Source organism: Haliotis asinina, chromosome 6 (assembly GCF_037392515.1).
Source record: "Haliotis asinina isolate JCU_RB_2024 chromosome 6, JCU_Hal_asi_v2, whole genome shotgun sequence".
Taxonomy (NCBI): Eukaryota; Metazoa; Mollusca; class Gastropoda; order Lepetellida; family Haliotidae; genus Haliotis; species Haliotis asinina.
This window is the reverse complement of record NC_090285.1, coordinates 26,312,193-26,384,281: the sequence shown is the minus strand read 5'-3', so window position 1 is coordinate 26,384,281 and position 72,089 is coordinate 26,312,193. Positions and strand designations below refer to the sequence as shown.

General features: G+C 39.2%; 2 protein-coding genes across 3 annotated transcripts; one reads left to right on the top strand and one right to left on the bottom strand.

Annotated features, from left to right (window-relative positions):
* Positions 1 to 19,256: 19,256 nt before the first annotated feature.
* On the bottom strand, positions 19,257 to 27,172 carry LOC137288063 (tetraspanin-33-like). Its single transcript, XM_067820440.1, has 7 exons — positions 27,075 to 27,172; positions 25,103 to 25,285; positions 24,419 to 24,604; positions 23,583 to 23,753; positions 22,949 to 23,101; positions 22,079 to 22,195; positions 19,257 to 21,753 (listed from the first exon to the last, which is right to left on the bottom strand). The coding sequence occupies exons 2-7, from the start codon at positions 25,244 to 25,246 to the stop codon at positions 21,685 to 21,687; spliced, it is 840 nt and encodes a 279-aa protein (XP_067676541.1). The 5' UTR covers positions 25,247 to 25,285; positions 27,075 to 27,172; the 3' UTR covers positions 19,257 to 21,684.
* Positions 27,173 to 35,457: 8,285 nt separating this feature from the next.
* Positions 35,458 to 71,420, top strand: LOC137286630 (uncharacterized). Of its 2 annotated transcripts, none has more exons than XM_067818582.1 (16): positions 35,458 to 35,974; positions 50,737 to 50,828; positions 51,063 to 51,180; positions 51,698 to 51,723; positions 52,849 to 52,989; positions 53,855 to 53,950; positions 54,652 to 54,704; positions 56,448 to 56,594; positions 58,721 to 58,838; positions 59,101 to 59,163; positions 59,925 to 60,093; positions 65,577 to 65,662; positions 66,037 to 66,204; positions 66,784 to 66,853; positions 67,417 to 67,557; positions 67,970 to 71,420. In XM_067818582.1, exons 1-16 carry the CDS (start codon positions 35,537 to 35,539, stop codon positions 68,045 to 68,047), a joined length of 2,004 nt encoding a protein of 667 aa, XP_067674683.1. In that variant the 5' UTR covers positions 35,458 to 35,536; the 3' UTR covers positions 68,048 to 71,420. The 2 variants fall into 2 exon arrangements, with proteins under 2 accessions (XP_067674683.1, XP_067674685.1); XM_067818584.1 differs by lacking the exon at positions 35,458 to 35,974 and adding an exon at positions 49,501 to 49,769.
* The last annotated feature ends 669 nt before the right edge of the window (positions 71,421 to 72,089 follow it).

The following is a 72,089-nucleotide window of genomic DNA, read 5'->3' as shown; positions in this document are numbered from 1 at the left end:
TGCCTGGCTCTTTGCCACCCAAATCATTACGTTCTCCAAAAACCTTTGGAACCGACTGTAGGACCACAGCTGCAGTGATAGCTGTCTGAAAGGTCAAACAGACATCTAATTCTAAACTCGCAGTGGGTGTTAATTTGAATTCGTTACTGACACGAAATCCACGCGCTGCTATCATTTTGTTTCGACATGGTGGAGCCTTGTCAAAAGCTATATGAGGCCAAAACCATCTAGCATTACCTTCCCATCAGTGTCATACAAAAACCAAATTATTGATGATACAGAAATACCTGAGGCTTTTAATGAATATTTCACAGAACAATCAAACGTGCCAAATCATAATATTGGTCATTGAACTACGCATCCAAAGGGACTCACTTTCAGATATAGTCCTGAACCAAAGGGAAGTTCAGGACATCCTCAAGTTGGTTGATATCTCTCAAGCTACGCGTCCAGATGGACCTGGTAATAACAATATATTCTGAAAGTAACGGCTAATACACTAGCACCCATACTTACTAAGTTCGTTAATCTTTCCTTCCAGCATATCATATTCCCGTCCTTGTGGAAGGAAGCGAATGTAATTCCTCTCCATAAGAAAGGAAGCACAAATGAATGCTCTAACTACAGATTATGACTGCAAAATCTAAGACTACAAAAATCAGAAACGCTAGAACTGTATGTTTCCGAGCCGCAATTGCCCCACTTATCATCATATTGTACTGTTAATTGCATCTTTCATTCATTTACTTATGAACACATGCTTTATTTATCTATGAACTATGAGTTGTTAATTATTTTCGTTTTACTTGTATCCGTCTCGTTCTTGGAATGTAGCTGGGGCGGTATTTACATAAGCATCAAAATCATCAAATCCAACCGAGGTTTCAGAACAAATATGTTCAAACTATTTATTTCCTCTGTTTACAGCGACTCGCTTGCAGTTTCGGCTAAGCATACTGGATTTGATCAGAACACACTGAAAACTTAAACTTCACGCTCACGCTGCATGTACACAAACTAACATCCCGGACAGGTAGTAACGCTAGTTGGTTATGAGATCAGTACATGTACACAAACTAACATCCCGGACAGGTAGTAACGCTCGTTGTTTATGAGATCAGTACATGTACACAAACTAACATCCCGGACAGGTAGTAACGCTCGTTGGTTATGAGATCAGTACATGTACACAAACTAACATCCCGAACAGGTAGTAAAGCTTCTTGGTTATGAGATCAGTACATGTACACAAACTAACATCCCTAACAGGTAGTAACGCTAGTTGGTTATGAGGTCAGTACATGTACACAAACTAACATCCCGAAAAGGTAGTAACGCTAGTTGGTTATGAGATCAGTACATGTACACAAAGTAACATCCCGAACAGGTAGTAACACAGGTAGTAGGTTATGAGGTCAGTACATGTACACGTGAGCATTAATAAAGCAACACCTAAGTCCAAAGGCATTTTAAGTCTTATATTTGGGTGCAAACAGGCGATGGTACACGAGCATACTCGAATACACACGGGTAAAACACGTGTTGCGCGTACGATCTCTAAATTCATGTCACGTGTTCAAGAACTGCTGGGGTATAAATATCATAATTCCAGCATGTGCACAGTAGTCGTCTAAACTGCATTCAGAGACAACAGTACTGAAATTAAAACTTTTAGATGACACGAAATGGGCTTTCCGAAAACATGAAAATGAATGTAACCTCTTATTTTGATGACTGCTATGAGAAGGCTGAGTCCGCGAAGGAGGTTACATTGTCGGGCCAAGTCATAGATACATCCAGGGTACTGGTGGAGATTTATCGGAACGAGTAACCAGGAGCCTATCGAGGATGCAGATTTACCAAGGCATGTTTGTGTCTTTAGATGTAGACTTTAATAAAATCAAAATTCTGAACGATGATCTTCGCTGAGCCTGATCTATTCATTTAAAATTGCATCACCTGCTCTCAAAGTACGGGTTGGATTCTGCACAACCGGCATACAGTATGTTGTTTTCATATCAATTTACCCATGAGAATCAGTGAAACAGTGCTACAATTACTTCCTCTTTCAGTGAGAGGTGTTTTTCTATATTGAGATCCTCAAGCGAGGACAAGCCATGCCAGAGTAAGAACAACACTTCTTCCACGGATAGACTTGATGGTGATGACCACAGTAGTAGACCTAGTCAGACAGACACGTTCCATGCATGTGTCACATAGGTATGCCAATATCTCCAGAATCTTGCTGTCATCGTATATATGTCGCTGTGTGAGGTGTGTTTAGAAATATAGTCGGAAGGAGACAGCTTCAGATGTGGTCAAGGCAACTTAGCTGACATGCATGCAAACTCAAAAGATGGCGGCTACCGATTCATACAATGAGCAGATGATTGTTTAACACAAGCACCCATTGACTTTACGGCAATAACGGAAACACAATCACCGCACTGTAGGTATCTGGGAGTTCCTGTTTGAAGTACATATTCGTGAAAGTGAGACTGCTTCTTCGGGCAGTTACATCGTAGCATTTCGATATTTTCGATTTTAAATGCTTCTACGATTTAGAATTAATTCTGCCAGAACGATTTGTAATGAACATTTAATTTCCTACCTCTTACATATGCCTCATTTACTACGTAGGACAAAAGCATGGAACATACTCACTGATAGAAAAGGTGATCATGGCCATAAGGAGCAATTATATGTAAGTAAACAGATGATGAGTAATTTTTAAGTTTTAAACACACCTGCCACTGTTTATTTCGTACAACCGTCTATATGTATTGATATGTTAGTTCACCGCTATTGCGGGTTTTGCCTATTATATTGGCAAATCTGGTAGAATACATTAAGATAAATTAAAACGTCATTTTAATACAACGTTCGAAACATCTTCAACCGATCTATGTCATAATGTCCAGAGCTATTTAAACAAGCTCCAAATCAACATGTTGCCATCAATACCAGTGTCACGTTTATGTCATGTCAGTTTATACATCAGAGGAAAACCAGAACCAGTGATACGATTTCACAGTTGGTGCATTTGTGCACCAAATGAACAATTTCATGTCAATCTTGATTGAATAACGTCTTGATAACGACGAAATAACCCATTTCTGAAGACACGTGTTTTTAATCCTACCAGCCCAATATGCGTCCATCTAATGAATCCAAAAGACATTATCGGTTGATCTAAAAAGAAATGCAAATCGTTAAACCTAATAAGGAATTACATTTGATGGATTCTTCTTCGGTTTAAGATAGTCACATGTCTCAGTTAATTCCAATGTTCTGTTTTATTGATTGTCCTACGCAGGTAACTTCCTAATACAATAGAACTTCGTTTGAAGCCAGTGAAAAGATATAACATGCCTGGAGACCATTTCCCTTTTTCGATATTTCTTAAACTCTTTGATTATCTGTACTGCTATGTTACAATGTTAAATGTAAAACTTCTTCAACTAAAATCTTTTACATCAAGGGCTATGTGTGTAAACTGATGACATAAAGCGTAGCTGCAATGGATTTTTTCACACCAAGGGGTCACTATCGTCTACGGTAAAATTGAAAAACATTATAAACCAGATTTACTGGGTACGTTTTACATTATTTACATTTGTCGGCGTTTTCATAATTATTTGATATTAGCATGTTTTTTTCCCTATGTTAGTGACATGGGACTGGTCGTTTCTTTGTAACGACCTCTCAACAACAATCACCAGGTCGTTCTATGCTCACTTATCCATTAATGATCAGGTCTCTCATGTTATTAACCATACCATCTTTCAATCCTAGTTTTCAGCGTGCGTATGTGGTCACAAAGCAACATGACGTTAGTTTAGTAACTTGCGAACTCTCATAGCAATGAAAAGCGACCTCTTCCTAACGGATGAATATATATTCATCAAAAGACTTTGGTTCAATGTATTTCAGGACCAAGAAATAGGTTTTTTCTTACCATGGAAAAATACAAAAAACAGATCTTGACCATCAGAATCTTCAGAACTGTCTCAAATTTATCATTCGTTTCCAAGATAGTTGAGAAGGATGTACATATGAGGCTTAAAGACCATCTCTCCAAACACCTGTTCCAGTCGGCTTAAACTCAGTGGCACTAAAACAAAAGCAGTTCTCGTTGGTACAAAGCAACAACTCAACAAAGTCAAAACCGGTTAGACTATGACGTTTCGTGTTAAACCTACCCTCTGAAGCTAAAACGAACAGCATTATTTGGACAGTACATAATATAAAAGACTGTAGATCGCCAGCAACAAAGTAGGTCACCACAGCACACAGTCCAACAACGATTCATAGAGGTACTCAACTGGAGTGACTTGATTCTGCTGATGGTCCCCACCGTTCGCAGATCACGATACACAAAGTATATAATTTAGATACATACAACATATAGTTTGTGGACATACTCAAGGAAAGGCAAAGAACCCGTTGCAATACACATTTAACACATGTGTACATGGGGGGGCGTAACTCAGGGACGTTCACTCCTAGATCTGTCAGGCGTGTTACCCGTCCTTCTGTAATGGGTCATCAACCTTGGGATTGTTCGCTTTGAACAGTTCATCCACCTTGCTACATTGGACTGCCTCGCTACAAAATCCAGCATACCAGTAGCTCGTTCTCTCTGCTGTGCTGTTGGCCTTGGTATGTTTCCTTTCTACCATACGATGTGACAATGGAATACATCATTTCTCTGCACATTTTATACCTAGATTCAATACAGCTTTTTGGGAAGGCATTTCTCAAAATTCCTTGCAAATTCAACATTTTTACTCAGTCATATAACACGAAGATTTCTCGTAATTCAATGCGTAACATATGTTAGTTGCGTTCAGGCAAGTGTTTCAACCCGGTTTTTTTTTTTCAAAAAGTATAGAGGGACAATAAAAGGTAAAACATAATTTTGGTGACGTTTCCTTCACCCGTGAGTTTAATTCTGTTCACTATTGTGCCGCATGTTGGAGAAACAGACAAGTTTAACTGAACATAACAGATACATTTGTCTGATGAAAAACTGGTGATAAAACCTTAAATGTTTTTATGACGCAGAAGTCGGAAATGTCGGTATAGATTAGAGAGCTTATTTCAACACAACCAAAGAACGATTCTCCATATATCAGAACCATAACCTGATATTTTAGAGGTCATATGAAACACACCCGTCCGGGTTAGAATGGGTCGTCAGTAGTCCTTGCTTGTTCGTAATACGCGACTAAAGAATCGCGTGACTTGGTTGACACATGCTATAGTATCCCATTTGCGTGCATCGAGGTTCATGCTTTTGATCACTAGGATGTCTGGCCCAGACCCAGTTATTTAAAGACCGCGGCCACATTGATAGGATATTGCTGAGTGCGGTTTTATACAGCAAAGAAACAGTCATATATACATGAAATCATATATATATGTACTGTCCACGTTCCCCTTGATCATTGTATAATGGGAGTGTTTTAGGGAAAGGACTCTTATTCCTCTTTTTACTCCAAACTTGATAACATTACGAGAAGAACTTTCTTTTCTGACAAATGCAAGTACTAAAAGAATGAAATAGGACTGGCGTTTCTTGTTAGTGAATCATCAACTACATTACATGATTTGCTAAAATATTCCACCTGATTAACAAATTATTTCGTAAAAGTGGAAATACGTCCGTGATAGCGTCATAACATGAGGAATCATCAGTTTACCTGAGTAGAGTTGTGTATCACTTTCACATTTCTATACAAAATCTTATCTATTTTAGCACAGGAATTATAATGATGTTGGAATCTGCAACCTGATATCATCTTAATATTGGACATAGCAAGACTAAATACGTCTAATACGTTTAATCAGTGCTTTGCATCACATTGCTCTAGCTGCACTAAATAACTCTTTAAATATAATTCAATGTATTATGCCATAGCGCTTAATAAAAGAAAGCTGATATTCTGCTATCCATTGAGACCCTTGTATTAAATAAAATAAAATGCGTAGCTTTCTTTAGAAATCTATGTTTTGTATTAATTCATTTCTTTTTTCTATGTGTATGTATCAACAACCGCATGGTTTTCTATTTAGGCCCGACAATTACAGCTAGGAATTCCTCTAAACCATATCGTTCAAATTATGTGGTGAAGTGTTTCACAGCAACTGAGAGATTGACATGTAATACGTCATCATTCTAAAACTTTCACAGATCAGTCTTTGGTTTGTTCGTTGTTGACACCTTTGTCGAGTATGTGACTGTCTGGATTGTCTACCAACTGAATGTCCGATCTCATTTAGCACGAAAGCGTCCAGTTCACTCATGACGGTTAGTTTGCATTTAGGCTAGCCTGTCTGCTAACTGATACTGTGTGATTGTATATAACTGACGCAGCTTATTACTTATGGGATGGGAACTGCTTCTAATCTGTGAGAAAGCCCACGGGTAACCAGTGCCGCCTCCATTACTGTACAAGAAATATAATTTGTATATTAATAGTTCCTTTTAGGTTTTCATGTTTCAATTTGCCATTATAAATGTGTCAAAGTAGAGATTATTGATTATATATTTGCAGAAATTTAGTTTCAACCCAGAAGTAGTCATCTAACAAATGTTATGAAGTTACGCGAAGTGAAACTTTGCGATATGTGAGGTACCAGCCTGACCTTGCTGCTTTTTTAAGTTAGCGTGAATATTTGGCCGACTGCATAGTTAGTTACGTTGAAGAAGAACATACATGGAAAGACTAACACATTCAACGATTAACCAAGAAGAAATACTTTGTACTAATGCTCAATTAGAGAGAAATATTTAATATCGCGATAATAGTCATGAACATGTAGGAATTGCAATCTGTTATGACAAATTACCTAACGAAAAACCTTACATTATACAATGCAAATTCTCATTCAAGAACTGTTTGATCGATTTTTACCGCAAAATGAGAAAGCAATTTTGGAGAGGTTATCATATTTCTAAGACAAGGCTTGAATGTATGTGTGAGAGTTCATAGTGGCAAGAACTGTGACTGATAATTAAAGAGACCATGGCCAGTGCATGTGAAACCTTCATCATATCTTAGCCATTTCTTATGTTGTTTTGTTTTAACAAATTCTCACTTTTCCTCACTACAAAATTTATCTAATGTTTCAAATAAATGAGGCAAAAACAATGTCAATAATCGCCATGTGAATCTCGATTTTCCCGTGGAAATACGTTTCACTTGGTTTAAAAGACAAAATAACTGTCAAAACTTTATGAATGAATCACTGAACAGTCAGTATTTACATGTATATGAGATGTTTGTGGAAAAGAAGTCTGATGTCAGAATCCTTCACTCACATAATCCTATGAAACAGTAACCTGACACCAGACAACAGTATAGGAGAGCTGGACGGACAGTAGATTTCCACTATTTCATAAACACGTGTTTGTGGATCACTGTCAAATAGGAAGTATACCAGTTTTTGTCAACATTTGGGAGTATTTGTCATAAACACACGCAAGGGTACATCATCTAGATAAATGCTGAAACATTGTACAAGTTCAAAAAGGGAATTGCATCGGACATCAATTTTTACAGCATACATACGTACATACGTACATACGTACATACGTACATATATATATATATGTATATATATATATATATATATATATGCCTCAACAATGAGGCTATTAGAAGATGTGCTCTGTTAAATGAAACTGCTGTAACATTCTGCTAATTCTCCAAAACACTCCATGATACTGTGTCTTGTTTACCCAAACAAGGGCTCGCTTCAGTGTTTTTTGTTGTTTTGGGGGGTTTTTTTTGTTTTTATGCTTTGTTTGGGGATTTTTTTGTTTTGTTTTTTGGGCTGTTGTTGTAGTTGTTGTCATTGCTGTTGTTGCTTACAAATATTGCCATGGGTTTGAAGTGTCATCTTCATGAAAATGACTCAATCTGATAACCGATTTTGATAACCGAACTTTGAATTTACGAAATTAGACACGGCACACAGACAGGCGATGAGAGGCACACTTTTACGCTATCATTCTATCGAAGTTAATCAGAAAGAGATTATATATCTGGCAGGCATCACATATTCCCGCGACCCGTACAGTGCTGTAACAGCCATGCAGCGTGTTCTCTCTACAGACCAGTGTCAGTGCCCTGTACAGATAGGAAGACATCTGCATTACCATGTCGGAGTTTCATGTAGGCTGGGAACCTGATCCCCGATATTCAGCCACATATTACGTCAACAGGTTCACAACTGCTGTCATTTCATTTAGCAGTGTCATGTGATGCTGATGGCAAAATATTATACACAGGCACATATACAACTCGTTACCTGATACAGCTCAGTGTGATAGTTTGTATTTCCCAAATGCAAGAGTTCAACGTCATGAAATATTCATATCACCTGTCACTGTGGTTACCGTTAGGGCCGCTGTGTGATCCTCCACTTCCATGTGGTAATTGCATGTAGAGATACCAGCAGGCGAGGCCCTGAATGTGTGACATCTGAAGGAATGATGTAAATCAAGCCAGGATCCATGCAAGTAGCAAGGATGCTGTAAGTCCCCATAGTCCTTGGTATGGTGATCTACCTCCGGTTGTTGGTGACTTATAGCCTGGTCTTTATATTGTATTATCCCGTATTTTAATAATTGTCTTAATGCTTACACGCTAGACTTACTTTTATGTGTGACTACGTAGGTTTTTCTGTCCCTTGTTGACAGACTTCAAGCAAAAAATTATTTATTATTAAAGAATATATTATTATAGTCTCGATACGGCTGCTATATTGCCGATGTGACTTGAAATTATCACTCACTCACTCACTCAATCACTCACTGAATGTGTGCTTGGTATCTGTAATTCTAAACATGCATAATATTTAAGACTGCTTCATCCAAATGATCCTCGGATGGAATCGAAAACAGGAAAGCAATTTAGAATAGAAAATACAAAAAAAGAAATATTCAGATTTCACGCTTCGGAAAACACTGTAATAACAAGCCTTGATTAAGAGGACAGTGTTATCGACAGAAACACAGTCATATCGAATTCACAGTTCACAATAATCTGTTCCTGAACTCTCTCCAGTAGATAGGGACAGCGTTAGACGTGAAACGGTAATACATTCATGCGCGTCACTAATTAGACGAGGCATTTCGCTACCTTAAGAGAGTCTTGGAAACTTGTGTAGTTCTCATAGCCTTATATCAAAGCAATCTTTTGGGGTTGCGTTTGTGATTCATAGGAAGCTTTTCAATAATGTCTGAAACCCTCTTCTTTGAAATATTGAATGTAATAGATGAAATTAGAATGCAGGGGATGAGGAGATTGCTGGCGATTGTGTGACTTTTGGGTACATTTTTCCTTTGGGGTTTTCAATATGATAAGGTTTTAGTCACCGTATACGTTCTCAGTCGGGGCTCCTTTCCGCACGCCCCTCCTTTCAGTACGTATTATAAACGGTATGCAGGATAGCCGCATCACGAGCAGATGGTGACGAGATGGACCATCACCTTATCAGGATCATATGGATATTGTAGGATGAATAGGATCAATGGTTGGTGGGCTAGTTACCAAACCAAGTTTACAGTTGAAAAATCAGTCCAACTATTGTCGTATAGAACGACAGCTCAGCTGTTGAAAGGAAGGAATGCTCTACAATGATCGACAACACTGTATACGAACTAGTACAACGTACTAGCATGTGTATGCATGTTATTTGACGATGTTGTCAGAACAGCAAGACCTTATGTAAGTTTCCTGGTTCTTGTTGATTTTCTAAATAGGTATCATGATCCCAACAGACCAGGATTCAGGAAAGACACGATTCCTTGGACACAGATATGTGTCATTGTTATGAATTACATTGTTAAAACCTCCCTGCTTTCTTTGCCTCGAGCCTGGTAATACTGGAGTATATTTCTACTACACTAATTGGTACATCAAATACATCATCAGCGGTTTGCAACTTATATTGATTGGACAAGATGTAATCATCGAATGATGGGTCTTTACTTGTGTAGCAAGGCGTAGAGTCATCCCACAGATGACATCCTTACCTTGTCAACTTGCTGACGCAGTTAACGTCTTTGGTCCTATGGACAAGGCGTCCGACTTCGGATGAGATGGTCCGTCAATCGAATCCTAGCACGGGACTCTGAAATATTGTGGCCGCTACACTTGGGTCGTTCTGGTTTTCAGCAAACAGATCCCAAAATAGTCAAGTCTCCGGGGATATAATGCAGGTATCCGATGATGAAATCCCACCAGAAAGGTGTTTTAGCTTTTGCCACAACGATTTAGGATCACCCATTGAATCATTCAATTCAGTTAATTGCGTATCGTCACGGTTGCGCTTGACCGTCTTTCAAGCTGATGTGTATGTATTTCTACTTCTATATACATATATTTCGACATCGTGCTCCCACTTGTACTTGGTAAAGCATGAATCAGTAGTAACAGTGCTATTGTCAGCTATATTGTCGAACCTGTGTTGGTCGTTAATGAGAATATTATAGGCAGATGTTCAGGGTCAGATTTTGGGAGGATGTGGAAAGACAGTATTTCTCAATAAATGGGTTTTGATCCAATGACATAATCAATAACGCTGCAACCATTATTGAGAATAAAAGTAAAATCACCAACACCTTTGTCGTTTTCACAGCAGCCATTGAATATGTGCAAATTAAGGGGTCTACATTGCTCGATCAGGTATTTACAGCATTGTCACAAGAGAACCGTCGTTCTTTAAAATGATCAAATATATGTGTGTGTGTGTGTGCGCGCGCGTGCGTGCGTGCGTGTGTGTGCCGTTTTTTATTTGTTTTTTGTTTGTTTGTTTTATTTTTTTTTTCTTGGTTTTTTTTTTTTTTGGTTTTTTTTTTGTTTGTTTGTTTTTTATACTATGTCCATTTTGTTCCCTCACAGTAATTCCGATGTCGAATGACGACGCAATCCAAAGGCAAGAAAACACCCATAAAACGTCGCTGTGTCTTAGAATGCCAATTTACAATTAAAGGTGTTTTCGTGTTTACAAGGTCATAGGGATTATCTGAACATCGACATGCGTGAGACAAGCATTACATTTTGTAAATTTTGTAAAATCGATACTACTGATGCATTTTGTCATCTCATCTCCATGTCAGATAGCACAGGATGGAACCGTGTTCAGAAACTTTCAACCTTCGAAAGGCGCTATGAAAGCCTTCGACTGAATTACCCGAATTTGTCCCCAGTAAAAACTTCTGAGGCTTTGCATAAGTGGACAGTTTTATCATGTACTTCAATTAGTGAGTGAGAATAACGATTAATGCATTTTTAAATGCAAACTTCACTAAACTCCCTGTATTTCCAAAGCATAAACCAGATACTTTTCATCAATGATTTGGCTCATTAAATTTTCGATTTACACATTTACGGAGTCATGCTTACTTTGCCTTTTTACGCCAGTGATTCTCTTTGAAAACCCCCACTAATCAAGAGTTGAAATGACAACTTGGAAATTGGAAAAATCTATAAAGAATATTCACGTCATGGCAAATAGTCTTTACGTACACGAACTGTACATTGTGTGAGATGAAACTCACAAGTTGATCGAGTGTGAAGTGTATTTTTTCAAGCACGAATTCAACGAAAAGGCCTTTTTGTTCAACTCCTTCGGGAATATGTCTTCTACAGACCTAGTTGTCTTCACGCAGCTTGGGATTCGTAAAGATACGTAATCTCCTGTGGTAACTGTTTCCTCCACGAATGAACGGGGGAAGAACTGTGAATACTTACCCACAGCTGGCCGTGGGCTTTATGTCCCATTACCTTAATGTTCTACATACTACGTAACTTAACACTAATGTTAGTGTCAGGAACTAAAACTACCATCGCTTCTTTCGAAAAATACACCTTTTCATTTGCACCCTATGCCATACGTCTCGAGGTTTAAATGTACAAAGCCATTTACATTCCTTACTGGTCCGGCTGCATATGTATTTACTTATTCTTATGTGTCTCATGAGCCATTTCGGCAGGATAATTATCCGGTTTACCAGACATGTTGAAGTTATATATATATATATATATATATATATATATATATATATATATATATATATATATATATATATATATGATGATGATGTATGTAAGAGATAACGGTGTGTTGCTATGGTCTCAAGTGATACTATGATATTCGTTGAATGTGTTCACACTGATACCCGTTAGATGTACCACCCATACCACAGGCTTTGTTATATTTGATATCACCCATTGCTGCTAACACCTAAGCTTCCGAAACCTGTCAAATATTGTCCTGAGAGGAATGTTTGACAGCAATCGACATTGCCCTTGCTCACTGAATATGCCTCTTGCAAACCACTTTTTCGCCGTGACAGCTCATGCAAGTTATCATTTTCGACCGTACACGTGCATTGAAGTTTCCGAACATGCGACTTTGCGTTGTGTGTTCGTTCCATGTACACCTACCAGAATTACAATGCCGAAATTATAACTATCAAACACGAAGCTTGAAAATTATTTGAATTTACATTTAAGGATATTCTGGACATTGTTGTCATCTGAAGCACTAACAACAGTGGTCTGTGTACCATTCTCCGTCCACCCCTGTAGGGGCTTCATGATCCTCACGTGTGTGGACCTAAAAGCTACAATCATCTCCAAGCCAATACTTCCTCACTGAAATGAAGAGTTGTTTTGGTGCCAAATCACCCCCAGCTCTCCGTGTTTCTGTATTTGTGGAATTGGCTTTGGTCTCCTCTGTGAATTAAATGCGGGAACTTATCATCCTGTCTGTGCTCACAGTTTACAACAATCGAGCATAGCATGTAAGGAGTCTTTGTGGCCACTCTATGTACTATTGCAATCTTTGTAGCCACTCTACTTACTCTTGCAATCTTTGTAGCCACTCTATGTACTCTTGCAATCTTTGTAGCCGCTCTATGTACTCTTGATATCTTTGTAGCCACTCTATGTACTCTTGCAATCTCACCTTTGCCCCATACTTGTTTTCGTCTCTCTTTACTCTTTAAATGATGTCTGGGCATTTTCGGCTTCTCGGTTAATCCATGAAATAACAGGTTGTCCGTCATATAGCGTGCCCCTAAGTCTAAAATACCTCTCTATGTTCCGTTATCAGTGAGTCTTGTGTAATACGTAATATTCATGTCTATTCTCACGCGATCAAGGTCCATGTTAATACCTGGGATGCTTTTCCCACAGTTATTGCGAGGACTTCAATCCATGACGCATTTAGGTTTCTCACACTAGTGCCGACAGTGGCCAACTTAAGTACTGATTGTGTTCACACGTTGTACCTGGACGTTGTGCAGAGGCTATTTCCATACTGTAATCAGAGGCTTTGTATTCCAGATACCACGCATGAAGTGGTTAACGTGAACAACATCCACGGTATTGATACTGAAACACTGTCTCGTCTTACACGATGTCGTAAACACCGACACGTATGTAGAGAGTACAATTGTCTCATTCAGAACAGTACGCATATGGAAATATCTTTATATGCGTCGTAACTACGTTTTCATGGTACTTCCATTTGTGTTTGTAAGTGTGTACTAGAACAAACTGACAGGTCCAACGAAGCTGCAGTACAGAGTAGTTATCAAGTCTGTTGCAGACAAGAGCAAAACATTGTAAGTAACAGTGAGCTGATAGGGTATTTATAGTTTGCTATTCCAAACCTTGCATAACATGATGACGTGTGACAACATATATCTACTGAGTGTTATCAGCTGAGATTGTTCCTCCGTGTTATTATGGAATCAATGTTTAAAAATACTTATTGACCGTCCCTAGTTATGTTTTTGCAAACACATCGAAAGATCGAGCGTATTTAACCCAAACCGTGGACATCTGCAAGACAAAGTATGGTCTGGACGAATTCCTTATCACATCCGACCTGCTCTATTTGTGGGTAGGAAGAACTTGCCAAATTGCTTCAAATTACATTTTTGGCTGGCGGTTTTCTGTCAATGCAAGTTTCCTATCGAGCAGACACCCTCCCATTACAATATTAATCTCACTTTGAAATCATCTCAGACATATCGAGCGTGGCGACAGACAAACATTTCTCTGTGTAAATACAGTAAGTGACTTACTTATGTGGGAAGGGATTTAGACTTTGTGTTGTCTGCCTAATTACTATCTCACTTGAGTGTGTGATCTGTGTAGCAGAAATGTGTAAGATGCTGTAGTGTATGAACATAGCGTCTAGACTCTCCTTGACAGCTGACAGGGGTTCTTCTTATGGCAGCAGACACAAGCTGATTTCACATGAAACGGATACTGGTACACTTGTATGATATCGCTTGAAAGGTTCCCTTTGTTGAGCAGGTTAGGCCATACGGCTGTCTTAATTGGAAGCTGCTCAAGTTCTGCTTCCCCTTCTTCAATCAGATAGTTGTGTGTGTCTGAAACTAAACGACTTCATACGTCCATTTCTATTTCTATGGTATTATGCAGATTAGATTTGTCAGTGTAGCCCGGGGGTGTTTGGTGTTCCCTTTCTTTTGCACAGCATTTATTAATTACACCTTTCTAACGAATAATGTTCCAGCGCCTATATTGATATTTTAGGGACGTTCAAGCAATTTCAGAAAATAATGACTCATCGATATCAGACAAACAGTCAAATGTACAAGTACACTACTGTTGACACATCTCACTTTAACAATTCTGCCTCCGGAAAACTCAAAACCCATCTTGTTTCAAATAATTATCCTGAAATTATTCCAAATTAATTACTGATATTACAAAAATGTGTTAATGTGATCTCCGGGGATGCACAAATAGTGAAATAGGGTGTGGCCACACAACTCTGTTTAAGTCTGTAAGACCTACAAGTGATCGATAGTGTGAACGGTAAGACAAACCTATTCTCATTGTAAACTGAGTCATTTCAGGGCAAACATGCCGGTACAGGGTGATCATCTTAGGAGCAAAATACTGTGACATTGTGATCATCTCAAAAGAAGTGATCATCTGAGGAGAAATTACAGTCGCATGATTAAAAAACCGGAGTCAACACTTTGTGACATGGTGAACACCGCTGGAGAAACATACAATCTTGTAGTGATCACCACATGAGAAACATACAGTATCATGGTGAACACCTCGGGGAAAATTCTTCTTTGGAATAGCATAAAGTGGCAGGGTGATCATCTCAGGACAAATGTACTCTAACACGGTGATCACCTCAGGGGTAACAAACTGTGACAGGGTGATCACCTCAGGAGAAACATACTGGGACGGGGTGATCCCCTCAGGAGTAACACCCTGTGACATGGTGATCCCCTCAGGGGAACAAACTGACAGGGTGATCACCTCAAGAGAAATACAATGTGACATGGTGATGTTTTAGGGGCAATATGCCGTGACATGGTGATCACATTAGAGGAAATATGCTTTAACATGGTGGGCGATATACTGTGACAGGGTGATTACCTCATGAGTAACATACTGTGACAGGATGATCCCCTCAGGGGAAACAAACTGGGTGATCAGGGTGATCACCTCGGGGAAACACACTGTGACAGGATGATCACCTCATGAGTAACACGCTGTGACATGGTGGTCACCTCATGAGTAACACACTGTTACATGGTGATCCCCTCAGGGGAAACACTGTGACATGGTGATCACCTCATGAATAACACACTGTTACATGGTGATCCCCTCAGGAGAAACACACTGTGACAGTGTGATCCCCACAGGGGAAACACACTGTGACAGGGTGATCACCTCATGAGTAACACTGTGACATGGTGATCACCTCAGGAGAAGCAAACTCTGACAGGGTGGTCACCTCATGAGTAACAGGTTAATACCTCAGAAGTAACATGCTGTGACAGGGTGATCGCCTCAGGAAAAATGTACTGTAACACGGTGATCACCTCAGTGGTAACAAACTGTGACAGGGTGATCACCTTAGTAGAAATACATTGTGACATGGTGAAAGTTTTAGGGCAATATACCGTGGCTTGATGGTCACATTAGAGGAGGTACTTTAACATGGTGATCATTTAGGTGCACTATACTATGATAGGGTGATCATTGTAGGGGCAATATACTGTGACATGGTGATCACATTAAAGAAAACATACTGCAGCATTATAATTACTAGCCTGTTCTGAAATAGTGGCACTCAGCATAGACAACAAGGCGAAGGCGCGGTGGGCGAGCTGACTAAAGCGCCAGGCGAGTTGACTAAAGCGCCAGGCTAGTGATCAAGCGATGTTGGGGTATGGGGATTGAGCCCACGTGTGACCAGGTGTAAAAACCTTGGAGTCATCTTTGTGTGTAGACTCTTTCCATGTTGTCACAGCCCCATGTGTGCAGTACACAACCATGTGCACTTAAAAGAACCCACGAATCCCTTGGTATATGACCTAGGCGGTGGCCACAAAAATACGTGCAAACACCTACTGCAGGCACAGCAACGTGGAGTAAACTTGGTCAAAGTACTGTGATTATTTGTCCCAGTCCAGCGGTGACTTGTGTACCTCGTTAGGACAATAACCTCAGTGCACCCAGTGGCGACAAGTGTTCCCCAGGGTGTTTAGATTGGTAATACGATGTGACTTTGAGACTGACATCCAATGATCGAGTGAAACAAATACCAGCGCGCCTTGAGCAAGCATATATACGATATATAGATATGCTATAACAATAATAAAGTTACTTTCAAGATCTGATATGACTGGCTTACTTTCAAGCGGTAATACACGCCGCAAATAATATTTTCTTTTTCTTGTTTATATATTTCAGCTGCAGAATGTTATTTACATTACAACACATGATATTTCTATGTATGTAACACTATACCTCCATCCTTGATCTGCAGCCATATGGCCATGAACTGTTGTATATTTTCCATAATCAGTTCACTATTCTCTTCATGACTGAACCCTGGACGAGCCGATGATTTGTGATTTGATCCGACGAGGTTGCAGGTTACATATTAACTCTAATACAACTTAAATACACATGTGCATCTGGCGTTGCCGTATGTAACAATTAGAACATGTTGAGCAGAGGTCTGTTGTAACATTGAAATGATGCCACAGATTGTATCTGGAGATGGTGGTGTACACAGTGTAAAGAATATTACGTCCTGGAAACCAGCCTCGCTGCAGATGTCTGTTAATTGAGATTCGTACTCACACACACGTTTACAGAATGAGACCCTAAATGAAAGTTGTGATGATCACAGCTGATGACAATATACCCAGTGAACAACACGACTGCAGACGCCGAACTAGCCAGCAAACCCTTTCATCTACACCAGGACGAACGTGCAAACACACATTGAAGCATACTAATTGAAAGGAGGGTACTGCCTTTGAAGTGGCAAGCAACAAGACTGAGACCTTCAAGAAACGATTCCCGGTTGAATTTACACAGAGGAAAAACACTATTTCGGGCGACTGCAGCTACAGACATGCGGCCATAACTTTGTCAGCTGACACAGACGTGTGACAACCGACATGCCTTGGCTGTGTAACACTGCAGATAGCTGCTATAGCAAGGTACCACATGGCAGTAACATTTGGATTGGTTTGGCTAGAAAATTTATTCAGATGTTATAAATGATCACACAATATCAACAAGGATAATTTCAAGGTTTCAAGGTTTGTTGACAATATGACATGGTCGAGGAATACCTCAAATAACGACAGATGGAAGCAACCGGAAATACATGAGATGTATGACATCACATCATGGGTAAACGCCGTGTTTGATTCCATTCTCCAAAGATAACCATCGCTTGGCCTCTTTATATATCGAAACTGCTAAACACTGTTTTATCTCTGTTAACTCTCAGTTTAATGCAATTAATTATCTGTCATAAAGTATTTTTCAAATGTATGCCAGCTCATCACACCTGTTTCACAAGAATCAGTTTATTTGTTAGCTGTGTAATGTTTGAACGTTTGAAGTATGAACAAATGAACTTCGATGTGCTTGTACTGGTGCCGTCAGTATGAATGTATTCGAATTCAGCTCAGTGTAATCCCAGAGGTGATCGTGGAGTGATTTGCCTCAAGATTATTGCTGATCAAAAACTTTCAAGAAAGCCCGGACACGTCATCAGATCAAAAAGTTCTGTCATCGTTCTCTCACAATCTTTACCCACAAATACGTGATATATTTTCATCATTGTCCCCTCAGCACAAAGGAATGTCGTTAATAATCTCTTTTTTTACGCCCCTGTACAATCTATCCCAGGTTGTGTTAGTTTACAAGGTCGTAACTGTACACTTCAGATGAAGAGTAGGAATCGCGCAGACACATATCATAAAGATTAAGCCCTCAAGATGAATCTGTGATATAAGGGAGGTAACTCCGACAAGTCACGCATTCATTTGGAATGTGAGTCTAAAATATCCTCGAATCATTGTAATTCTACCTTCCTACAGTTATCCAACAATTTAAATATGAATATGAATTCAAATGTATGGCTGAAGTGCCGAGATACTGGCGTCATACATACCTTCTTTTCTCAATTTGTCTTCTAGGGTCTACGTTATTGACCAAGAATTAAGAAGTATGAATTTACTCGACTTCCTGTGTTTTTTCTGTCTTGACAATTTGATAAAACAGAATGTTCTTCATTAAACAGACAAAAAATAACATTGCCTTTCGTGTCTGTTGGAACCGTGTCTGAAACAGCACACTATAATCTATGTTTGGACAGTCCGATTGCTGTATTTCATATAGGCTATTTCTCCTGTTTGATTAAATTTGAGTTTGTTCCTGGATATTGTCATCATACATAGACTGATCAGTCATCAGTTGATTTTCATCAGTGCACGTCAACGCAGCCTACATCACGGCTTCAGTAACACATCCTTGTCGCAAGAAAGACTAACGGGTTAGTGTGGTCTGGCTCGCTGACTTGGTTGACACGTGTCATCGTATCCCAGTGGAGTAGATCCATGCTCATGTTGTTGATCACTGGATTGTCTGCTCCAAATTTGATCATTTACAGACCGCCGCCATATGGCTGGGGTATTGCTGGGTAATCTCACTCACCTACTCAACACACACACTGAACATACATGTTTCTTTGGAGCTATATATTTGAAGAAATTGTTCCAAATCTCACTTTTCTTGATGACGTATCTGATTTTCTAGACAAACTGATTTACACTTGATTTGAAATGTGCCACTGTGTGAAAAACAAACGTTGTGTAAGTAACGTGAGTCGAATATGCATTTGGCAAACAGAACGAGCATAGATTTGAAATGTCAACAAAAATTAAGAATATTTATTGTATCAACAATATCACAAAAAAAATATTTTTAAAATATTTAGATGAAGTTTTGATACCAAATCATACCTTAAATCGAAAGAAACAAGCAGGTAAATCGTAAACAACAGACCAGTAGTAAACTCATATCTGTAAACATTTCAGAGAGAGTATGTACATATCAGGTGAGAAAAGGCAGGACAATATTTTATATTAATAATGTTATAACCATATATATATATATACAAATATATTTATAATATGTATATTGCACACCAGTATGAAGTATTGCACCTTATAACGTTACCCAGTATGTCTGTATTTCTTTTAAATCTAGAAACAACGTTAAGGCATAAATGTATGATATCAACAGGGCTACACGAGAATCCGTTATTGAAACGTACGCAGACAGTATGTTGAGGTGCGGCTTGAAGAATTGTCAGTATTACACCCAGAAATCCAAAAACGAATATTATGTACGAAGACTCTGAAGAGGTTATAAATATAGTATACTATTAATATCGTATTTGCCTCAGAGAACCAGTCAAGAGTGCTAAATAAATACAAAATTACAATATGTATATATATATGTAAACATTTTACATATAAACATTGGTTACATTCCCGTACTGTCTGCCTTGTGTTTAGTGACACACACCTGTGTTAATAACAGTCTCACTCGGTGACCTGTTCCACAACGATGTAAGATGTAGACGATGTCGTTAGTGCAGCTGTTACTAATAAGTTCAACAAAACATTGAGGAGTTCGCGGAATGTCGGTAGTGTGGGAGAAACAGTGTTGCTCAATGTAGCATAGATGCCTATGAATGCAGCCATCGGATACTTCTCGACAGTGACGTGTAAGAAACATGTAGTTAGCTGATACAAGACTGCATGTTGCATAATCTGAAACGCAACACCCAAACCCAACTTCACAAAATATCCACTGAGGTACAAAAGAAAATATACCGATCGTTTCCTTGTAATAGGAAATCAAAGGAAAATGTCTGTCCAATACTACTTCAACCGTCGTAAATGATAACCCGTACATCGGTCATTTTGAGTGGAAACCAGTGGTTCATTGAAGACCGGGTTAATACATTCATTTACAAACATCTGGTATCAAGGAATTTCAGGTATTTCCTCTGAAATCCATCATCAGTTGTGTTTTCGTAATTCGTTTTATAACAAGTTAGTTTTCTACAAAATAAATCCATGTATGGAAAATTTCATTGGGTGTCGCCAGTAGAGTTAATTGTTTTATAGAAATTATTGCTAGCTTAACGTAATTGCACCTGAAGATTCTACGTATGATGCATAGCTGACAGGTAGTGTTCCTCGTTTGAAATACATCCGTTTATATCATTACTATTACTATTGACTTTAAACTAAAACAGACTAATACGTGATAAGTATTAATATACAAAAGGAGACAAATCAGCAGTGTGATATACTAACAGTTTCTCACAAACATGTGGTCCTGACTAAACCAGGATCTGTTACCCCCCAGCTTGCCATACTTCAGGTTGGCCATTAGAGAACGTAAAGCGTTCCCTTGATATGTTGAAAAACTAAAGTCTTGCTGGATGTTTCAGGAATCGTCAAAATATCAAAATTATGGGAACCATCAACATGAACTAATCCGTAAATGCCCAGATATACACAAATATCGAGAGTTCAGTGGCTGCATCGTTCTCCATCTGCAACATCAGGTATTGCAGGATCTGGACCAGCTTGCACAAACTTGGATTAGACCACTTTCACTCTTTTCGCATCCGTTTCTGTGTCCCTCTCTTTGTGACCATCTTCCTTCCTTCACTAACTTCCTTCCAGCACAATCGTAGAACGTTAATAAACATGTTTACTATTTTGTAAGAAAACAATGACCCACTGCGCAGGACATGTTCTCTTTGAACCACTGATGAAGATGTGTGGAAGGAACAGGGGTAGTGCACGTATTCTGATAATGAGGGAATGGGCGTAGAAACAAGCACATAGGTCGTCTATCTGTACATGGTAAATTCTGGCAGAGTTCACATCATTGCAATCATATGAATGGGAAGCTGTTGACGCTGAAGGTTCTCGTACAGCAACCCGGCACAATAACCATCTTGTTTTTGTTAGATATTTGCATTTACTTAGTGTTTCTTCCATTGTCCTGGGGATAACTATCCTAGTCATTGCCTTCACCAGCGTCTTGCTGCCTGCTGTAGAACTGCATGACCTTTAAACTTCGGCACTGCATACACTGGTGATGATGATGGTGTCGTGGGCCTACTCCAGAGTGGTTTGGGAAGATGCTCAGATTTTGTTAACCACAATGAGGCCATCTCGGTCTCTTATGAAGCGGTAGTTGCTATGTTATTCACATATATTGCGAGTGAAAGTGAATATTGCATGAGATGCTGTTGTTATTGCTACTCGAACATTTTCTGATCAATGAAGATGTACCGCACCATGTTGTGAGCCAACAACATTGAAAATAACTGCAACGAACAATTGATGGTATAAAAAAACAAAGATCATACCTTCAGTTATTACATAACTGCGTGAAATAGACGTAAGTAATTACTCCTTCATTAATTATACATTAATCGGGACCAAACCAGCGCCACGTAGGCGCATTAGTAAATGTATATTTTACCCTTTACATACAAAAAAAAATGATATATCACTGTATACCACTTTACCTCTTCCATATATCAGAACATCAATATATATATATATATATATATTCTACTATATTGTATACTATATTCTACCTCTAACATGTCGACATAACAGCACACCAATAGAAATATTCCACTTTACCTCTAGGAAGCCGACACACAGGGCTATAAGGCCAATGACGATTAGGTTATCCTTGAATGCAAACATGAGCGACCCTATACAGCCTTGAGTGAAGACGAATTGCTCTGCGTATGTGTCCTGTAAATACACGTTGACCTTCTAGGCATATCTTTTCAACATTCTAACATGTGAGACAAAAATTGATATCCGCCAACAAGTAGGTTGAAGGCACAAAGTTGGTAATATATGAGAGATACAGATAAATGATGAACAGTTTATGCATGGAGCAACCGCCTGACGTGTTCGTCTTTGTGTTTTCTCGCGTTATGTATATACACATCGACTTGCACTCATGCATTTAGTACCACGCGACATCTAGCCCCAGATCTCGACCTTTCTAGCCATGGACCTAATTTAAGATTATTTCTGGGTGTGGAGTGGTGAAAACAGACAGCACTTGGGAACATCCGTAGTTACAACGTTCACAGTGCAGTCTGGAGATCCCATGTGCGCAGGATTCACTCTAGGGACAGGTCATATCAGTGACTGCGGTTAACGTAACAGTGCAAACCTGTGAGCTGACTGATCCTCAATACCAGCTAACTGTGAAAATGTTTCTGACTGATCTTCAATACCAGCTAGCTCTGAAAATGTTACATTTGTCTCAGACTGTTCCTGCAGAAAGATGTTACAGAAAGTTCCCCGTGACTTATAAAACGTGTTTATGATTTCAGTTGTTCTTAAAAATGGATAGAACATCCACAAATATCGTGACTTCTTTTTCAAACAGTATACGCAATTCCCAAAGAGAAACCCTTGATATAACTGTGCTTGTAAATAAGGAATAATTGTTTTTACTTGTCTGTATGTGAGGCTGCACTATACACTGACCAGATACTTGCGGATATGGAATCCACACTGGGCGGACGTGGGCACCCTGCAGCAGGACCTCGGCACTCCACAATGAGACAGGGCAGCCGAGGAACAGTTGTAGTATGCATTCACTTCCCAGTCGGAGTAACTTGCGGCACCGCAGCAATAGAACTGCACGTTCAATCAAAATTTTAGAAACATTAACATGGCAATGTCCGTGTAGATTTGAATCTCACAGCTAAATAGGACAACATCCTCAAACCGTTTTGTTCAAACAGTGTAGATACCTAACGAACATGGCTGGGGCACGGGATGCAACATATCATGAATTGTTCAAATACATTGGTTGGTTGTTGTTATTCAGGCGGCCTGTACATAAAGAAATCTGGATGAAACAATCCAGTGATCAACAGCATGAGGATCAATCTACAGAACTCGCAAAGGGAGACACTTAGTACCACTCTCCCTTTGCGACAAGCAGAGGATGCTGAAGACCACTGCTAAACCGAACAGTCACGGGTCTTTTATACATTGAAGAAACACTAACCTTTTATCCGTTTTAGTCATCGCTCAACAATAAAGATTGTTTTCAAATAGCAAATGTTATGTAAATGCAAAAACCAACCTGTGAGGTATCTCATGAAAGGTTTACCTGTTTTTGTAGGAAGTCTATGGCGTCTCTGATGTCGTTGTTATCACCGTAGTGGGTGATGGCGTGCTGCATGTAGTCCATCATGGCTTTTTCAACTTTGTCCATCAGGACGAAGGCCAGGATACCGGCCACCACTTGGACCACGAACACCACCACAATGGTCAGTATGTACTGTGAAATAACCGATACGTTGGTCATTGTGAAGTGTAGGACAACGGAAAAAGAAACACCTCAAACTAGAATCCCCTTCTCTTTAACAGAGCTACGTATCTCGTGAGTTTCCTAACACCTCCACCACACTAACACCAACACCATCAACAACATCAACACCAAAGCCAACACCATCACAATACCAGCACCAACACCAACACCAACACCATCGCAATACCAACGCCTACGCCAACGCCATCACCATTACATCACTAACACTAACACCTTACCAACACCAGCACCATCAACAACATCAAAATCAACACCAACACTATCACCTATACTTACCAACACCGCCCCGTGAAGGTCCCGGGGTAGAATAGGCCTTCAGCAACCCATGCTTGCCATAAAAGGCGACTCAGCTTGTCGTAAGAGGCGACTAACGGGATCGGGTGGTCAGACTCGCTGACTTGGTTGACACATGTCATCGGTTCCCAATTGCGCAGATCGATGCTCATGTTGTTGATCACTGGATTGTCTGGTCCAGACTCGATTATTTACAGACCGCCGCCATATAGCTGTAATATTGCTGAGTGCGGCGTAAAACTAAACTCACTCACTCACTCACTTACCAACACCAACACCGTCGCCATCAACAATAGAGGAACAGATCAAGCAGTACTCACTGTTCGCAGAAGACAGATGTTTTCCCTGAGAGCTCCAATACATCCGAATATGCTGATGAAGAACATCACTGACCCAACCACTATCAGCATGTAGGCAGGGTCAGTGATCACGTGGTCGAAGAAGGTCAGGCCTTTCTTCTGCAGACGTGCCCAGATTCCGATGCCAAGCATCACACAACCGGCAGTCTGAAACCATGGATGACACTGGTCATTTGTAACAACCATTTAAATATTACAACGGCATGTCACCTTTATGCGGACTAAACGTCAGAAATAATGCCTGCTGGAGCTGGACGCTGGCTCCCAGCACGGGCATGGCGCTCGCAACATGGGTCTGGGATTCGAAGCCACACAGCTTGCTTAACGTATGCAACTCAGAAGAAATATCACTTTGATCGAACGGACCTCATATGCTGGCCAGTAACTACAGCATTTATTTAGTCTCGTTTCGCAATGGAGCACGAATCTTTAGCAACATAAGGACACCTTAGGTATCACTGATAATCTCAATGCTCATTCAAGCCAAGGCATCAGAAATTTCGGATGAGGAGTGGGTGGGGCATTATTACAGATCTGAATATTACTAGTCATTTATCCAATTCCACCAAATATCGATTCCTCATAATTTAGTTTCAATTTTGGTTTTGAATTTCTTTGTTTGTAATAACCAAATGACTTACTCACCCATACTAGAAAGTTGATAACAAACAGACTGTACTTAATCCACAAGTTACAGTCACAACACCGGTCTATCCAAGAAGAGGAGGAAACCACTATTGACTGTTGAGTGATGGAGTCTGTCGGAGTTACGTCCCCTGCGCCAGGCATTTTATCCTTAAGATGTCGAGTTCACTGAGACCCGGTTACCTGTTGGGAAAATATCAGATTTCAGATGAGTGTTTGATTATCAAATACGATAAACCATGATAAACAATCCTTCAAATCCTGACACGAATAACACTGAATATTTTCTTCTTTTTTTTCATCAACTCCGGGGCCTTGTCCCTTGTACACCTAACTCCGACAGAAAATAGAACTTCCGCATATTTGTCATTGTTATGTTTTGTGACTCACATGGGTGTCAAGGGTTACATTAAACTCAATTATACAAATGCTTCCACTGGCTATATCAAATACAAGATCAGTGTTGTAAGTGTGGACATTCAGAGGCAGTATTTGTATGTCAGCCCAAAGTCATTTTCCATGACACCATCTACGTATTTCCGGTTACACTATGGACTGACCTCGGCGTCACAACCACATGCATGACGAAAAGAAACGAGCAATATGGTCATGTCGTCTGAGAAACTGACAATGTTGCAACGCTGACCATTCACTCAAAGGGTGTTGGATAGTCTTATTACATTGTACACTTTGTATATCTATACTTTTAATGTGTTATAGCAACCTGTAGGTAATTCTTCTAAAAGGCAAACAGACAGGGATGGAACGTGAGGGGGCTGAATCATTGAGCTTAAACATTTCGGATTCAAGCTTTAAGTTTGCATTTTCCGATGTTTGAAGTCGCTACGTGTTGCATCTGATGACAAAGTATACAGACTAAACATGACTCACATCTTCGCCTATTGTGTACACAACTGCGAGGCATGTCCAAGGGTGACACACGTATAACGTTCGCGTATATGCATAAATCTACACTGAATCGATACAAACCATATTTATTCTGACGCTAAAACGAATTGATCTTGTAACAGGTGGTGTACTTGTCGCCACTTAACAATGACGTCAGGATGCAGTCAGCTCTCACACACATAACAGTATATCCCAGTATATCACACAATACTGACAGTATACCCCATATCACAAAACACTGAGTGTATACAATCAAATTCACACAATACTGACAATATATCCCCATATCAAACAACACTGGTGGTATGTCTCTTATCACACAAAACACTGACTAGTATATCCCCATATCACACAAAACTGACAGTATATTCAGTATCACAAAACACTGACATTATGCCCCATATCACACAACACTGACAATATATCCCCATACCACACAACACTAACAGAAGATCCCATATCACACAACACTAGCATATCCTATATCACACAACAGTATATCCTCATACCAAACAACACTAATTAACAGTATGTCCCCAGTTCACACAATGCTGACAGTGTATCCTGTATCACACAACACTGACACTATATCCTCTATCACACAACACTGACAGTATATCCTCTATCACACAACACTGACACTATATCCTCTATCACACAACACTGACAGTATATCATCTATCACACAACACTGACACTATATCCTCTATCACACAACACTGACAGGATATCATCTATCATACAACACACTTTGTCATATGTAGGAGTCTTTCTTTCGAGGGATGGTCTTCTGGACGTCTGACACACGCTGTAAAATGGTAGACACTAAGCTGGTGTGCTGGTGTTCATCCCGCGAACAGTTAACCATCATTACCACTGCTACCTACAAACAAGCTCACAGGGCCATTCACAAGCGTGAATTGGAGCCGACATGTTGATTGCACGGCCACTTCGCATCTGTCGCACAACACATAATGCGGTTCAGGCAAGACCATCATTAATAAATATCCTGATAGTGGATGAATGAGGCAAAAATGTGACCCATACCGGTGATAGACGTTACCTTAAATGTATGTTATGCAGACGTGGAGTGCGATGATGTTCCATACTAGAAACGGAGGATGTCCACAAACTCTTTGGGGTCATATCCGCTTTGGTAAATGCTGAACTTCGACACAGATCGTGCACATTACGAGTTGTACTCCCAACTCGTAGCATGGCAGCTTTCACGTATCGATCCAGATGCCCCATTCAGCACCGACTTGAATATGTACCGTCACAGCCTCGCAACGATCGCGTCTCAGACAAGGGCAATAAGCGCAGTGCTGTCAAATAATTCCCACATAATTATTGTGAATAAAGTGCACAGATTATTTACGGTAATCAAATAAGAATACAATAGATGGAAAATAGCCACTGGTCTTCATACCATGGGGTGAACATGGTACCATATACCCGACCTTGAATTGTGATATAAAGGGAGTTAACTGATACAGCGTTAGCTTGGCCTGATCGATCTATTATCGTGTGTGTATCCCATGTTCAAATTGGCGGGGAATCGATGACAAGCAGACGTGACGAGACGTGTGTGTTGGAGGGTGATTTGATTCCAGAAACTACGTCCAGCTTAGGTATTAGCTAAACTTCGTAGCACTGGCAGACAACTGATTCAGTTTCATCAGTGTATGTCATGTGTGGCAGGAGACGTGTTTATGGCGTCGAATGGGAATGTAGAGGTCATGAGCAGAAACTTCTGGTACTGTGATAAACATGACACTTTTCTCCCTTGAGATGATACGAAAAGATGTCGTCTCTCTTCAGACTCATATACAGAGCTTGGTCGGTGTCACGGTGGTAGCTTTACAAGTTGCCCTATGTGTCACCTTGATTGATGCCACAAGTGTTCAGGGCGCGCCAGTACAGAACGCTCGTGTTTATCTCTTATCTGATGCAAAACAGTGACAAATCAATAAAATCCATGTGACATTTACTTCTACAAGCTGTGCACACTGATATGACTAAACTGAAGGACATGGTGTACCTTGAAATGGGGAGTTGGCACCGCTCCTTGAAGAAGCAGCGTCGATACCTTTATGCTGGATCTGTTACAGGATCAAAGTATACAGTTAAGAGCCTAAAGACCATATATCATTTGGTGGCGGTGGGGTCAGCCTAGTAGTTAAAGCGTTCGCTCGTCACGCCGTAAACCCGGGTTCGATTCCCCACATGGGTACTATGTGTGAAGCCCATTCTCTGGTGTCCCCCGCCGTGATATTGCTGGAATATTGCTAAAAAGCGGCGTGAAACTAAACTCACTCACTCACAATATATCAGGTACACAATGTAGAGAAATCGTCTATACCTTGTTAAATACTATTCAGTTGACAACCTCCAGTTATTCCGACCTGTGAACTTCACTGAAAGGTTATCAATGCCATACGCTGATTTAACGACAAAAGGAGCATTACCTTCAGTGTGTATGACCAACATAAATCCCACTTCCATCAGTATTTCATGATTGTGGCTCCTTATTGTTATTCTTGCTGAAATGCATGTCCACATCGGATATTGATGGTGGTTAGCAATAGTGGCGGTAAGCGGTAAGTTTGGTCACGATAATCTCATATGATTTAACACTATCCGTCTGGGAACCAAACCACTAAATCTATCACTTGACAATAATGAGTGCATTTGATTCTAAACTTCAACTTGCATTTCCGTTACCAGAATATCATTGTGAAGGTGAGGAATAATATGGTAAATGATGTATGTTTATGGATGATATTGTTCTTTCAGTAAGTGACTGAATTCGAGGTAGTTACGATTTTAACAAGACTTCAGGAAGCAGTTGTTTGCAGGAGTTGAGGGAATTGCAGCTGCACTAATGTTGTGTTGAAAACCTGAAGAATCGTTTGGGCAGTACCCAAATCAAGCTGTGTTTAGAGAGGTAAACTAGGCTGCTAAAGCTACTTGACAAAACAAAGGATTAAAATATTGCAGATGTTAATTTCGAAAAATCATCAACACAGAATAGAACGCTGGTTCTCAGAGTTTTAGAGAGGTCCGAAAGTAAAAGAGTCTTGCATTTTACAGTTATCTCCCTTGCATAGAGAGTAGAGGGTAGAGATTTTTTATGAACGCTTCAATTTAAACGAAGTTACAGTTGTATTCCACCGAAAGGTGTTTGGTGACAGACAACCACCTATTGAAGAATCATAGATTGATAAGTTCCTATCACATGTCGATAAACTCAGAACTTATAGCACATTCAAGCAAGACAGAATGTCAAAGAAATACTTAAAGACTACTGTGTCCAGCGAAAGATACTTGCCAATTATAGATCATTACCGCTGCAGTTGAAACACGGACAGTTAGGTGTTGAAATACTCGACATTGTTTAATTTGTAGTCCCCGTGACGATCAGTGTGGCTTTATATTAGAATCTCCTCCATAAGACGTTGGTAGATATCAACTGGTTAGACATCAGTGCCATGTCCGACTGTGAATATCCTACCAGTTTAGTCATGTCACGTGGTCGCATTCAATATTCTCTATAAGACAATTTATATAAGTACATGCACTAATGGTTTAGATGGAACATTGATTCATTAGTCCACAAGTTAAACGGCTGGCATTATAACCATGTATACCATATATGTACATTTGTATTTAGTATGTATAGAACGTGTATATTATGCCACGCCTGACTGAAAGTCTGGCAGTACAGTGCAAACAAGAATGCGGAAAACGAATAACAAATATGAAAACATAAACAAAGCGCCCCAAAGCACTATTGTTCTATAGTAGTTACGTTCTCATCAAGTTGCATAGTGATTTTTTTCACTAGCACAACTCATGAAACAATAGGAAAGCTGTGTTCAGCTCGTGCCTTTACGTTGGGCATTTGCATTGTTTTCACTACCTGGTAGAGATTTCACCTGGGACAGAGTTTGTGCTCAATGTCAAACAAATACATCGTTCACAAGGTCTCTTAGAAAAGGGGTTAGATCAGTTATTTTATACCCTGACATTGTGAGTACAGGGGTCCCTTAAATACTGGCCTTATCTAAATGCGAGTGTAGTTAGTGCCGACGTTCTTCCGCTGTAACAAAACATGATGCTGATACTGACGCTTCTCTGCGGCCTGACTGGGATGTCCTGCTAAACGGTGTATGGTATGCAGGGAGGACATGCATGTACCAGCCGTCTTCACACTGAGTAAAGTTAAAGATCAGGTCTCTGGTAGTCATACAATTTCTATGTATAAAACAGTTATATACTACCGATAAAATATGTGGGAATCGCTGAAAGTGTGCTGGCGATAAATGTCAGAAATTAATTTCAGGCTTAAAGAACTTCTGTGTCTAGTGTGTACACGACATCATGATGCTATAGAATTTATTACTGTGTATCTGCTTGTTACTGGCACTGCCTGCCATTCCAAAGGAAGAAGTTTTTCAAGTTGAAACGCTGGCGTACACACTCACCCCGAGAACATCCCGGTGAGTCTTCATTGGAGACATGTCTGGGGATCTGGCGAGTGATTTAAGGTGAAGGCCGTTCATGACATGTCCTGAGGATTTTTTTTAAAACAATTAAACTGCCAAAAATATATATCGTATGAATCAAGAATTATGTAATGCGTAAGTCGGTAAATCACTCTAAATGTCGGTCCCGCTTAAGTGCGTTATTAGGTCCATCGAGTTAACAAAACAGGATTCAGTTAGAATTTAAGTGATACGGTAATGCTCAATTACATCTTCATAAACAAACAGAACAAATAAACTTCGTTCTGTGATCCATTCCGATACTGCTGCCATGCTGGCCCGGAGGATGAAGCCAGTGCCACTAGCTGCCCCGTGTGCCTGCAGTCAAAGGAAATTCTTCAGTTAACCAGCAATACTCACCCTAAGTTTACCTGTACAGGTGTGTCTGCGACATACATTTCACAGTTCTTATAACATGGAGGAAATAGACAAAGTTTTACATATAGTTCATGACATTGTACGTTATTTGAAATTAGAAATATCACAGACAAGTAGCACCGCTCAGCTATCTAAACCTGCCAGGGGTGGCATCGCTAACGGGCATCGGTCATAATGTGGGACCGGTATCTTGAGCTAACGGAACCAAGGTGCAATACATTTACATGTCTTTATGGCTGTTCCACGTTGGTCAAATCACGCGCGTACTACACATACCTTCGTAACATACTTGCAAATGATCAGATTTTCATCCATGGTGTTTATGTTGCTTTGGCCTCTAATGTCAAATCGTTGAAATGGTGAATGTGTCACCCATAACACCAAAGGATGTGTATTCTGATCGGGTAAAATGAAATATTCATTCCAAACCTCTTTTAAATCAAACCGTGTCAAACAAAACCATGTGTATTATAAACGATGATCTATGGAGGACCTGTACATTTCGATATCCGTCAAAATCCGTTCTAGAACGGTCGGCAAGCCATGCTTGTCGCAAGAGGCTGCTAACGGGATCGAGTTTTCAGGTACGCTGACTTGGTTGACACATCTCATCGTATTCCAGTTCCGTAGAGCATGCTGTTCATGCTGTTGATCACTGGATTGTCTGATCTAGACTCGATTATTTACAGACCCCTGCCATGTAGCTGGAATATTGCTAGGTTGTGTTAAACAACAATGAAATCTACATTTTGATGTATGCAACGATGCCTGTCGATAAATACTAGTATATCAATATCAGGACACAAGTCTATTAAATATTCTGTTTCCGAACAAACAGAAATAAATAAACTAACCACTGTGTCCCATAACATTATCATCGGTCACAAACATTAGAGACTATTTTATTATAGAATATTTGTACAGCACACATATCCATGCAAATAGTGCTTGCTCAAGGCGCTTCTAAATAACAAGCATGTCAAGCTGCAAACGTTTGCATTTCATGCCGCATGTCCTGTGCGACGCCAACACTATCAGCGCATGTTTCGTTGGCTAATTAGTTCTTATCATGTCTACGTGCCTAATGCGATTCTAAACAGCTTAAATTCATTTGAAAGAGCAGTTCAATGCGCTTGCTTCTGACGGTGTATGGCATGGTCATGTGCAACGTTGAGCAAAGGTACTACGCATGTCCGTAAATAATGTCTCATGTAGCGTCCGTGTTAGCTGAAGTAGACTTCCGTCCTAATTTCGTTATCCGTCTTTGGATTCTTAATATCTATAATGCATTTGAAAGATCTTTCCAGGGATGCTTCTGGCGATGTATAACATACATACACTGACACATGTAAGAGCGGGTTAAACTCACTCACTCACAACTCACTACAGCTAAGTCTGTCCGGACCATCTAATCCGAGTTAGCTTACTGTATTAGGTTTTATTACAGCAACGTTTCGTGGAGCGGCGTTTGTTTTATACAAGACAGCATTCTGCACTGAATATTCTGTATTATACGTTGCCTGTACAGGTGTGTTGTAAGTCTTTTCTTTGAACATTCATTGATTTTAGCCTTTATGCAAGGGTTAAGCTTCCGTGTATGGCTCTTTGTAAGTCTTTGTAATCCTCACATGAATTTCGAGAGCCATGTAGGTTACACTCAAAGATAATACAGAGCCTGTCATTTACCTCGCTATTAAGTTTTCCATTCTTGGTTAATAGGAGCCAGTGCAACAACTTAGATGAGTGTCTGTAGAAATCTAAAATAAAAGAAATATTTACTTAGTTTTAGCACAATTTCCCGAAAAGTCTACGGCTGATTTGCATGAAATGTGTTACATCGGGGTAACGTCGGTAGCTACTTATAACTCCAGCGTGTCAGGAGTTTCAAGGAGCTGCTCAACTCCGCCACGCTAGCTGTCACGTGAGATACCAGAATAATACCCCCTCTTTCAAGTCGTAATCTGCTTTATTTACCAATCATTTTTTAACCGTTATAAACTTACAAGTTTTAGATTTACCTCCGGATAACCTTCCATTAATATTTTCTATACCAATACATTAGATCAATAATTCTGTAAATTCTACCCGTCTGCATGAGCTGTGTGATGTGATAAAACCTTTTAGGTCATAAAACTTTGAGATCGAACCTGACTCAATTAAACACACACACACACACACACACACACACACACACACACACACACACACACACACACACACACACACACTCCCAGAGAGAGAGAGGGGGGGGGGGGGAGAGACAGAGAGACATGGTGAGTCTTATGTCATCCTAACATAGGTTGCTATTCCTCATAACTTGACAAAATAACTCCTTTTGTCATTTTCTGTTTCAAAATAGATCGTCTGAACAGAGAACTTGCGTGCAGCACTGTCACCTCCTGTAAACTTTCTGCCAACACAGTCCAAGTTGAAATAATACTCACTTTCTAAACAATCTGGGGCAGGAGTAATATAATCTTTCATTTGAAATATTTTTCAAAATTTCGCCGATAAAATCATTGCGTATTGCCGCTGTCATCACAGGGAAACTTGTTTTCACCACAATCCATCAGAACAAGCAGTTCTCAGTCAAAACGCTTCGACCGGTACATCCGCATCATGTTGACAAACGCAAGACGGAGCTCGGTCAGAAAAATTGCTCTCTTCAACATCTGGCTATGACAATGGCAGATTATACATCACGCGGGCAGGACAATGCACTTTACACCAATCTGCTGTTGTGCACCCGTCAGATGCCGTGCTAAAATAGTTAATTGATTCTCAACTTCCATGACTCTTGAAAACTGTTTGATTGGAAATGGGTCTGGCAATGGAATCAATATTGACAATCGCTAGTATTGGTTTTATGACATTTTAATTAGATCGGGATTGGTCTGCGAGAAATTACACTCCTAGCATCTGAATAAATCATCTCAGCAACCCTTCTCTGCAACCCGGTGTTTTTATACCCACATCTACTCTTTGCGCTAATACTACGCGTCTGTATGGTGTTTGGTGGGACTTTACATATAACACCTCAAGATTGGCATATTGTGTACATTGTTCTCATGTATTAACCAGGGAACACGTGGATTGTCTGTTTCACTGAAAGACAAATGAATTGTTGAAACAAATACGTTTTCTCTTCCATGCGGAGATCACCGACTCCAAGACACAAGACGGGTACAGGGAAAAGTTTCATTAACGCTCCATAGTTTTTGTCTGACCGGTTTAAACTGAATGCAAATATCATTTGATCTTAAGCTTAAATTCTAGGCACTTTCTGTAAGCAAATAACAGACGTGATAAATATTCTGGAAAGTGTACCAGTGAGATTAGCAGCTGACATATCGAATGTCTTCCTGTCCCTCGCGTGCAATATTGTCAGGACAAATGCGCATGCGTATGGAGAAAGCGTGCCTGCCAACGGAAGAAAAATTATCCGTTAAGAAATGATCAGTGAAAAAATGGTTTGCTCATGTGGGTCGCGTTGAGAAAGGTTGGTGATTAGGGAAGTTATCCAATTCATATTTGGAATTCGTCATTACTTTTTGTGACGATTCTTGGGATTGTTATGGTCAGTGCATGCACGGATTGTGGCCATAGGTCACTACGTGCAACTGGACAGTGTTACGAGTGTATTGGCTAACCCGTGCTGTGTTGTGAATGGCAGCGGTATAACGATGTCTGTTCATCGTGGCGAGATTGAAGTATATACACATTATATTGTTTATTTAGTGATTGGGAGACGCTGACATATTGTGTAATTCAAGAATGACTTTCAGCAGATCAGCTGGTTCATGTTGACAGACCGCAAGTTGTGTGTTGATAGCTGTCAGAAGCTGTTTGTTTGCAGCTGTGATAGACCTAACATGTGCGTGGTTGTAGTTTTATGAAAAGGACACATGTTTTTTGTTTTGTTTTGTTTTGTTTTTTTTGTTTTCGCTATTACTGACTACATACAGCAATGTTTCAGTTTGAAATGCTGTATAGGTTGTGTCATAAACACCGATTCACCACTGCATGAGATTAACTATGTTCAACAAAGAAACAAATGCTAAACTGTCTCGATTGTTAAGATTCTTTTATTTTGATACAATTTTAATGTTGACAAGCAAACGCATATGTTCATATAGTGACATTAGACATTCATCTATGTCCTTATAATGTGTGATTTAGTGATTTAGAAATGCAACAACAAAATAAAAAGGATTCAAAGTGTGATTCATGCAATGCCTTGATACCAAACCTGTTATGTCACATTCATATAGATTCTAGATGGATAGAGACAAACATTTGCTGAACACTCTGAACCTTGAAAGATCTGCCAAAAAAATTCAAACTACATCTTATTTCAAATGTCAAATACATGGAATTCTACAGTTCAGTTTTTCTAGGTGTTTTACATTGAATTTCGTATCCATAAGAACAAGGACCACTATTGTTGCTAGGGAACTGATTATTCAGTTGAGGTGTGTGTCTAGCTGTCATACTTCATCAGTGACAACTTTGACTTTTCAGATGGATCCAGTAAATACAACCCAATGAAAACCCCAAAGAATTAAACAACAGTTAGCCTAACTTAAAGGTTGGTCAAGGCATGGAAATTATGAATGTGAGAGATCCAAGACTGGGAGTCTCTCAGCATGAGCAGAAGATCCCCAAGACCTCAGAGGTCCTGGCGCCAAGCCCCCAGGGGGACAGTATGTTGTCCTCCATGTCCGTCATGGATCATGATGGACAGACGGACGCACAGACAGATGACCAAGGGACGCAAGTTTCTGGCTTGGTCAGCAAACACAATGACACACACATCTCCGATGATATCTACGAATCCAGAGGGTCTGAAGGTGGACTATCTGAATCAAAAGATTCTGGATATGGATTAAGACTGGAAAAAAATGAACTGGGATCTCCAAGAGCTTCAAATAAGAAGAAACTCCTTCGGAATTCGCAGGCAAACATGTATCTGCCAAAGATCCCGGGTCCAAAACACTCAAAACTCAGCCAGGACACAAAACTAAAAGCATCCAAAAAGGTAAGATTTACCTGTTATAATTTACATAATAAATATTTTAATGGACATGTAAGGCATAAACATATTGGTCATGCATTTCACAATCAAAGGGTCCAAGATGTTTTAGCTAATTTTGATTTTCTTCACATTTTAACACTAGTGATATTATGATGATCAAAAATAATTGAAAATTGATCGATGGATTGAAAGTAATTATCAATTGTAGAACACATGTTTTCGATTAATCAGAATTTTTTTGTTTGAATACAACACACTTGAATGAAGTAAATTTGATGAATATTCACGAACAAACATGCACTTAACAATGTGAAGTTATGCACATTGTATTCATAGACATAGGATACTCATGAATGATGATATATATATTTAATGATATAGAATGAAATAATCAAGTGATGAAAAGATGACTGTAAATGTATAAATTGATAACCACTTTTATTGATTATTCACAATTCCAGTCTTTCTTGCATACATTCATTTAATACGCATTACAGTATTAGTTACAAAAATTTTGATAAGGACAATTTGGAGAAAAACTCTTAAAATGGGTGATAACATTAAAAATGTGTGTATATTGATTATAGTCAATAATCATGTACCACAAGTCCTCCAGTGGCTGATAGAGGGTTTGGTTTCCAACTCCCAACACTAGTTGACACCATGTCACAAAGTTAACACCATGTGACAAAGTTAACACACTGTCACAAAGTTAACACACTGTCACAAAGTTAACACCATGTGACAAAGTTAACACACTGTCACAAAGTTAACACCATGTCACAAAGTTAACACCATGTCACAAAGTTAACACCATGTCACAAAGTTAACACACTGTCACAAAGTTAACACACTGTCACAAAGTTAACACCATGTCACAAAGTTAACAATAGCACCATGGCACAAAGAATCAGAGCATAGCCTGAGTGATTTTCAAGCTGTTGTACCAAGCTGTTATGTCAACCAGATGTAAAAGGCATGGATAAAATGTATGTAATAGACTGAATGCGTTAATTATAACTTATATTCCTGTGTAAGAACACATCTTTATATCTATTTATATGTTTGTCTTTGCATGAGTACAAAGCCTTTCTGCAGGAATTAAGTGGATGTCACTGAAAAAAATGTTTTCAAATGATTTTGTGAAGTAGACTGTTTGACATGACACCTAAGTTCAGAAAACTGTCAGCAAAACACATGACTGATGTGTTAAAGGTCACATGCAACCAAAAAATCAAACAGAATTAAAACACATGTATCACTTATTCATGACATATAATATACTTTGCTGCTTTTAAAAAAACAAATAAACACAATTATAAGCGCACAATCGCGATTCAGAAGTGCAATATTCTGTACTTGGGCTTACTTCCCCCGAAATGAAGCCCTCGGGAGACCGAACCCAGTCATAGCGGGTGGATATGCACTTAAGTGTAACGATGGCTTCCGATTGGCTGTTTCATTTGCTGATATGCTGAGGGTTCATTGTGTGTACAGAAAGATGATCTGTTTGATGGGCATTTTAGAAGTATAGCCAGTCACATGAAAGTAAGATTCTTTATGGATAACAACTTCTTTTTGTGTACTTGATGCGTCGTTTCAGTATGGATTCATATATTGTTGTCAAACAAAATCATATACACTAAAAGAAGTCGTTATCCATGAAGAATGTATATAGAGATGTTGGGTTTGGAAAATACATGTTCTCTGAATTTGCGCTCAATCCAATAAAAAATCATGTCAGTAGAGATGGTAAACTACTGCGTGGCTGGAATCTGTCATTCGTCCAAGTACAAAGCAGGACTTGAAACTGACAAGAGTTTGCACCAGTTTCCGTCAGATCCAGTCATCCGAAAAAAATGAATGTAGTTTGTTTGCAACTCACAGACATAAAAACATGTCATGTGTATCACATGTGCCTAATTACATAATGTGGCAGAGACGGGACTCGGGTGCACGAGTCATAAATCAACTTATTTTCTTTATGTCGTATAGTCTGATAGGTGTTAAGTTCAAATTGCACGTGGTCAATGATTGAAGCTGTGTACTGTATGTTGTCTTTAGTAGACAGGCAGACCGACATATAGGTGTGAATAAACCAGACACTGAGCTTTCTCTGTGACAGAGACTGCTTACCACAATCAACAAGTTGTTTTACGTAACGAGTAGATTATTTACTTGTTTGTGTACACAACCAAGATCAGACTACTGCTCACGACCTCAGACGCTGGGAATGCATACTGTTTCAAGCTCCGCGAACCTATTTACTGCGCATGCGTTATGGACGCAGCGCAGCACAGCTGTTGAAACCAGTTTTCCCCCCAGCGCTGGGGGGAATTTAGTGAAACGTTTGAACTCGGATTTCGCGGGCTTTTTTTTCATTGCGTTTTTTTTTTTCAACTTTATAGGTTGAATTGGCATTTTTTATGATTTGTTTCAGTAAGTGCATGCCGAAAGGTACCAGAATCTGCAAAGTTATGTTTTACGTTGCATGTGACCTTTAAAATTATACTCTGTCATAGGAGTGTTGGAGACAGCATGGTGTCACATAGTTACTAGTCTAAAACCTTGCCTTGAGTACTGCAGCTTGAAACTGTCTGGACAATCAATTGTGAACTGACTTTGTCCATTCAGAAGAGCAAGTACTGATTGTCCAACATTCCCAGGCATTGCAATAAGTGAAGATCAGGGGTTAGAATCAATAATCAGTGATTCATCAGTGATAAGTATGAGATGGCTAACAAGATTTTGTGGTCAGGCTCACCTACATGGATTGACACATGTCATTGTAACCCAAGTGTGTAGAACGATGCTCATGCTGGTAATCACTGGATTGTCTGTTCCAGATTTGATTATTTACCACTGTCACATAGCTGGAATATTGCTGAGCACAGCGTAAAACTAAACTCACTCACTCACTCACGTTTCTTCAGGGTCATGTCCCGTACATAGTATAATCCCATCTATTCCAGTATAGGTCAGAATCAGTTGCAGTAGGAACTGTTTTAAAATAGTCAATGCTTCATCTATCTTGGGTTCTGTAGTGAATACATGATCCAGGAGTGTGACTTCTCTATGTCAAGGTTAAGACTGTTGCAGTGTTGCTGACTGTGATAGTAAACAACATTCATTCACCCTTGGTTCAAGTCCAGAATGGTGTTGTGTTTTAAACTGTGTTTGATTTGATACTTTTGGTCAGCATGGATTTTAGCTGACATTAAAATGATATGGTTTGCCGAGTCAGGTGAACCCAACTCAGTCACCAAGCTGGAACACCTTGATCACTGTGGGCATGGATGAGGCTGTTCTTGTCAGCCAGCTCTGTGTGTGGTGAAACATGATCCCCTGCTAATTTCCAGATCAGTATCTCAAAGTTCCTTCACCAAGGAGCCCATTGTGTTGCCGAAGACAGTCGGTCACTCAGTATAACTGGTTTGTGTTTTAATGGACTGTGACAGTGGATCCTGGGTAAATACTAGTTACAGGACAAGGAGAGACTGTTGGCCTGGGGGATTTATTACCACATCCTGTACCTGTAGGGAAGTTAGCTTGAATGTAACAGAAACACAAGCTTAACTACCATCATGATGACATGTACACCAAACACCAACAGTATACAGTCACAGAATATAGCAATATTCCCCTTGTTTTTGCTGGGATTTGAATATATACTGAAAGAAACAAGTAAAGGAACACAGAAAAACTCAAGCATTATTTTAATATTTTCCAGTTTTTCCATCACCTGCGTAGAATAGTGCTGTGGGAGGAAATCTGATAATAAATATAGGAACACTGGCATGAGTTAGTGTTACCTTGTTTGTTTCCTTCAGTATATGTAGGCCGGAGTTGGTGGTGCAACAGTGATTCTATATATTTCTTCCCAAAACACATGAATGTGTGATAACCTTTTGTCAAACCTTCTTGTCTCAAAGACAAGTGTGTAGACATCCTGCTTGTGCCAAGCTGAGAGGCACTGTCACTAACAGGTTTCAATCATTTTACACAAATGTGGCAAACTGAACACATGTAAGTCAAATTCAAATTTTTAACATTTGCAACATTTAGATTTATTTAAAGCTGTTTTCACTGTTTGGATATATAAGTTTTTAATCCTTTGAAACCAACTTGTGAAGTCTGTTGTTTAGCTAATAAGCTCAGGGCAATTAGTGTGTTGAGCACAGAGATCACTGAGGGGTAAGTACACAATGCCATTTAGAAAGTGGTCTAATGTAACATGCTATATTTGAAACTAATTTTCTTCGAAAAGTACAGATTCTAGAACTTTAAGGATTTGAGTCTCATCTAAGATCTGAATGTACATACTCAGAGAGGGGCACCCAGTCAGCACACAAAGTCGTCAAGCTAACCCACTCAGCCACCATGGTTTGCCCACAAACATGAAACTTCGACTTCTGGTAGTCTTCATAACATACTTTCTCTGGCTCAAACTCTCGAAAATAAAGTGACATGCCTTATTTGTTCGATGGACTTCCACACACAGTGCTCATTAGGTACCAAGCACTTATTGCACTTCCTAGGTGTACTGTAATTAACCCTCAGTGTTGTAAAAGTTAGGAACCATTCCTTAATGAATCTGTTTTTGAATCAAGGGAGAATAGATTTATAAGAAACATACCTGATGCTTATTAGAGACAGTGCTTATTAGAGGCCTTATTTTTTAAGCTGCTGATTTGCCACTGGTATTTATTTGAGGCTCGGTACTTATTACTGACTAGACACTTATTAGAGGAACTATGGTATATTAATGCACATTGAAAGTCAGAAACAGTATAAATAATGACATGTTATTTCAGGGGATACATTTTCTCAGTAAAATATTGGCATTGTGTATAAGTGGTGTTGACATTGTTATTTAAGGGTGATGCTTTTATAGTTGCAGTAAGAGGATATATTTTGTTTACAGTGACCCTTACACAGCCCAGATTATGTCTTAGCTTAAAGTGCATTCATGTCAAGCATTGTACATGGCTTAGAATTTGTTTCGATAGAGATGACAATGAGTCTGTTGTTAGGTGACAAAGAATTTATGGCATATTTGTTCAATGATTTAAATTTCATTGCAGTGATATTGTACTTTCATAGTTTTTTATGCGTTAATTTTTGTTTAGTGAATAAGTTCAATTATTTTGTAAACCTTTGTTGTAGTTTCAAGCATTACATATTTGCTACAAAACATATGCTCCTTTTAATGCCCATGATACTTGTCCCACCTGGAGCTGGCACATATTAACACACCAACAGCAGGCAGGTAACTTCTTGTGTTTGTCCTTTGGAAATTATTGTCTATGGAACCTAATGTTTGTAAAATATCTTGATAACAACTTGATAACAATATGTCACTTAAATATTCCGATACTACGATTTTGTGTGATCATGACAGATACAGTGTTATATAATGACACAAAACTATCAATTTTTTTTTCACTAGTGATACAATACTGTCATTGATCATAAGAGACACAATGTCAGTGTTTGATCATAAGAGATACAGTGTCATCAATAATTAATTATAAGTGATACAATACCATCACTATGGAATCATAAGACATTATGATACTCTCAATGCTTGATCATAAGATATGTATTAAAACAATGTTTGATCATAAGAGATACAAATGTCAATGTTTGATGATAAGAGGTACAATACGTCATTGGTCATATGAGATACGATATCATCGATGTTTGATCAGAAGTGATACAGTACCATCATAGTTTAGTCACAAGAAAAACAATACCATGATTGTTTGATCACAAGAAATACAATACCATGATTGTTTGATTACAAGAGATACAAAACCATCATTGTTTGATCACAAGAGATACAATACCATGATTGTTTGATCACAAGAGATACAATACCATCATTGCTTGATCACAAGAGATACAATACCATGATTGCTTGATCACAAGAGATACAATACCATGATTGTTTGATCACAAGAGATACAATACCATCATTTTTTATCACAAGAGAAACAATACCATGATTGTTTGATCACAAGAAATACAATACCATCATTGTTTAGTATTTGCATGTAACAGTATGAGCAGAACCCAGTGCCTGTTGTCAGCTGCCATGACTGTTAACAGTAATGTCTCAAAAGATGCATGCAATACTCCATTTCACAGCACACAGATCTTGCACCTTCTCAGTGTGTACAAGCGAAAGGAACAAATCTGGTCATATATCAGGTTTATTGATGAGTTCATATTGATAATCACTGATCTGTTAGATGTGCCTGTTCCATTCATGAACAAGAATACAGCCTAGGATCTAGTGCTGACCTCTGAAAGGAAGCTAATAACAGTCCAAGGTTTGTGTGTGTGCACACAACACACCAGGGCACATCCACACCAGCTGACATAATGTGGTTTAATATCTGGAGGGTCACAGCTGTGTGAATGTGTGGACTCAGGCTGCAGTAATAGGTCTGGTAACAGGCTCTGGTTATTGCCCCAGACTATCAATAGGTTGGAGATAAGCAACCCCTATTATGGTTATGGCACTGCTTATGCCTTACAACTAGATATACATGTGAGATTTGTATGATCATTTGCCAGTTCTGTGTTGACAAAAGCCCAGTATGTTCGAGAAGTCTAGAATATTTAGATGTCCTTATACACCAGAAGGAGCAGGACCACGTTTTTGTATATCATTTCACATCAGAGAAATCACATCCTTTGTGGATATCTATACTCACGAGTAGGGCAGTACATCCTTTTTGGATATCTTAGTTCACCAGTAGGGCAGAACAACTTTTGAGGATATCTTAGTTCACCAGTAGGGCAGTACATCCTTTATGGATATCTTAGTTCACCAGTAGGGCAGTACATCCTTTATGGATATCTTAGTTCACCAGTAGGGCAGTACATCCTTTTTGGATATCTTAGTTCACCAGTAGGGCAGTACATCCTTTATGGATATCTTAGTTCACCAGTAGGGCAGTACATCCTTTTTGGATATCTTAGTTCACCAGTAGGGCAGTACATCCTTTATGGATATCTTAGTTCACCAGTAGGGCAGTACATCCTTTTTGGATATCTTAGTTCACCAGAAGGGCTTTACATCCTTTTTGGATATCTTAGTTCATCAATAGAGCTGTATCTCCTTTTTGGATATTTTTGCTTATCAGAAGGACAGTACATACATTTTGAATATCTTTGCTCACCAGTATGGCAGCGCATTCCTTTTAGACCTCCTTTCACACCAAGCAGGAGTACATGTTGTTTTGATACAACTTCCACCCAAGGTGTAGCAGGTGGTATTAGGGTGCCCTTTCACTTCACTGAGGCCTGTGTAAGTCAAAATGACAAAACATCTCTGATGTCCTTGTTTTCTTACATGCAATATAATTAAGGGTTTCTTAAACCGCAGAAATCAATGATTCATTGTAAATTTATGCATTTGCTTCCTGTATTGCTACTACGATCAGTGAAGTCACCTGTACAATTTTTGCATTTGAATCCTTATATCTTGGATTTAAAAAAAAAAATGATAGATGATAATTGAAAGCCCGAAATTGTCTAGACAAAATGTCAGGCTACATTAGGATGTGTGCTTCTTAGTCTTTTGTCTTACAGTCTCTGAACTATTCTCACAGCCCTTACTTAGTACAATGCTATTGCTTTTGATTTGTCAAGTTTCGATTTTTAAGTCCTACCTTCTTGGCTTTCCTTGACAATGTAATTGGAGTAGTTTGTTTATTGCAAAATTATTTATTTTCAGAGCCTAAATGTTAGTCTAGCTTGTTGGCAAGGTATGTTCATGCAGGCGCTGAACTGGGTAGGCTTTCACTCTGCTGCTGACTTGACCAATTAGTTTATGGCTTCTTAAACATGTGAAGTGAGTATTCTGATTACTTGCAGCACTACTACTGCTGGTATTGTGGTCTGTACAAGGATATGTATTGTCGCAGGGTTGTGGCATGATTCTACACAGTTGTTTGAAGCCAACTTTCCAAAAACATGTAAGTCAATGACCAGGGATTCTATTACTGTCACATTTATAAATGGTGTTTCTTCAGTGTGTTTTACCACTTATCAAAGACATACATTGTTTCACATTTGGGAATCTGGTGTTCCTTTCTTTACCCTTTTTCTTGTGCATGCAGAAAATACACTGGGATGCCTCCCATACAAGTCCTTGTGATGAGATGAATTTTAAGTAGAGGCTGTTTGGGAAATAAATGGATATATATGGAGGCTGTCTGGAAAATTAATGGATACTTATAGAGACTGCTGGAAATAAACAGATACATATAGAGACTGTGGGGAAATAAATGGATACATATAGAGACTGTGGGGAAATTAATGGATACATATAGAGACTGTGGGAAAATAAATGGATACATATAGAGACTGTGGGGAAATAAATAGATACATATAGAGACTGTGGGGAAATTAATGGATACATATAGAGACTGTGGGAAAATAAATGGATACATATAGAGACTGTGGGAAAATAAATGGATACATATAGAGACTGTGGGGAAATAAATAGATACATATAGAGACTGTGGGGAAATAAATAGATACATATAGAGACTGCTTGGAAATAAATAGATACATATAGAGACTGTGGGGAAATAAATGGATACATATAGAGACTGTGGGAAAATTAATGGATACATATAGAGACTGTGGGAAAATTAATGGATACATATAGAGACTGTGGGAAAATTAATGGATACATATAGAGACTGGGGAAATAAATAGATACATATAGAGACTGGGGAAATAAATAGATACATATAGAGACTGTGGGGAAATAAATAGATACATATAGAGACTGTGGGGAAATAAATAGATACATATAGAGACTGGGGAAATAAATAGATACATATAGAGACTGTGGGGAAATAAATGGATACATATGGAGGTTGTGTGGAAAGTTAATGAATACACAGGAAACACTTTTTACTGCTCTGTGTGACAACAGGATTGACCTTGGTGAGAACAGGATTTACTTGTGTTACTCAGCATGTTCAGTACAGATTTGTTGCTGTTGCAGATGTGTGCATTGGGAAACATAATGAAGTTTATGGGAGTCTTTGCTCATCCCATGAATTTAGAAACTATTTTGGGGATAACGTTGTGAAAAATCATAATAATATTACAATGTTAAGATGATGTCAGATTATGCTCATATCACATGTCCCATAAGCCAAACTTAACCAGTTACCCCATGTACCCGGATCCGGCCATGAGTCTTGAGTCCAGTTCAAACAATGCAGACAGGATTATAACTTCTTTTTTGTGGATTTATTGTATGTAAATATGTAAGTATGAAACTTAATAATGACTGAAAGCAAACTATTTTGAATAATGAAAACTGTATATTTTGATCATTTCTAACAAAGTGACTGTAATCTTCGTAAACTTTCAGGCAGGTGTACCACTAACCTGTAAGATCATCCTGACAGGTCACTAACGACCCCCCCAAAAAGTACTTTCATGAAATTGTGTCTCATAGATAAGCAAACCCCCTTCCAGAGACTGCTGTTTTTTGGGTCCTCAAACTTTAGCTAATAGACAGCAATATATGGTAGTCGACACTTTATCTGATATGCAGAAATCCTGCATCAAAGTGTTGAAGAAAGACCCTATAACAGTTCAAACAGGGATGTCACAAGTCTTTTACCTGGAACTCACAAGGGGATGAGCATCGATTGTGGGTGAATGTTTGAGAGTGTTGTTGCATGAGCTGTTTGATACAAAGGGGAATAAACAGTGTTGAAGTGTTTGGGGCATTCAGTGCAGTGTGGTACAATGGTAAGTCAGCACTGACTGTAAAGGAATACCTTTTATATATAAGACTTCTGCCAAATCCTTGTGTTTGATGTTTCACCGAATGCTTTTTACTTTGAAAGGACAAAACACAATCTCAACAGAGAAATGTGGAAGGCCAGTGTTGGTCAAGCAGCTTGCATGTCGCTTCTTAGCCCAATAACAAACAAGCTGGAGTCAGCTGATGTTATCAACTAAAAGCTGCTTGAGATGTTATTGGCTGACCTGCCTGTACATGTGATGGTTTCTAGGGGTAAGATATACTACTGTCAAATGACCTAGTGTTCCTTATAACCGATTAAGTGACAGATGAAACAACATCTGGAGTTCTGCTAAAGTCCATGGATGTAGAAAATGTGGATGAAAGTGCAAGCCAATATCCTTAATATGCCAACATCAAACACCTGTGTCTCTCACACATCAATCTGCAGCAGTTAACTTTGAATTATGTGTGTTGGCATTCATTTAACAATGTGTATACATTCATAAATATGTACTCCAACTTCATACAAACTCCTGCTCCAATCTGATAAATTATTTCTTCTAGAAGGGGTCAAATTCAATTGCAGACTTGTCAAAATGAATGCTTGATCAATAACTGCAGTGTTTAAAACTCCCAAAATTCCAAGCCAGACAGCCAGACATGTAACAATTGCCATTCTGGACACAAACATGCCTGTCCAGTTCTCAGTAATACAAAACAACAAAGAAATCAGGCTTCTGAATACTTTACTGTATGTATTGTAACATCAAGGCTAAGCTACATGGCCTGGTTTAGAAACTAGAAATCTGTTTCACTTTTTGCCTCACAATCAAGATCAGAGGAAATGATTCATGAATCTGTATGTTCATGTCATTTTTCTCAGCAGCAGCAACACGGACATCATCATTAGTAGTTGGATGCTACTGAATCCTTCAGAGTTGTAGAGGTAAAAAAACAAACTACCAGACCACTGAACAGGCTACTTTTGAAATTGACTGACTGAGATGAAAACAGACCATTCTGGATGTCAGACAGGCGGGAATTTTAAACACTGATAACTGTTTGATATTTGATGAGTTCCTGTCAGTTTTTTACAGAAATATCACTTCTTTAAATGCAGTAGTGACTAATAACACTCAAATGTCTTGCTAACATACAGTCATGGGACATAAGTGTGTGTACGTTAACATAGGTTGTTCATATTGTTGATAATTCTTTGTATCAAAAGTAGTTTTTCAGGTATATTTGAGAGAAAATATTCATTACCTTGACACATATAACCTGTTTTATCTTAAATCTACAACACTAGACTTAATGTTTTGGGTCTGTACTCAACTGACCAAGTTTCAAGAGGTTAACTGTTTTTTACTCATTATGCCACAGACTTTGAACACTGAACACTTGCTTGTTTTATTGTCAGCCAGACTGTTGTACAGACGCAGGAAGATTACAACGCATGATTATAAGATATACGTAAAAGGACCTCTTTTTACAGATTTGCACTTGAAATGATAGTTTTTAAAAGCACAGCATATGTTTAGCAAATATATTTACAGAGTTTCAGTAACTATTGCTTAGATGTATTATAAAACATGTGAGAACTGTCAGAAAATGTTGTTTGCAACTGAAATCCCCAGGCCTATGTCAGTGAAGTGGTGGCTGTTCCCCAAGTGAGCTTTGTTGTTGAGTACAAGCTCAGATTAACATTTTATGTTATTTATTGGCTACCTACTAAGATGTCTCTGTTTTGTGGCGTTTCGTGCCTGCGCTATATGATAGGCATTTTTCATTATACACTGTAGGTACAGTGTCCATGAGGGCAAGATATTATACTAAAAGCCTTGAAGTTATTAAATACAATGTACTTTCACTATCATTACCCCCATGTTTATATGGACACATAAAATCCCCGTATTCATTTACCTGAGGCAAAGGGAAATAACTCTTTAGTGTTTATTGACAGATTGTGGTGTGCTGACTGCCTGGCATCAATCAGTTGCTTTTTGATTTACAGAGGGTCCAGGCATGTAGCCATTAATTGTTCCTTTAGGTAGCTTCGAAGTCCCGCCAATAATAGCACTGAGGGGACAGTCAGTAGAGTGCACATTCAACCACCGTCAGTACGGTGCTAGTCACTGACTTATGGTTTACTGTAAGCAGGATGGATGGAAGCAAAGTGTCTCAAGTCTTGGTGTGAAATGATTGATTAGACTGATTGTTTTATTGAAATATGTAGGCTCACAACCAGATTTATGCAAGGTAGCTCTATGGCCGAAATGCGAAAAGCACTAAAGTGGGACCTAAAATGGTTGAGAAAAGCACTAGAGGGGGGAAGTAAAATGGTCAAGAAAAGCACTGAATTTGGGAAGTGAAATACAATAGGGATTATTGCAGGAGGTGTGGTAGTATTTCATGTATTGTACTTTGAAAAGTGTGTTAATACAATTATAAATAATATGAACTTACCTTTCAACACTTTTTATTTATCCAGTTTATTAAACCAGTGATAGGTGAACAATAGCTTATTTCTACAAAGCCGTAAAGTTAGTTAACAAGTACTGTTTTTCTTTTTCATATTCCCAGTAAATAAAAATGTAATTTTTTGTACAGACAGGTGTAAGTTTCTTATTGAGTGGAGAAACAGAAAATTGAGTGAGTTTAGAGCCGTGTCGTGTTATCATTTTGGAAACTACTTGTTATATATTAAAACATATATATATAAATATATGTGAGTTTCAGATATATGAAAATAGCCACAAACATATACACTCAGGATATGATATGCTCTCACCTTTGATGTAAGTGGTCTGTTGTATCTCCAAGTGCTTGAAATTTTTGCCTATCAAGCTTAGATTCTGGGTTCAGTCCTCACATGGCTACAGTGTAGAAGGCTCAGTTACTGATGTCCGTCCATATTATTATAGTGATATTGCAGTAGGTGCCATAAGCATCATACTGTCAGTGACAAAGGTGCCATTTCACTCATGAAGGACTAGCAGAATGATTCTGCAGGATATCAGCAACAAGATCTAAGCTGACAGCAGGATTGTCTCCAGATTAGGACGTAATTGACTGCAATCCGGTGACGGAGTTATTGAATCTTGATAAGCAAACGATCATGTTACCAGCCAACTGCTTGTAAAGAATACTGAAAAAATCCTTTTGTTGCAAACAACTGTGGGTTGACCTGAGGTATTATACATCTGACTCAGGTAATTTATTATGTAAATGCTTGTGTGTGCCACCCAGTGTTTCAATACTTATCTCAGTTCTGTGTGTGACAAGTCATTCAAACAGTGTATAACACTGATTCTGTAATTTGACAACATACCACAAACTGCTTCAACCCAGCAAGCTTTATCAGCACACATTTCCACTGTGACATGATAATCTTTGAACCCTATTTCAAATAAATTTGGATAAATGTATTATTGATTATGTTTAAAGCTAGGAACATTGCTGAACGATTTGTTTATGGTGAAACCTGGCAGGACATACACTGTAATTTTACAATGATGTAAATAATCTGTTCTGAAATTGTACACCTGATTTCATCTCCAATTTGATAATGAAATGTTTACTCTATGTGTTGTGATTTATTTTATTTGAAAAGTATTGAGGAATGTGTTCAGGCTGGTATAGTATCTGTGTTGATGAGACATAAAGTGTTAAGTATCCCCCAAGGTGTGCATTCTTGTAACGGCAGGTAGTAGTGTAATCAAAGTCACAGCCCACTGCTCAAATAGCCCGGCCACAGTGGGATCAGATTTCAGAATATCTATTGACAATCACGTCTGCCCTATCAACCGGAGCATCTTGACTGACAACATGCTTTGTTTAATGCCAACGCTCCGTAAGAAGGGACGAAGCAAATCGTCAATTGAGCTTGTCCGCATACGTTATAGTTTCCAAAACATCGATGCTGACACTCCAAGACGTCCCCATACGGTTGCTATGCCAGCCATAACACAGTTTGTGTTGGAGGGGACTAAACTAGAGACTCCAAAGGTATTTAAATATTCTATTTGACATGTTTTGTGCACAGATTTCATTCTGGTAAGAGCCTATTTATTGATGTAGTCAGAGGGTGGCTGGGGGAAGGATTTCTCCTCTGAGATTTGCTGTCATGTTTACTATGTATTTATCATATGATGTTATTTTGTGTATTTACAGTGATTTAGATTTTATGGTGTCAGGAATTTATTTGTAATTTACACCAAGATATAATTCTTAACATAATATATTTTTCACAAAGGTGTTTTTTTTTCAATATAGGTATTTAAACTGAACTGGAACCATGACTATGGTGGTAGGCTGTAGTTATCCTGTAAACTATGTATATAATGAACATGTCCAGGGTTGAGCAATGCAAAGACTTGTGGGGATAAGTGTCATTTGAGAAGTATTATGTTTCCAACAGTGTTGAAAATGGTATTCCTTCAAGCAATAAGGTTAAATTACTGGTAGACAGTAACAAGTATCTGTCAGTTCATATACATGCAGTCTGCTATTACTCCTACCAAATTTAGTAGTGCATTACTGCAGTATTTCAATACCGTCAGAGCTGTAGGAAGGTGTGTTAACTACCCATCCAGTAGTAGGTTTTCAGTGTGGGTTTTTCCTAAGTAAATCATGAGAAGTTGGCCAGAGTTGATTCTGGTATCATGATCATGGAGATGCCGGCTCCAAGATAAGTATTGGATATGCATCATTATAGTGTCCAATAAGTCAAGCCAAGTTCAATGTTTAACTTCGTGTCCTGTTTGTATCATATAATGATGTATGTGGTCGAAGTAGTGCACCTGAACTTGTGCAAGAGATTTTCAAGTAAGGCACTCTGTCGTTCACTTTATGATGCCCATGTAGAATGGACCAGGCACACTGCAGCATAGTTAGATATGTCAATGGCTGACTCAGCGAAGAACAGATGGTTTAACTGTCACTTATCCTTCATGCAGTGTACATTCTTCTCCAGATCCAGCCCCTGAATGGCCGAAGCAAGGCTCAGGATGAACTAGACTTGGATGTGAATCCTGAATCTGTTCCCTTCCTACCTCAGAACTTCATGTAAGTTTTTATCGTTTTATGTGTTTCATTACGTCCATGCTATGAGCTGATTGGTTTACAAATACATATTCAGGAAGTCGATGTTCTACTTAAATATGCATCTGAGAGCAACCAGCAGGTAAGTTTTCACACATCTTACAGTGTTGTCTCACACAGCTGCTTTGTTGTTGATATTCTTATCTCATTTAACACATTTATCTACTAATGGGTCTACCAATTCCTTCTTTCTTCAAGGTCGTCCACAGTTTTGAAGAAAATAGCTGTTCCAAAGCGTCATTTGGACACTTTTGGAGGAATGGAGTATAACGTGACTGGGCGACGTGGCGTCATTCTTCACACGGACAGATACCAGGTAGCCTGCAAGTGTTGCTGCTGAGATTACACAATATGTTGAGATGATTGTTATAGTGCCAGAAGTCATGTCCTCAGGCAGAGACTAAAACCACTTGTCCACTTTCGTACAGAAAGCCTGTGTATACAGGGTCACTCGAGACATAGAGAGCAGAGATTCATCTTCGTTTCCCAAATCTTTCCCTTTGCAGGCACATTGTGTAGTATCTTTTTACAATTTATGTTCAAATTTGTGGTTCAGAATACCAGATATTTATACAGTGTTTTTACGTACTGTTTAATTCTATAATGTAAATATTTACTTATGATGTCTCACTCTACTGTATTATGTCTCTCAAGCAAAAAGTTGAAAGGTTGATTGCAAAACAATCATTAGAAGACCTTGAAATGCCTCACCTTGACTGTTTTGAGCAATGTGTATATGAAGGAGAGCTGTATTAGATATGAACAATATGTCACAGTTTATGTTTACTTCAACTAGATGTACATGTTTCCTGACCACTATTTCTTCTTTGCAGTGGGCCTCATTTCGACCTCTGGATGGGTATGTTTATACTGTTGGTTTTTATGATGTATTAATTGTTGGTGATAAGATTGTTAACAAAAATATTTACTGGGTAGGTACATATTGTGTGTTTTTTTCATGGATTTTTAATGTGGTGTAAATTGGTGTTACAATACTCTTTCTGTCAATATTATAGATAAAAAACTATTAATATAAAATATATGACCATTTTTGTGATTGTAAGCAAAAACTGAGTTGATTGTATATTATATGCACATGCATGCAGGCATATATTTTGTCATGCACTCGCATGTATCCAAAGTGATATGAGTGTATGAGTTTAGTTTTACACTGCACTCAGCAATATTCCAGCCATATTGCAGCAAGCTGTAAATAATTGAATCTGGACCAAACAATGGCAACTGGGATATGATGACATGTCATAATTGAGTCTGATCGCTTTAGGTGCCTCTTACAACAAGCATGGGTTACTGAAGGCCACTTCTAACCCAGACCCTCATGAGACAAAGTAGTATGAACCTAATACATGCACTTGATATTAGTGCACATGTACCAATATCGTCAAATGTAAATGCTAATCTACTGTTATTCCGAAAAGACCTAGTAGTATATTATTGTAGTATTTGACTACACTGACTGTCATAGCAATATGTTATGAAGTATGTACATTTCTCCAGGGGGCACTGTTTACAAATGTAGTAGCTTCACACACTATCTAGTTTAAACTATTTAGTGGAATTACAGGGGTTGAAATAACCTATTGCCCTATGTCCCAGTCTAGTGTTTCTTTCTGTCATGCAAGCAAATTTGTATGTGATGCTGTACCAGTGTCCAGTGAATGTTCCATTGTTAATTATCGGCTAGTATTAGCATAGTGGAAAAATTATCAGGGCAAGTGATTTTACAAGTGATGATATGTGACTGTACATGTGATGATATGAGACAGTTCATGTGACGATATGTGACAGTATATGTGATGATATGTGACAGTATATGTCACGATGTGTGACTGTACATGTGACTGGGTTTGTAACTGTAGGTGACTGTACGTGTGATGATATGTGATTGTACATGCAACTAGGTATATGACTGGGTTTGTCACTGTGTATGTGACTGTTTGTGACTGTACATGTGACTGTGCAGGATGAGCCAGCGAGATCGTCTACTGGCAGAGCTTCTGTACATGGAGAAACTGCGAGGAGTGAAGCGGAGACGAGAGGTGCTGCCTCACCGAGCACAGCTCGATCTTGTCATGGGCGGCAAGAAGATTGAAATGGAAGAGAGGTATACATATATATATATACTCATGAAATGGACTTTATAATTACACCTTGATCATCATGTATCAGTGGAGAATTTTATGGCCAACTGTTGTCATTTGGGCCCAATTCACTTTAAAATATCAGCAGTGATTCTTTTAGCGAAGTAGATTGTGACATGAAGTGATGGACTCAGGTAACAACAGTTAACTGTTCCATGTTCAGTCGACACAGTTGTTCATCCTTCAACTGAACCATGGAAATGTTTGAAGGCAACATAAAAACCCTTCCTTTGTCAGCATCAATGAAGTCCCTGTATTTATCAATATCTGAGCTAAAGTTACCTTGCTGGAATTCTGTCGATAAGTTGGTCTTTACTTACCTGTAGAAATAATGTAGGCCTGACTACATGTACTTCACATGTGGGAGGTTAGCCCAGTGGTTAATGTGTTCACTCGTCATGCCGAAGAACCGGGTTTGATTCTTGACTTGAATACAGTGTGTGATGCCCATTTCTGGAGAACCCTACCATGACATTGCTGGAATACTGCTGAAAGTGGGGTAAAAACATGTTCACGAACTCATTCACGTCAGCAGTCCCCTATATCTACCTGTAGTAAAGCTGCAGGCCAGGGTACCATTGTACAAAGCTACCTCATAAGTCTGTGTTTATGGTATGGGAGTTTCAGTCACCTCAGCACTAAGATCACTTTGTATGACAGCAGCCTGATTACTCCTGATGTGGACTTTTCTGTTGCATTGCAGACTGGATTGGTTGACCTGTGACATCTGTGTAGTGAACTTTGATGTTGCAGATATTTGCACCAAAACCCCCTGTTCACCACTGTTCACTTAGTAGTTACTGTCGACCTCATGATCTGATATTCCAGGTTTGATATTGCAAGAGAGATCCAGAAGCTGAAGTCTCTAGTCTTGCCTCAGAACGCCAAGGACCTCTTCCATGGACGTGGATTTCGTCTGCCAGAGTAAGTTCTAGAATACAGAAAGGTTGAACTGGAAACTGTTATGATCACAGCAAACTACACTCAATAAAGCACAGTGTGCTGACACTCTGCATATGGAGTTCCTTCATTATCACTGAACAATTCCATGATGAAATCATCAGAAGTCACAATGCCTATACCTGGAGTGTGTCAGCGCAAGATGTCCAAGTAGTCTCTAAAATACAGGATACAGAGTCTGTATATTTACTGTGGTTGAGAAAATAGTTTAATATTAATGAATGTCTAATTTGCAATGGTTAAGCTTATGGTTAAGCTTTTTCTTTCATTCAGAATACAAATTTGATGTTTGCAACATCACTGTCCGTGAAAACAGAGAATCTATATGTAATGATTCTGTCAATGACAATATAAAAAAATATGTCTTTTTGAATGTTCGAATCACTTTTCATTGTCCCGATTTAAACATGCTTCAATATGTGCCAGTGTTGAAAACAATGTTTGATTTGAACTTGTTTTCCTATAGTAAAGGTCATTGTTGTAGATCATCATTCCTTTATGGTAAGGAAGCAGAATCATGCAACATTTACAATTTAAACTTCATCAGTCCCCTTCACCATGTACAGTGTCTAACATCACCATATAATTGTACAAGGTAATAGGTTGTCACTTACAATCCATATCGCTGGACACACTATGACGTGGAAGGGGAATTCTACTTTCAGGAGCCATGGTTCTGTCAACCCGAGAGGCCGGCCATACGACATTACAGAGGAAAGTATGTACCCTTTACACCCTTGAACAAATATATGTCCTGAGACTGTAAACACACAAATATGTGTTGTCCATCTGTGTAAATGCTTTGTTATGTGTTGTCAGACTGCAAACACTTAAATGTGTGTTGTCCGTCTGGGTTAACACTTTTCAATGTGTCGTCAGACTGTAAACACACAAACGTGTGTTGTCCATCTGTGTAAATGCTTTACTATGTGTCGTCAGACTGTAAACACTCAAATGTGTGTTGTCCATCTGTGTAATCACTATTGTGCATCCTCAGACTGTAAACACTCAAACGTGTCGTCCATCTGTGTAAACATTTGCTATGTGTTGTCAGTGTGCGTTAACACTGTAGAATGCATGTTCTTATTGACAAACACCAAGTCTATTTAAGCCATGTATTTTGTGCTGTCAGTTGAGATTATTCATGTGTTCCCTTTCCCTAGGGCGGCGGGCAGGTACCTTGTACAGTGTAGTATTTTATATTCGTATCAGTCACACAAGTCTGTTATGTCAGACTTTTACTTTCAGTGGACTTTGAGATAAAGAGTCACTGATGAGTTGCACTTGTGGAGCATATCTTCATGATTGACTTTTGCAACCGTGAAACTGAAAGAGCCCAGAATTGTGAACCTAGTAGACATTTTTGAGTTGTTCAAACACGACCAGCTACAAACTCTCAGGGCGAGTGACATGATGTTCACATTGGTGTCTCGAAAGTCTCGAAAGGTTTCTAACATGGCTGTATTATTTTGAAGAGGATATCAGTAGTATAGATGCATATGAGAATGTAAACAAAATAATTACAAACATGAACTTTACCATTTGTTTTGACACAAACAACTTTTCAGTAGTATTGAAAGAGACATCCTAACTTAGGATATATTTTCCTAGATAATAACCTAGGTAATACTTTTTTTGCACTTTGTGACTAAACATAGCTTTATGAGATCTTAACTCACAAAAACTAGGTAGTTAGCACTCACACACTGATGTAGAACAGTTTTCAAAATATCCTGCATGATTCTGTTGTGCATCCTTGAGAGTCGACGATCCTTTTGACATATATTCAGATTTAAGACACAAATCCTTTTCCACTCATGTCGATCTAGGAAATACTGATATATGTACATGAAACTTGTCTTTATTATGGTAGTTGTTGGTGATGATGGTTTGGTCATATAAACTGTGTTTGAATAGAACTAGACATGATGTACATCCTGGATACCAGTGCTAGTGTTACTGGTCCTGGTGAAGGATTTGAGACTCAGTTCCAAGAGTTCTGTTGACATCTTTCATCTCAGTTATTCTGACTGAGTAGAGATCCCATCTGGAGCATACCTCTCATATCTCAAAGATTAGAAACTATCATGATTAGTCTCAAGGCAATGGTGTTGGACTAAATGGTAGACATAAAGTAAATTGCTGCCAGAACATTTCTCACCCATTTTTTGATAAATGAAGGTTAAGATGGACAATCTATTCCTGATAGAAACCATTGATCTTTGTACACGTCAAAAACAGCAGCATTTGTAGTCTTATTATATTGTATTTGCGTTGGTATGTGAGATTTCAGTGTAGTCCATGAGCCACTGAAACAATGTATACAGAATGTAGCAAAGCATTGCCAGGGTTGTAGCTTTATATAGACCCAGTTAATGAGAAATTATGTCAGAGGGATTTTTTTTCCATTTTTATTGCAACAGTAAAATAATAATCTCTGTACTAATTGTGGATGTTTTAGTTTCGGCGTCGGCGCCAGCTTTAATGCAGCAGCCAATAAGGATGAACCCAGGCTTCCTCTCTCAGCGTCAGTCTTCGCAGCAATCAGTCTTCACCTCAAGTAAAATGAAGAAACGAGGACAGTTACCAAGCTTAAATAGAGGCCGTGGTCAGGGTTTACTTAATTTCATAGGATGTTTTGTTTCTAGACAGCATTTTACTATTACACATATAAAACACCTTGTACACTTCCCAAGGCTCATGAGATTTGGATTGTTCTTACTCGCTGCTACTTCTGTTGCCACAGGATTAAGTGTAAACAAAATTGCTAGTTTGGACAATCGTGAATCACTTTGGCAATGATCGAGTGGACTTTACCTTACCTAACATTCCAAAAACATAAAATCTTGTCAGTTTCATTTTCTCAGTCTCATGTAATTGCCAAAATTGCAACAGGTAGGCTATTAAGTGAACTTATGAGGCAGGGTATTCAGTAGTAGCTTGTCTTTGTTCATCATCTGATTGGCTAACCACTCAGACACAATGACTTTTGTTAGTGGCACCACAGGGCATCAAACTAGAAGCTTGACCTGGTCACGGCTCGCATGGGCTTGTATTGTCCACTGGCTGGAACAACTTGTGATGCAGAAACATTTCTAACTTTAGAGGGAGCTTTGCCCAGTTATCTATGGCACTGCAGTTTGTGTTGCTGGTAATTGCATCCTTTGGGCAATTACAAGAAACCTGTTTCAACTATGTCTCTAAGTCAGTGAGAACCAAACCCTTGCTTGAAGGGTTCCTGGAAGTTGTGAGCGTCTGAGACCTTCATCACTGTGAATGTTTCCCACACACAAGCTGACACACTGTGTTGCAAATGTGGAATACTGCAGCACTCATTCACTCACTCACTCACTCACTCACTCACTCACTCACTCACATACATTTGCTACACAACCACTGATGATAGACAGGTATTTTACACTGTAGCCATGTGCTAGGTATCACAGTCAGTTAAGAAAGACAATTGTTATTACAATCACTGTACAAGGCATCAAAGATTGGAAGTGTATAGCTGTGTAATTGTAGTCAATCTGGGGTACATGTAATGCCGACATTTAACAGTTTTCCAGCCTCCAGTGTCTATATGACTTGGTAGGTCAGGCAGTGTTGATGTAGGTGAGCTTGTAATAGCTGATGTGTAGTGACTGTGATGTTTCTCACTACAGATGATAGAGACGATTCCCCTGTATTACTCTCCAGAGAGAAACGAACTGTTACAAACATACAAGCACGACTAAGTTTGCCGCGTAGTACGCCAATTTCTCCAGTCTAGATGTGTGACTGCATGTGCTCCTGCTTCTCTGACACATTGTTACTTGAGCTTCTTAATCCACATCAGATCCTGAAAATATTTACTCTTCCACTTGTGTTTTCTAGAAAACCTCCATTCTTATGCTGAACTTGATTACTTCCCCTAAGCATATACAAGTGCCATGACTCACTTTAGTGAACAAAGTCAGTTGACTCTCTACCCTGTTACTCCTGTTTCATTTGAAAATTCGTAATATTTGTCATGAATGAAAAGTATATGATTTCATAGATAATAGGTTTACTGCTTTTTTACCAATTGTATTGAGAATGTATATAACTGTATTGAGAGTATGTATCAATATTATGAGTATATAGCAGTGTTGAGCGTATACAGCGATACTGACAGTATATAGCATGCTGAGAGTATATAGTAGTGTTGAGCATATATAGTTAAGAGAATGCCTGAGCAGTGCTGAGAGTATGTAGTGGTACTGAGAGTATACACCAGTGTTGAGAGTATATAGTGATGTACAGTTACATGACAGCCCTGACTAATGGCTTGCATGAGGAAGTGAATACTAACTTACAGGTGGTGGTACTTACTGCATGTCATGGATAAATGTAGGTTTATATTTGCACCTAAGTAAATCATTATGGATCATTTGTTACACTCTACATGTCAGTGATTTTCAATGTAGCTGTATAGAGTTCATTTATCACTGAAACCATGATACCAAAGAATGTACAGAAACACTGGCCTCTGATAATGTAGTGTATATATGAGGGACTCCAAAGACACAACATATTGCAATACATTTAAATGATGTATGAACCAGTATGTTAAGTATGCTAGTTACAGAGTACTGACAAATGACAATCAACATTAAGTGGTACAATACATGTAGAAACATGTGAGCAGATGAGGGCTGCTGTGAGTACTAGATGACATCAGATTGCTACATTTGCCTCCTACATCTGCTGCAGCAATGCGAGATGAGTCTCATCCCAGTCTCAAGTCCCGACACAGCGTCCTCCCCTCCGTGGAAGCTAACTCCCTTAACCGCAGCCCTGCAGCGTGGGTGGCGGACCAGAACCGCAGGATGTAAGTTGTGCCACCACCATGGGGCCATTGTCAGCGTCAGACATTTCACTTTGGTACCTGTTGTATTTGTGTATTTGTTTCAGTGTGTCTTGAAATAATTGTACTTCACGAATGCAAACTTGTGTGGTCATAATGTACATCATTCATAGTTACTCCCAGAAATTCAGGTCTTCATTGATTATGTATTCCAATCATCATCATGATGATGATGATGATGATGATGATGATGATGATGATGATGATGATGATTTATTTCTTGCAGTCTGGAAGGTCAAGACCGAGTGGAAGTTACTGTGCCACAGATAGAAGATGAGAAATCTAGAGTGTGAGTGGAAACCTTTATGTATCGGGGTAGTGATGTCAGGAGGCTGTCAAGTCATTATGGGGTGGGGGATAATACCAGTTAACTGCTATATTACAATTCAAGCCTCACAATACATTGCGGTACACTTATCATGAACCAGTTTACTCAATATGATCTGCAGTTTACATGACCATGATCTGTAATGTTTTGTGATGATGTATTAACTTTATATTGTGTTACATTAATAGTTTTGAAAATGTTCATTGGTAATATAACTGCATGACTTTAAACTATATCAATGAAAAAATTACATCAGTACCAGCACTCGTTGTAGAAATAAACAACCCCAATTGGCTCAAATTGGGAAAGTTCCAAACTCTAGCATGAAGTCTTCAATTTGGAAAGTTTCAATTGATCCCTTGTACAAACACATCTGATCATCTTGACAGTGGCCAGTGGCATTGTTCCTAAAGAAAGGAAACAATAATTTCATTACCATAACCATGTGTTAACACGTTTAATACATAATGCAATACGCCAACACATTACGCAATATATCGCAGTACAAAGATTTTAGCAATACGAAACCCTACAAGTCATTTGTGAAAAAAGTGACACTGGTTTGGAGAATGAACTACTGTTTGTAAAAAAATCATTTCACAGTAACAATCAATTGAAATATGGTAATGGTATATTATGAATAGAGGTGAATTATGAATCAGTTCATACCGATGAGGCAATATAGAACAGTGTTAGAAGATCTCTCGTAACTCTCCTTCCAGCCCTGATAGTGACATGGAGATTGACCACAATGACTTGAGATCAGGAGCTGTTAGTCCTGGACCACCACCACCAACTACTGCAGCACTGACGGTGACCAGTGGGCCGACAGTTGGAGGGGACAGGCACAGTGTCACCCCAGCCAAACCTACAACTCCTCACCCACTCAAGGTCAGTACAACAGCTGTTTATTAGTCTTGACTGTAGGTGGTGAAATTCTCTTGGCTTGTTCTTGGTGCTATTTTACAGCACCTATAAATTTAGCAATTTTTCCTTATCCTGACTCATGCTTATTATACTTATGTCGTCCCTTTATGCGAAGATAGTGGAACACTTGAATTCCCTTGAAGTTCTCTTCTTTTGAAGTGAACATACAATACACTCACCCACAGGAAGCCACCCCATTTCCCACCACATCAGTCACGTGAGCAACCCTGTTTGTCACTCTCTCCTCCGTCGCCTGACGAGATGGTTGGAGTTAACTTGAGTCCCTAAACTGTGTTTAATATCTTTTATATTTCGGTCCTTTACACGAAATTTAGCATTATACAGTTTTGGTCTGTATTAATTATGATTACTAAATTGTTGATATATTTACAGATTTTTTGTGTTGAACATGTATTTCATCATGTGAGATTCTGTTTTCACTGATGAAGTCGTGCTCCTGGTGTAGGTTATGGCTGTCTGCGGCTGTTCTGTATTATATCCTCCTTGCATAGTAGTTTGTTCTTCCATTGTTCACTGTGAACTTGGTAAGAATTTTGTTTGTATTTGTTTACTATTCAGATATGTGCTAAAACATTTTACAAAGGCTGTCTCAAGTCATATCTGACAATTAAATTCTTACTGCATCTGGTAGTCATGCGCTAACTGCTACTGATATTCAGGTTTATAGTGAATTGCCAAATGTACCCAGGGGACACCGTCAGGATAGCGTGGAGACTAGGTTCTGGACACAGAAGAGGTCATCATCAGAATCAAGTTGAAGTCATCTACGTCCTCCTGGACTGATCTTCAACTACTAGATCATAACTGAAACAACGGACCAGTTCTTCTTCCTTTAGTGATGATATCATCCCTCCCAACAAACAAGACATGTACAATGAATCTCAACGACTACCATCCTGAGGTATACATCTTCAGGGAATATGCGCAACATGCAGCATCTATTTGACCTTTGTCTGCAGCATCTACGACACTGTAACCTTCAGAAGATCTACTTTCAACGCAGACATCGACAACATCAACACCTCGGATGCTTTTGTGAATCTACATCCACTGCAGCATTTTGACATCATCAGTCATCAAAAACTTCTACAGGCCTGTGTGGCAGCATTCATGTAATGCCGACCACTCCTTGGATACACACAGACATGAAGATCACAGGTGCAGTGCAGGGGCAATGTTCAGTGAACCCTTTCAGACCACTCGTGAATGCATTCGAAGAAGAGTAGAGATTACATCTTTGATTACAACTGGGCCAAACCTCACTTCACCATCAAGGGAGTCCAGTGACCTCTTATTTTCCATGCTGCCACAAAGTATCAGCATCAACACATCTTGTCCTTCAACACTCAGAGATTTACTCCACAACCGAGTGACATCACTCAAACACCTTCAGCATTTCAACCGGAGGGATTCCCCACGTGCTTCATCTGCACACTACGTCATGAGATATGGGTCGTTATGATCGTATGCTTCATCAGCACACTACGTCTTGAGATATGGGTCGTTATCACCGTTGAATACAGATCTTCATTCTTTACAGGAGCATGCGTGCATGCGTGAGCAATCACATTCGTGGAATGAGAGCTACTGTACTAGACCGACATGTTAGTATGCTGAGAAATCAGCATACTAACGTTTGCAGCTTAACGCCAGAAGTTTCCAACTTTGAAGAGAATAAGATGATCTTATCTACTCTACTTTCTTCGAGGAATGATCAACAATTCATCTCCAAGCATCTGGCACTAACCTCCTGTCGTCATGCAAAAGCAGCGAGGAATTCAGCAATCTGAACCAACGTGGTGAAGTGTAGCAATTGCTTCACAACATCCGTATAAGAAAACGATGGTATAATCTTCAGTTGAAGAACACCAACACAGTGACCATGAAGGACAGTTTGTCAGTATTGAGCGGCAGAATGTTTTGTGAGCATCTAGTCAGTCATTTATACGCATGCTCACTCATGTGTCATGCTCAAGCCAGAATGCTAATGAGGGAAGCACCGACTTCACAAAATTTCACGATGATCATTTGGCTGCAACACCAGTGACGTTACATTTGGAATCTGATTGGTCTTTGAGGGACCACGCCCTTTGCAGATTGTGGCTAGTGTTCTTGTGTCCTGAAGTCATCTACAGATGTAAACAACCCTTTCATCACTGGAAAGACGTTCTTTACACCCCAGATAGCACTCTATAGCAGCATTCAATTGACTTAACGATGCAAGAGGTCTTCGAACAGCAGATTCAACATTGTTTAGCTGGAGGATTGTAGCAACAGATGTTTTTTGCTGTCAGCCATCTTTAAATAAACTTCACATGCAGGACATTTTGCTCACAACTTGCAGTGTAGACAATCTGAAGATGAAGTGATTCTAGTACCAACATCCTCATTACAGATGAAGCATGTATCTATTCATACTACCTCACCGACTATCTTCATGTATCTTCAGCTGATTGAAACATTACTCCAGCAACAAGCATGGCATACACAGAACAGTATCACATCACCTGATGAAGTCAGACATGGATCTGATGCAGGCTCTCCATTCTGGGGAAGAAGAATCTTCACAACATGATATTGTTGTGATGATTCAAGCCATGACACCGCAAGTTGTAGATTCTCCATTACCACTACGACAATAGCAGCCTGGGTCTACTTGACCGTAGGGGAAAACTACAACTATGCCCATTACAACTACGTCCATCACAATGTTGCACAGAGCTGAACTGCAGAAGTCATCTCTACATAGATGTGTTGTTAAAAGGTTAAGGTGCCCACCGGGACAACAAGGTTGCAGCAGTAATTTGGACCTGGAGATGAAAATGGTAATCAACGCAGTACGACACTGGTCAACACCATTGAGGAACAAACTACTGATGGTCCACACTGACAACTCCATAGTGGTGTTCCACATAAACAAGCAAGGTTCAACATGATCTCACATGTTGATTCAGCTAACTTACAACTCTTTGACATTGTCGACGACTTGAATCTCTATATAAAGGCATGCCACATCCCATGCATCATCATGGCAGACGCTATATCACATCCTGTACAACCATCTTTAACAGAGTGGATACATCAGGAATCGTTTCGACTCATCAGTCAGACATTCAGATCACCACAAATAAACCTATTTGCCACCAGGTTCAACAGACACCAACATTCGTATCTCCAGTTCCAGATCCGTTTGCATGGGCAACAGTCGTTCTCAGCATCTCATGGGAAGGAATGAATGCCTACGCGTTCCCGCCTCCAGTCTTACTACCGAAAGTCAATGGAAAGATAAAATAGACAACAATACTACAACTTACTTTGGTCGTGCCTACTGGCTAGTGAGAGAATGGTTCTTGGTACTCATCGAGGAACTAGAACAACCATCACTGAGTCTCCCTGAGTGGAAGAACCTACTCGTATATCCACACACCAAACAAGCACATGGTAGTCAGACATCATTCACAACTACAGGTATGGACTGTATCTAAGCCAGTTTGAAACATTGAGGATGTTCCACTAGAGCAAAGGAGGCAGTCACCTTAGCTCTACATAGATCTACTCACTCCTTCAATGATGATAAATGGATGCAATTTGAGACATACACCAAGCGGAAGGACTCCACTGCATCAAAAGCAAGATATCCTCAAGTAGCGGACTACTTATGTCACCTATGACATAGTAGAGGCCTTAAAGGTTCTACAGTATCAACCTTCGTGGTGGCACTCAGCTTCATCATCACCATGAGGTTTGGGATCAAGTGCTGGAATTGCTCACCTACTACTATGGAAGACCAACAACACAGATTTAAGGCACCAGCTTAGGATGTGAATGTTGTACTCCAACATCTCACCACTGACATGTACGAGCCTCTAGATTGAACATCCATCGAACTGTTGACACAGAAATTCCTGTTTCTGTTTCATCTTGAGATTGCCCACCAAGGACTATGACGAGATTAATCGCCAAAATTCAACTGCCTGGACAACTGGTACAACAATTCCACATCCCAGGATTATTGACAGTCCTCAGGGCACATGATACACAGGATTTATCATTATGCCCAGTCAGAGCGTTGAAAATATATCCTTGGCAAATTAAGTCCAGGAGTTCAGGCACCTATTCACCCCACTATCTACTGAGACACATACAGAAGTATCCTGCAACACTTTCTCAGTATGGATGAGAGCTGTTATACTGAGGGCCTACAAAGCAGCAGGATGTGAACCTCCATGAGCCTCCAATCCACATGAAGTAACCGCCTTGGTGTCTACATGGAAATAGCTCGTGACATCACCACTGAGGATGTCGCTGGTATTCACCAGTTTGAATCATTTGTTGTACCACAACAACTGTCAGTTCCACAAAGGCCCTGAGTTCAACTAAACCCCCATTTTATTGTGAGTAATGATGACCCTGTACTTGTAAATGAGTTACTTGTACATAAAGACAGTTCACGACACTATGATGAGGACATCATGAAGAAAGAGCTACTATAGATAGCCAGTTGGAGTAAGTAACTAGTATATCTAAAACCTCAGTCTTTATCACGTGACTTGTTGAGACCAAGATGCTCTGTTGAGTGAAATGGTTGCAAGTCCACGTGCACGTCTTGAACAGACCAACATGAGTGATTATGATGACCCTGTACTCGTAATGAAGATACTTGTTCATGAAGAAGGTTTGCGACTGGTGTTGATTAGAAATTTTGACATACAGTTGCATTAGACATTAGCAGGACACTAGCTGATCTATATATCATCAGGTTCCACTGGGTGTGATCAACCCATCTCACAGATGACTACTGGAAGAGCAGGACCTAACTTACGCATTATAGTTCCTGAAAGTGGGAGAAGTACTGGACGTGCTTATGTGGCAGTCTAAAGAATCCAGGCGGGCCTGACCCACTGCTATTTCTGTCGATTCTGTAAGCAGAATAAACATGAGTTAGGATAAGGAAAAACATGAATCATGACGTCAAGCCTCCCAAACACCCATCAGAGGCACGCTGAATTCCCAGTAACACTCGTGTTGGGAATTACGGAGAGAGTGAAAAAACAGGAACGGTCATGTGACTGATGTGGCTTCCTTTGGGTTCAAAAGAAGGGAATTTCAAGGGATTTTAAGTGTTCCACTATCTTTGCATAAAGGGAGGAGATAAGCATAATAAGCATGAGTCAGGATAGGTATAAAATATCAATTTTATTCACAAAATTACATTTTTCAAAAGAGGGATTAATTTCAATAACATATTGCTGAATTTGTTGTGACCTATCTTGTCATGTATACTATACATATCTTGTGTCCTTTGTCCACCTGAACTGTTCTAAAGCATGATGATGTGTATTCCAGGACAGGAGGACATGTGGGAGGAGGGTGTTTATGTGTGAGAGGTGGCGATCTGCTTACAGTGTTTAGTTTGTGTTTCACAGGGTGCTGAGTTGGTGGAGTCTGTCCCGGACATGGAGAAGGACCAGCTTCGTGCCACTTTCCAGCGTCTGGACACTGATATGGATGGGTGAGGCCATGTTGTCACTCATGCTAAAACACTTAATTGGCTACGTCGATTTAGTGCCAATGATTTAATGCAGTTAGATACAAAGGATGATTTGCAAGCTTAGAGGTGTTCACAAATTCAAGCATGGCATGTTTCACAAAGCAAGTGGTATTTACCATCAATGACCATAGCCACTTTTAACTTATGTTTTTAAGTTGGGAATGTAATTGGACTAAAGATACTGACCTCAAATATTCTTGAAACCGTAGCTAGTGCTGTCTGTGAAGGAAGATCTCTGCTGAGCATGTACACAGAACTTGTGTAGCCTGTGTGTTTGGCTGGCCTTGCTAGAGAAACTATACTGTCACTTACAGAGACTTGTGTCTGATTCACAGGAATCTTAACTATAACCAGCTGAAGACACAGATTCCAGACACACTGTCCCAGACACAGGAGCTGTTTACAAAGCAGGTGTATGACATCATTCGCTCAAACAGTGACGCCTTCAATGTCGAGGACTTTATGAACATGAAGCAACTGACTCAAGCCCTGGAGAACCTAGGGTGAGCATAAGATAATCTAGACATGATGTAGTGAATATGCACCACTAGGGTATGGTATCTCCTTTGTTGCAACAGGTTGATTTTTTCCATAGCTCCACATGCCGAGGTTACTATATGGAGGTATATTGTTTTCACCACTGTATACAGCTAAGATGCGGTCTCATACAGATACCTTACTTTTCAGATGATTCAAGTATATATACCCTAGACCTGATATGCTGAATATATACCCTAGACCCGATATGCTGAATATATACCCTAGACCCGATATACTGAATATATACCCTAGACCTGATATGCTGAATATATACCCTAGACCTGATATGCTGAATATGTACCCTAGACCTGATATGCTGAATATATACCCTAGACCTGATATACTGAAAGTTATACCCTGAACCTGATATATGGAATATATACCCTAGACCTAATATACTGAATATATACCCTATACCTGATAAAATAGACACTTTGGAAGTGGATCTGAGAGACTAACTGGATCTGTGAGACTATCTGAGATCCCTCAGCTATATTCCTCCTTGCTACTGGTGTTGTTCAGGGCAGTTTCTTGTTCTGTAGGGGAGATGCCAAGATGGCCTTCCAGGACCTGGATACAAACAGCTTGGCGACTGCAATACGGAAATTTGTGGTGAGTGTCACATTCTTTAGATGTTAACATATGTGCATTGTGCCCAGAGGTTAAAAACACCTTCACCTTGTCAAGTAAATTAACATGTGGGGCTGCCTCTTGGACATGTTTGTTCTAGTTGTGTTTACTACACATGAACTTAGTTCTCAAATACATCTACTGTTTAAACATGTCACAATTCATTATTTTGGAATGGACTGAAATATAATTTGAAAAAGTTAACTCTTCCTATGAGCAATCACAATGTGTTTCTGTGTTTTTCGTATTGCTAGTGTTTTGTTATTGTGGCAACGCTGATTTGCCACTGTCAGGGGTTAGTATTGTTAACTGCCAGTTCACCCTTTTGAATAGTTTGCTATGTATGTGTTTGTTGAGAATATGTTCTACTGTATCCCTCCAGATCTGCCTACATGGTAAAATATACATGCTTCTGGAGAGATGTGGCAATCTGTTTTAAGGATGGGACATCTTTGAAAGGTGGTGATGGGATGGCCAGGGTTGCTGCATTGTATCCAGACACATTTGTGGTTGACACATGTACATGACATGAGTTATATTTTCAGGGATTATTCCAACAAGTTGACCGTAATAACAGGGGTAAGATATCTGCAGAGTCCCTGCAGGAGATTTTGTGTTCTGGACTAGAGAAGGACTTGAAGTCTGACCACAGTCTGTGGACCAGGATCACAAATACAATGGGCATCGTGAGTTATCATGTACACTTTCCTTCATATCTTTTGTGTAATCAGTGAAGATGTGGTAGGCAGCTTACCAGAACGGGATCCTGGGTAGCTAGGCATGCTGACTTGGTGGAGGCAGATCAGCAGTTCCCAGTTGTTAAGATTTGTACCCTTGACATCAATAACTAGACTGTCTGGTCCAGACTCCACAATTATCAGACTGACATCCTGTCACTGGAGTATGGTAGCTATTTGTTAAACAGCAAACTTGTTTTCTTGGAAATCATTCTTTTTGAGACAGTATTGTCTGCGCATATATGAAGAATGTATTTTACCTTTACTGAGCACTAATTCACTTACAATCTCAAATCATACAAGATTTTTGTTTTTGATTAGTGATAATTATTTGATGAACAATGTTTTGTTTATTTTTCAGGACAGCTCATCGCATGTAACCAAAATCGAGTTTCTGGCCCATCTACCCTATTTCTTGTCATGGATGCCCAAGTCTTGACAAGGCTAATCACATCACCAATACATGACATTACTTTCTGTGATAGGCTCAGCATGAGAATATCTTGATATTCCATAAGTAATCAATGGTTTCCACATCTGTTGATCTGTGATGAAACTCCCAAACTGGTGGAGTTATGTCGAGTTTCGATTCATGATCTCTCTCTATGCTGGAGTGGAGTGATATACTTCTGAAGTAAACGTACATATGTTGCCATGGTTTCTGTAATGATTGTGGAAACTGTTGCTTCAAAGCCATGACACTGTACACACCACCCTTGCTAGTACTCTTCATGTAACCCAACTGGTATGAGTCTCTATGTAACGCAGTAATTCTCTACCCAGTTATGCTTAGATCTTGGAACAGACAGTACACAGAGAGTTCCCCTCTGTAGAAGTGAATGGAAGGAAGTCTTCCTACCTCACAGCTGCCATAGCAGGCAGTGCAGTGACAATTCATCACTGCGTTGTGGCAGTCTGATCGCCATACTACTGTAGTACTATGATTTGTTTTTGTCAACTGTGATCAGCCAAAGTGATGACATTTAAGACACCACGGGTGAGCAGTCTGCTTCGGTCTACCTCAGACAGGAGCAGTGATATAGACATACAGTTTCTGATGGGTTATTTAGGATCCTTGGGTTACATGTATAATGAAACTGTTCAATGAATACCAGTATACTCTTTTGTACATCACATTATAAGGACCCTTCACACATGATTATAACAGTGTGCCCACAACTCGCATTCAGGCAGTGCTGAGAACCTACTGACAAACATGAATCATTTCAGATCAGCTGCTTCCCCTTAAATAGAAGGTAAGTGGGGTAGCCCAGCAGTTAAAGCCTTAGAGCATCACATCACAGACCAAGTTTGATTCCGAACATGGGTACAATTTGTGAAGCCCATTTCTAGTGTCCTCCACAGAGATATTGCAGGAATATTGCTAAAAGCGGCGTAAAACCAAACTCATTTGCTCATTCTTCAATAGATGGAATATCAGCATCAGCAAACAGTATGGTTGAATACAACATGCTTGTTTTTCATCCATTGTAGAACCTGATGGCAGTATTAATGTGCACACACTCAGACAGTCACGATACACAACTACTAAGGATGATTGTTCATCCTGTTATTACAGAAAGTATGGTAACGTATTTGTTGGTTATAAATATTGATATTTCCTTTGTTATGTATTTATGACATGTGATATTGACAAGCTTTACACTTAATACCTTACCAAAGAAAGTATTATTTATGTCCTTTAACAGATCCCCATCTACATCTAAGGTCTGTAAGTGTTGTAAATACATGTAGAATGCATGTAAATGTGGTTCAGGAGATGTGCCTAGTGAGGCCAGTGTTGAATTCCTTGTTTTGTAAATGTGGTTCAAGACATACTGTTATTATGTTCCACCAGTTGAATTACATGTTTTATAAATGTGGTTCAAGACATACTGTTATTATGTTCCACCAGTTGAATTACATGTTTTATAAATGTGTTTCAGGACATACGGTTATTGTTAGGCCAGTTGAATTACTTGTTTAGTAGATGTGATTTAGTACATATAACTATGAAGTCAAGCCAGTTGAATTAGACTTCACATGAAGCCTGTAGAAAGATGGAGGAACCCTAATGGCAATTGGTTATTGTGGGCAACAGAGTAACACAATTTACCTGAATCTATAATTTATTTAGTCATTAATGTACTGTTTTCCCCAAGATCATGTTATGTTACTTATACTCATTCTGCTGTAATGAAGCAGACATGTTTGTATGTGTTTCTTGTTTAGTGTGTTCACTGATCGCCAGTGCACCAGTGGGATTATACAGCATGGCAGCATTCTTTCAGTGGATTACATGAGGGCACAGATAATATACGTCAGTGTAAGCTGCCATACAGGAGTTAATACTGTTGTAAAATGAAGGGAAAGTTTGGATGATGTGGTACAGTTGTATTTACTATGTATAAATGTTGAATTCATGCTATTTCTTTAAACATGTCCAATGGCTAAAATTCTAAATATTTTGATTTTACATGCCTACTTTTGAAGGGATTTCCACTGCTTTGGTTAGGGCTAGGCTTCACAATCTACATGGTATTGGATTTTATATGCTAATTTTCTTATTGAGAATTACTATTTGGTTTGTGTTTGTTTCTTGAATCACAGATCCACCAAGCAATATTCCACATTCTATATTTAAGCAGGTCTCTCTTTGATCTCTTTTCTTGTAACAAAGTTCAGTAATATGAAGATGCCCAGTAGACCTGATAAGAAAAGTAAATACACTGGATGTGTTCTCAAAGCAAGCAGATATACATACATAGGTCCCTGCTGACTGAGGTGATCAGCTATTATGGTATGTATTAAGATGACCAAACCTACAGTCTGAATCAGCTGTCTCATATATTATAGATCTATGGAACCCAACACTGACAAGTCATGAGGTGCCAACATCTTTACATCTTTCCAACCCAGAACCTGCATTACATGGAAGCAAAACAAAGTGATCAAGTGCATAAACAACATTGTGCTTGTCCTCAGGAATTCACTGCTTTACTAGTGTATGCGCATTTTTTTAAGGCCTAAACATTATGACGTTTGTCAAAGTTGGTTTACAATCAATGGAATCATATTTACTGAGCTGCTTATGGTCTGAAGCCTAGTTCATCCATGTGTAACAGTTATTTCAGTGTTTAAAGTCAGAACTGTTGACCAGAGCTGAAGGCAGTTTCAGCTAATTGTATCCTACCAACAGAGTTATGCTTCTCCACACCTGAGTCTTGACTGTCATTTACATACAGGACTACAGAGACATTCAGAAGGGGAACCTCACACAGACAACAGATTCCATGAACACCTTAACAAACCTAAAATAGGTTACTTTTACCCATGAAAACTAACCTATTGATTTGTTGAAAAGGTCACATTGTCAATAGGACTTCAAATTAGGAATGCACGCCTACACAATGGGGCCATAGTTTTCAACATTGTCCTGTTGTTCACCTTTATATCTGTTACTGTGTGTTTCTGAAGTGTGACACTTCATTTAATATTCATACATAGTTTTATTTATACATTTGGTTGTGCCGTGTCATCCCAAGAACATCAGTCCTGATGTTTACACTGTTAAGACTACACAGATACCTACAACATCCATTCACACTCCGTTTTCACAACTGTATGTAACATTCAACCACATACTTACCACAGAAAGATTTTAACTGGTCACATTAGAAATCAGTGAAATATGTTTCTACTGAGTGTTCTTTACTCAGCTAAGCCAAAGTGATCAATTGTTGAACTGTTTGGTGTGTTGTTACATTGTGATTGCATTACTTCTGTCTTGGATAAATAAACTGTAATTTTCATATTACTGTGTTTGTGATTGAAACATCTGCACCTGCCCAGTCTGTGCAGCCCCTTTTCTTTCTCCCTACAGCCTGCAGACACGTCATCTGGATGTTTGTAATGTCAGTTGTCTCCTCCCAACAGCACCCAGACAACTTCTTTGAGTGGCATTTTAGAAGTTGGGGAGTACATGATTGACAAACTTTATGAATAACAAGAAGTATATATAGTGAGGCTAACAAAGACAAGGTAATTAACACAATAGCGTGGGGACTGAGTACGCTTTTGACGTTTGATATGAATTTCTTCGGTGAGTGCGTTTGGTGAGGTCCTTTTGATTGCTGGCCAGGATTGTGATGTCAGCCCAGTTGATGAGGTGATTGAGGCTAGACTGGATGTGATCAGCTGTGGCTGATTTGCTGTCGGACTTTGTGAGTGATATCTGGTGTTCTTTCACACGGGTGTTGATCAGTTGGGACGTTTCACCTATATAGCTCTGTAAACAATCACAGTATATTTTGTAAATCACACATTTCGGGTTTTTGTTGTCGACAGTTGCAGGTTTTCTTCCGCTGGCATGGCGGAGGCTGCTGATGATGTTGTCGCCCCCTCCCCCATTGTCTTACCCACTGGCTTCATCACCTCACTCCCCACCCTGTTGTGTTCTTATCTTTCTTAGCCTCACTATA

Coding starts and splice junctions, on each gene's coding strand:
- LOC137288063 (XM_067820440.1), bottom strand. CDS start 25,246: ATGCCTGGCGCAGGGGACGTAACTCCGACAGACTCCATCACTCAACAG. Junction 23,102..23,582: donor TAGACTTCCTACAAAAACAG/GTAAACCTTTCA, acceptor TTGAACGTGCAG/TTCTATTGCTGCGGTGCCGC. Junction 22,196..22,948: donor TCCATATCCGCAAGTATCTG/GTCAGTGTATAG, acceptor GTGTATTTACAG/GACACATACGCAGAGCAATT.
- LOC137286630 (XM_067818582.1), top strand. CDS start 35,537: ATGGAAATTATGAATGTGAGAGATCCAAGACTGGGAGTCTCTCAGCAT. Junction 66,205..66,783: donor CAAGCCCTGGAGAACCTAGG/GTGAGCATAAGA, acceptor CTTGTTCTGTAG/GGGAGATGCCAAGATGGCCT. Junction 67,558..67,969: donor TCACAAATACAATGGGCATC/GTGAGTTATCAT, acceptor TTTATTTTTCAG/GACAGCTCATCGCATGTAAC.